The 70,412-nt window shown below is 49.3% G+C and overlaps 1 protein-coding gene across 2 annotated transcripts; it reads left to right on the forward strand.

Moving 5' to 3' along the window:
• Window positions 1–19,514: 19,514 nt before the first annotated feature.
• Window positions 19,515–43,989, forward strand: SNX19 (sorting nexin 19). Of its 2 annotated transcripts, XM_041413809.1 has the most exons (11): window positions 19,515–21,667; window positions 21,990–22,128; window positions 22,596–22,696; window positions 22,845–22,964; window positions 23,218–23,345; window positions 24,487–24,583; window positions 24,822–25,008; window positions 27,097–27,226; window positions 38,655–38,839; window positions 39,570–39,657; window positions 40,435–43,989. In XM_041413809.1, the coding sequence occupies exons 1-11, from the start codon at window positions 20,144–20,146 to the stop codon at window positions 40,565–40,567; spliced, it is 2,832 nt and encodes a 943-aa protein (XP_041269743.1). In that variant the 5' UTR covers window positions 19,515–20,143; the 3' UTR covers window positions 40,568–43,989. The 2 variants fall into 2 exon arrangements, with proteins under 2 accessions (XP_041269743.1, XP_041269744.1); XM_041413810.1 differs by lacking the exons at window positions 39,570–39,657; window positions 40,435–43,989 and having other exon boundaries at window positions 37,275–38,797.
• Window positions 43,990–70,412: the final 26,423 nt, after the last annotated feature.

Raw genomic sequence — 70,412 nt, forward strand, 5'->3', positions numbered from 1 at the left:
AGGGTTCCAGTTCAAAACCAAAGAGTTTTCTCCGTGCACATTAATTCATTAATTAACTCAAACTTGTTGGACCAGAGTGCTGTGAAAGGCACAAGTGTGGGGAAAATCTGTAAGAAATCGAATTCAAGGGAGAAAAGGGATTTGGGGCAAGAGCAGTCTCACACAGCCAGCTCAGAATTCCCCAAGCACAGGCTGCTGGAAACCAGCATCCAAGGACATCTCCAGCTTTTCCTGTCCTTTTGTTGTCCCTGGTTTTTCCTGCGGGCAGGATGGGCACACACCAGAAGCCAGGAGCTGTGTTTGCTCTGGAGCTCACACTTCCTGGCAGGAGACAAAGCTCTCCCATGGAGAAAATAACACCCAATTACATCATTTCGAGCAATCACAGTGAACAAACCCATGCAAATGGCCAAATTAAGGCTTGAAAGGAGCCTTCTGCCATTTCCTAAATTGTTATACCTTTCATCAAACCCCTTTAACAATCTCTCTGAACCTTTTCTCTGTCTAGCAGGAGATCCACGTTAACCAACCAGCCCACCCAGGGCTGAACACGACAACAGCGATTACAGACACAAAGTCTGCTGTTTACGAGGGGGTAGAAATGAAAATAGACACTTATCTCTCTCTAGACCCATCACTTCTCTCCCTGCTCAGTCCTGCACAGCCTCTGCATCCCCCTGCCAAACTCCAAGTCTCTGCCTCCATCTCATGGAGAGACTGGATCTCTTCAGCTTCACTGAGTTACTTTTTTTTTCCCTTAAACCAGACAAAACCCACCCCCTCTCCCCCAGTTTCACATAGCCCCAGGCGGACTTACAGCATGGAAATTTTTAGCCTGAACAATTACTGCTTGGCGGAGAGTTAACTGGCTGCAAACAGGATCCTATAACGGGTAGTCTTGGCTATAAACAACTTGCCTGGCTTCATTTTAAGCAAGTTCATAGCTCAGGATAGATCTGCCCCCCCCCCCCGCCTCTCCCGAGGTCCATTTCACAGCTATTTATGTTTAATAAGAGGCAGCACCAGCAGCATGGGAAATCAGCAGCACATCCACCATGCAGGTTGGGTGCTGGTGCACACACTAAACTGATTTACCGCACAGACAGCACAGATTTAGGGGCAGTGAGCCCCAGTCCTGACAGGACAACCAGCTCCTCTTCTCCCAGCAAGGGATGAAACAACCACAGATCCCACCACTTGGCCCCACAGCCAGAGCTGCCTTTCTCCTTTTGCCAAGGGCAAATGCCATAGCTGAGCTGTTTCATCCTCACTATCAGCCCCCAGATGCTGCTGTTTTCCACATGGAGCCCAGGAGACCCTGGGGAAAATGCTATTTTTACAGTCCAGTCACCCTAAGTTACACAGCAAGCCTTGAGCAGGGATGTTCTGAGCTGCTGCTGGAATTTTGAGTGGGATATTTTAGCTGCAGAAGCCTCTGCCCATGAAAGCTCCTGTAACTCATCATCCAATAACACCCTTACAAAATCTGAAAGGCTGTGTGCTTCCTTTGCCTCCCCCCAGCAACAGTTTCATTAGCCCACACGGATCCCCAGCTCTAAATTGCATCAAGAGAAGACAATCCTGCAGCCCTGGCTCCCCTGCCCTGCAGAGCAGCCTTGTCACAGGAGTTGTCACAGGAGCTGTCAGGACTGCGATGAGCCTTTGGACAGGGACTGCTGGGATGGAGTCACGGGCTGGTAATTAAGTGACAGCGTTTGCCTGACGCTGAGCCGGAGCTGGGAGAGGAGGAAGGATCCACTCCAGGAGATGCTGCAGACACTGGGAGGTGGATACAGCTGCAGCACGGAACATTGGGTGCAGCTCAAAGCTGGAAAGGATCTGCTCAGGCAACACAAGACCTTCATTTCCCACCCTGATGGAGAATGACACCTGGTCCTGTCCAAACTGATGACACAGGGGAAAAATAAATTAGGCAGGAAAGTGTGACATAATACAGGTTTTGCTACTTTCTGTTGTGAAAAAAATAATGATAAAGCAGACCATCCACTGTGTTAGAGGGTCTGGAAGCAGATTTTTTTTTTTTCCCCCAAAAGTTTTGGAAGGTCTTTCAAGAGAAAACCTGTGGTACTCACATTCTCTGAATAGAGAGAGACATAATTCTCTCCCCCAGGATTTTTCCTGGAAAAGGCAGTGAGAAAGCTCAGAGAGAAGAAGGAGAACAATTCTTATCTCTACTTGCTGCTCCTGTTGTTTGGCACATGTGGAATGTGTTACGGAGATTTTTTTACTGTGAGTGATTTGTTAATTGGACTCCGGTGATCTCGGGTTTTCTCTGGTTGAGATGACCCCGAGGTATGTTGAAAGTCTCTTTTTCCAACCCAGCCATCGAAGAAAGAGTCGAGAAGTCTTCGGCTCATGTTCTCAAGGTTGTTTATTATATTTTATCTAAAACATTTTCTGTCTGGCCTGCCAAGGTCTGTTCAGCAGGTCAGCTCAAGGCACACTCTCCACCTCGGGCTGGTGCTATCTTTTATACTAAAAGCTATGTATACTATGTTTACAGTTATTTTCCAATACCTATCACCTATGTTAGACAGTGACTTTCTACTCCAAACCAATCTGTGAGTGCCAACATCATCCTGAACATGGATGCCAGGGAGAAGAAAGAAGAAGGACAGGGCACGCCCAAATCCCTCCATATTAGAACCTCTGACCCCCATGTATAGAATTCCAAACCCCCTTGTACAAGGTTCAAAACCCCCCTGTACAGTGCTCCAGAATTTCTCCCTTCACCCTCTGACGGTGATGTTGTTTGGACTGATTGACCAATTGGGTCAAAGCTGTGTCGTGACTGTCTGAGACAGTCATGGGTTTTTCTTTAGTATCTCTTTAGTATAGAATCTTTTTAGAATAGTATCTCTTTAATATAGTATAATATTAGTGTAATAACCTAAGCTTTATAAAACAATTGTTCAGTCTTCTGACATCATGGAGTCACATTATTCCCTATGTTGGGGTTGCCCTGCATTGATACAAACCTCTGAATTTTCCAACCCATCTGAGTTTGGGGAAATACCTGTTTGTATATAATTCACTGTAATGCAGATTGTTAACGTGTCATTGTTACATGACTGTGTAATTTTAGTGCATGGATTGATGTGTGGTAGAAGCAGCCAAGGATGCAAGATCAAGCATTTGGAGATGGAAAGTTCTGTTTCAGACCCATCTTTAAGACACTGGGCTGTACAGAAAGGAGCTTCCCAATGTTCTGTCTGAAGCCCTGGAAGAGCCCAGCACTGCAGGAATGCCAGACATCCCACCCTGGAGCCAGTGCTACTCTTCCCCTTTGCTGTCAGGCCTTTCAGCACAAAATGAAACTCTTCTAAGCTTCTAATCAAATTAAAAATCTCTTCCAAACCTTCCCTCTTCTGGAAAGGGAAAAAAAAAAAAGAAAGAAAGCAAGAAACATCACATCTCTCTTCCTTCTCCATCTCCCTCCCCTCTGCCTTCAAGTGCTCCTTGGAGTGTCTCTGCAGAATCATGTTTATATGCAGTGAGTGCTGTTGTTAGTTAATAACATCGCGATCGCTGAACCTCCCTAATGAAAGAGAGAGACAACATAAACTGTCATTTCAAACAAACATGCAATCAGGGTACCAGCAGCTCTGAAAATATTATCTTCCCCAATTTCACGGGCTTCACGCAGGAAATAGGCTGCTTTCATGGAGATTCTGGTGCATGGCTCCTCACACCCAGGACTGAGGAGTGGTGGGGACACATTAAAGCCATGAAATTGTCTGGGCTATGAAGGAGGAATTGTTTTAACAGCTGCAGCCAGGAAAGGACAAATAACAGCAGTGATTATATCTTCATTGCTCGTCGTAACCAATGCACCAGGCAAGTTGTAATTAGGCTGTGAAAGGCTGAAGGTTTGATAGTGAAAGCTTTGAGCTCATGATTAGACACAGCGCATTTGTCCTGCCCCACGGCCACCCTGGCCCCTTCAAAAGGGGAGAGCAAATTTCCTGCCAGACTCTCTGAGTGCTGAAAATGCTGCTCAACCTGCAGAAAGCTGTGCCCAGGGTTCTGTGGCTGTGCACTTCTTCCTCCTCTTCTTCACAACCCACGTCATAGAAGCCCAGAAGGGTCTGGGTTGGGAGTGACCCCAAAAACCTCATTGCAACCCCTTGCCATGGCTGCGACACCTCCCACTAGAACAAATTGCTCCAAGCCCTGTCCAGCCTGGCCTTAAACACTTCTGTCTGCACAGCTTTTGAAAAAACACCATTTTCCAGCTTTGGGGTGATCTCCAGCTGACAAAGCTGATTTAAGAGCAGCTCCATGCTCTGAAAACCTCATAATCCAAAGTGTCAGTTGTCCTAAAGAGCCACAGTGGTGATAGCAATGGTCCCTCCAATGCAGAGGATGTTTCCCCTCCAGGTTCAAAGACCTGCTGAGGGCTTGACAAGCCACTGAGACTTGGAGACCTTAGGAGAGCATGGATTGTCTTCCCAGCCACAACGCAGTTTGTTCAGAGCCAATGGAGGTAGGAGGAGTCAGTTCTGCCTGGATTTGCCTGGAACCATCTTACACAGCCAAAATATCGTGATAACCAAGCGCAGAATGGATCCACCTCACATGGTCTGACTCTTGGATCTGCTTGGATGAGCTGGTACTTGTTTTTTATTCCAACCAGGATTAGTGTCTGACAGTCTGTGCTCCTGCACAGGCTTAAAGGGACACCTGAGCTGAACAGAGAGCAGGCAGATCCAGGGCTGACCCCTTCCAAGGGCTTTCTCTCGGCTCCTTCCCCCCATAAATATGAGGGATCCCTCTGGGAAGCAGGACTGAAAGATGAAACCTCCTCTTCCTCCTGATGCCATCACCACCAAGTGATGCCATCATCTCCAAGGCAAGTGGAAGAGATTCAGGGGAATGAAGTGGAGGAGAAAATCTTAGAGAAAAAGATCTGAGTTTTCCCTTGCAAAACATTTAATTAAAAAAAAAACCAAACACCTCAGAAAAAGCCAGACTGCACTTATTTACTGGCCCATCTCTGACCATCATGGGATTGAAGGAAAGCAGGATGGGAACAGCCTAGCCTTGGAAAGGGACAGGGTAAGGGAGTTAAATCACAGCAAAAACTTTCTTCCTGTAGGTAAAAAAGGGGCTAATTTCCCCTCACCCCAACATTTTAATCAACACCCACACACTGAGAGGACCTTGTGGGAGAGCCATGCAGGAGGTGACAGTGCTGCCACCCAAGCCTGGCAGCCGCATTCAAATCGTGTTTGAAAACTCTTCTGACATTTAAGAAAAATCAACAAGCATCTCAAGTGATGAGGGGACCAGGCATCTAACTGGCTGAATGTCACATTTAAAGCTGCAGAGATAGCAGCTGCTTTATCTCCTCAGGCAGGTGGTTGGACTGGTAAACAAGGCACCGAGGGTCAGATTCTGCTCTTGCACCTGCATTTCTCCATTGGCAGTGACTCTGGATTTGCACCAAGTGACAGACAGCCAGGGCAGGACTGGAGAGTCTATTAAACTTTAATACTTTGAGCATCAACAACGAGTGTGCTACCAGCCCCCTGCCTTGACTCCCAATATCTCTACGGGTCACAGCCACACCAGTAAAAAATTATTGATTTAAATTGGCGGTGCCCTTTTGGAATCAGTTGTCGTTCTGACTGATGTACAGATATGAGCAAAAGGACATTTGAAGCATTTTAATGCACTTTTTACTGCATTATCTCTCACCAGGATCTTCGCTGCTTCAAGGAAATGACTCACATAGCAAGTAGAAGAACCCAATGTAATTAACGACCTGGCAACTCTATAATGATCCTTTCTACATAAAAAGGTCTTCCCTATGCTATGAATAGACTTCAAGTAATTTATTGTGAGCCATATAAAGAAGAGACTGCTTTGACCTTGGGGATTTTAAGTTGTGGTGGGTTTTTTTTAAACAACCATAATTGCAAAGAATATTTTAAGTGATAGCCATTAAAGAAAAATTTTTAAATGCAATGTGAAAAGTGAAGAATCATCACAAACAGCCTTCCAAGAGAATATTAACAAGGATTCTCTGCATCTTTTAGGGATTTCAAGATTAAACAATAGATTCCTTCCATTTCTGATGGGTGTTACTCTAAGCCTCAATGAACTGAAACACAGGTGGGGTTTTACGCCCTCAAGTAGCTCCCAGGAATTAATGGCTTTGCAGGAAAGCCCATGGGGAAGCAAAGAACAAGCAGTTTCACTGCATTCTCCAGGCTGTCCCATGATGCTGATCATCTGCCTTTTATGAAACAAGCCAGGATGAGACATCGTTTTCACAGAATTACAGAATATCCTGAATGGGAAGGGTCCTGCAAGGATTGAGTCCAACCCTGGCCTTGCGCAGACCCCCAGCAATCCCACCCTGGGCATCCCTGGAGAGCTGTCCAAACACTCCTGGAGCTCTGGCAGCCTCGAGCCGTGCCCATTCCCTGGGGAGCCTGGGCAGTGCCAGCACCCTCTGGGGAAAGAATCTTTCCCCAAAATCCAACTTGGGCACAGCTCCAGCCATTCCCTCTGGTCCTGTTCCTGTCCCAGAGAGCTGAGAATACAGCTGCCCCTCAGCAGAAATTGCAGGCCTGGATGGGGTCTGATCTCAGTATCTTCTCCAGGCTGGAGAGGTGTGTTTTACACATATCCAGCCCACACACCCTCCCTCTCCACCTTCCTGCTCCTGCTTTCCTTTGCTCCCCATCCCGAGCTCCCTCTGCTCGCATCAGCACGAGACATCAGAAGGAGCTCAGCTATGATTTACTGCGGCAGGACTCTCAGTAAATTGTTGGCTTTATGTCCAGCCTGACTGTTTCATATTGGCTTTTACCTTTCACAGTGAAGCCTTTTCTCTCTCCCTCTCACTCACACCTTCCCTGCCCGTGCGTGTTTCCTGCTTTCCCCTCGTTTCTCATTTCATCTGCCTCGTTTGCCTTTCATATCCCCCAGTCCCCTGCATTTTCACAGGGACAGAGGCATAGGCAGGTGATTTAAGCAGGAGTTGAGTTCAGTCTATCAGGGCTCTTTTCAAGGCCTTTGAGAGAGGCAGGGACACCTGGAAAGGGGTCACATCACACACAGGATTAGTTGTGGCAGGACATCTAACACGACGTGCTAGAGCGACTTCCACCCTTTGAAGTACCCGGAGCTGTTTTGATTCCTTTCCCAGAGCTTTGGGGATGTCTCGATTACAAGGAAATATGTCGAGCAAAGGAATAAATCTGGCCCAGGAAAGGGTAAGTTGCGAGTTTGACTGGAAACAGCTGGGATGGAACCACTTTCCGTCAGAGAAATGAGATTTGTTGTAAGAGAAGCACTTTGCGGAGTCAGGTCTTTTTCTGCAGAAATTTCATTTCACAGAAGAGGTAGGAAAAAATCACATCTGACAACTTTGAATCATCCTGCTTTGATACTCCTCAAATCTGGTATTTGCATTGTTTCAAAACAACTTCAACCTCAGTATTGTTTTCCCTCAATTGTTTCCCTGTTGTGCTTTTGCAACAAAGACATAAATAAGGTAATGCAAACCCAAGATATGTTCCTGCCTGTAATGTTTTAAAGGAGTGAGGAAACGCAGCTTTTAGCTCCCATTCAAATCAAAGCCACCACCACAAAAACTCACAGCTGAAGACAGAATTTCACTAGTGGAAGGGCATAAAAATGTGTTTCAAATGTATTTCAAAATTGGATGAGGATAGAGTCACCCTTTCCATCAAGTGGAAGTACTTGAAGTAGTCAAGAAGCATCAAATTGATGACAACAAAACACCATTTATTCACCTCTTCTAGGCTGTTGTATCATATTAAATATACAGGACTAAATTTTCATATGATTTAAGCTTAAGTATAATTCTCACATTTAATTAAAGAGAAACAAAGCAGCGACGTGTCAATACCCACTGTTTTGATTTCAAATCACTTCAAATGCTGGTAGAAGTGACAAGGCTCAAAAACACCTCCAAGAAGAAAGTTATTCCTCCCAAAAAAAAAGAAGAATAAAAGCCCTCCGCCATCCTACTTCCCATTGACTACCAGATCACATCACTCTCAATCGCTACCATAGCTCACATTAAAAAATTAAGTCCATAACTGCAGAGAAGCATCTACCCATTTCTTTTATAGCTTCTTGCCACAACGAGCGATACATCTCCATTATCCCAGCACTCTCACCAACACACAATAGATCTGAGCCAGCATCATAAATAACATTTCGTGTAACAAAGTTACGCTGAGGAGAGCAGGCATAAATTAACACTCAGCCGTGTAACTCTAAATAGTGTTTTAGGCCTTGTCAGAAACCAATTATGCAAAATATCCTCCTCACCAAGATCTGCTCGTGATACTTCAAAGGATTACCTCGTTTCCAGCAGCGTGGTCAAGGCACGGGGATGTGGATTGGGAAAGGAGGGCTTAGCTGGGGGGTGCTCAGAAGATTAAACCCTCTGAAGTCATCTAATTACTGACATCATGCCTCAAAAGCATCTGTGCACTTCCAAACAACGTTTTAATTTGCTGTTTGTAATGAAGATGCTTCCACTCAGAGCCGAGCCCATTATCCCAAGTCAGCGAACGTCCTGAAGCGGGAGGGACTACCAGGAATGAGATTTGCAAGGTTTAATCAAAGGTAATACCAGTAAAGCTTGTGCTGCCTGTACCTTTACACTATTTTGGCCATAACCCAAAGGAATACAACACCACCTTATTCCAGCCAGGAATGAAGATTGAACACCTTTCTCAAGGTCACACACGACCGAGTGGGAGAGATGGGGATAAATGAGAAGCATCTGTTATCTTTCCATCCCAGGTTGGATATCCAAGATTGGAACTGGTCAAAAATCCCTGACTGGCTGTAAAATCTTGGCTGCTTTCTGTTCAAATGAGGAATGGGTCTGAAAATCCCTAAGGATGTTTACTAAAGTCCCCAGCAATTGTTTATCAGCACGGATTTAATTGTCCCAGCAACCCTGTCCCTAAGAAACCAGCAGCTGGGGTTTTAATCCTCGTGATTATGATCCTCCTTTCCTCATGCAGCAGCCGTTCAGATTTTTAAATTTCCAGGATTCTCCCCAAAAAAAACAAAGGCCAAGCACAGCTCCCGCTGATCCTCGGGCACCACATTGGCTGCTCACACCTCCCTCAACTCCAAGAGTTTGCTGCAAATCTGATGGCAGATGTGATTTCCAGCTGGGTCTATAGACCGACCACAGCAGGTTCATTAATAACAATTATTAAGTGCTTTATGTTACAAATTAGGCCTGTAGGAATACAAAAAATATCCAGCCGGTTGGCTTGCAGGCTCTTGTCAGGAAGAACTGTAAATTCCCATTGTCACAACAACATCACCATGACAAAATGGGGATAGGGACTCATCATAAATTAGACTTTAAAATAGCTAAATCATCATTGGGGGCGAGAATATAAATTAATAGTCAGATGAAGCCCCATGGAATGGCTCAGATAACAGCAACCATTCATCAAGCACACAGATTTTCAGAAGCTGCATGGAAAACATCTTCCTTTTGCTGCCTCCTAGCACCCAGAAGTTGCAACCACACAGGTCCAGGCATTTTGCTTAAAATATATCACAAATCCCTGCCAATAACCTTTGGAAATTGATAGATCAGGCAGGAGAGGAGCTGTTAAAATGATAGAGGGAGGAAAAAAATCACTTCCAGTCACATCCTCAGGAACATCCATGGTTCCTCAGACAGGCTGGGAAGAGTTGCAGCTACCCAGGCAGCCAAACACTGGCTGGAAAATGCAGAGGAGCAGGGTGACATGAGAAAAAAAAAAAAAAAAAAACCACACAACCCCCCCTCCCCAAAAAAAAACCCAGAAAAATATTCCTTTAATTATTTTATTCCCCTTTTAATTATTTCCTTCCCCACACTAAGGGACAGTCTGCCCTGGAGAGGTGATAGGGAAGAGAGGAGAAGCTCTGTGCTCCTGAATAAGCTTCAACTCCTCAAAATGTGGCACCATGGCACCAAGAAAGAGGGGAAAAGACTCAAAGCTGGAAGAAACCAAATAACCAAATTTTTTACCTCAAAAAAATGATGGGAAAAGCCTTTTCCTTCTCCTTACCCACCAGTCCCCACAAAGCAATGTTCCCAGGATCCTGCAGAGGACACAGAAAATGGATCCACGCACACAAGAGATGCCAAGGCCACAGATCTCACCAGGGATTTCTCAGGAATTTATTTCCACTCGCTTCTGCCCGAGGCTGGATGTGAGGCAGCAGAGGAGAGGGAGCTTATTCATCCCTTTACTGGGCCCTTGGGGCATCCAGTTCCCCCCACCATGAAAATTTTAATAAAACTGGTGCATCGACTTTCAATTAGAAGGCCGTAAAACGGTTCATTTTCATCTGTTTGTTGCACAGTAACACAGATCCTCGGGAGAAAACAGCTCCTTTTCCAGACTGTCTGCGACGCAGAGAGCATTAATTGAATATTCTGTTGAAACCACCTTCAATTAGTGCCTCTGAGTTTTGCATGACATTCATCACTGCAGCTCGCCCCGCTCTGCATGCGGCACGTTTGGGGTTTAGCGATGCTCACATCACATTAACTCACAGCATTAGCCCGAAAATAACAATTTTATTTGCTAATGAGATGCTAGTTGGGGTAGGGCAGGCTGCTGCATGAAGCAACACCTCCGTGGCATGAAGCAAAATGGGTTCCCCATCCACTAAATTACCAGTATTGATTATAAATTCCTCATTTAACCCAATCCATAGCATTGCTCTTCCACTCTTGCTGAATGGAAAAGATGAGGGCAACCCCATGGCTGATGTTGTAACATAGACACAGCTCCCTTCTTGGAGTTTCCCCACCAGAATTAAGTGCATTCACATCCCAGATGGAATTCAAGATATAAATGATTGTGCTGTGGATCCTGAAGCACCATTAGCTATGAATTTCCTTTCTTTGGCCATAGCTGAGGCAAAATTTAAGCTGACTGGGGACCAAGGTCTAAAGGTCTACTACTCCAAAAGGTCTACTCCACCATAGCATTGCTCTTCCACTCTTGCTGAATGGAAAAGATGAGGGCAACTCCATGGCTGATGTTGTAACATAGACACAGCTCCCTTCTTGGAGTTTCCCCACCAGAATTAAGTGCATTCACATCCCAGATGGAATTCAAGCTATAAATTTTTGTCCTGTGGATCCTGAAGCACCATTAGCTATGAATTTCCTTTCTTTGGCCATAGCTGAGGCAAAATTCAAGTTGACTGGGGACCAAGGTCTAAAGGTCTACTCCAAAAGGTCTACTCTGGTAGCACTGCCACCTGCAAACCTCCCCCACATGGAAAGACAGCTGAAGCCACTCATCCCAGGGCTGATTTGTCCCGAAAAACAAAGGAATTTTGCAGCAAACACTGTCACAGACTCATCCAGTTCATTGAGCAGAAGTTCCCACTGCAATCCCCAAAACTCTGACAAGCTGTGATGCTGCTCCCCCTCCCTCAGCATGGAGTAGAGGTGCTGGAAAAGATATTCTGGTGGAAAGGTGTTCTCATGACTCAAAAAAAACCCCAAAATATATTTCTATTTTGTATTTCTCTCTGCTGACGGGGGGGGATCTTCTTCTGCTGAGTCTTTTCCACTTGTTCCTGCAGCTGCCAAGGTCTCTCCAGACACTGATGCAAAAGGCAGAGGGGAGACGAGGTGTCTGCCAGGCACCAGGAGCTCAGGATCAGAGTCCCCAAGGAAGGACAGGGCCAAGGAATGCAGGGATGGGGGACTGCCACACCTTACACGTGGCTGTACATCCTGCAGGGAACAGGAATGGCTCAGCTGCTGCAAAGCAAGGAATCTTCACACAATCACTGAGGTTGGAAAAGCCCTCCAAGATCGAGACCAAGCTGTGCCAAATCCCCTTCTTGTCCCCAGCCCAGAGCTCTGAGTACCACCTCCAGGCCTTCCTTGGACACCGCCAGGGATGGGCACTCCAGACCTCCCTGGGCAGCCCCTGCCAATGTCTAACAACCCTTTCCATGAAGAAATTCCTCCTAATGTCCAACCTAAACTTCGCCTGGTGCAACTTGAGGCGTTTCCCCTTGTGCTGTCCCTGTTCCCTGGGAGCAGAGCCCGACCCCCGCCTGGCTGCCCCCTCCTCAGGGAGTTGTAAAGATAAGGAGGTGCCCCCTGAGCCCCATTTTCTGCAGGCTGAGCCCCCCAGCCTCTCCTCACAGAACTGATTCTCCCAACCCTTCCTCATCCCTGGACACACTCCCACCTCTCAGTGTCTCTCTTCCAGTGAGGAGCCACCCCTGGACACAGCTCTTGAGTGTCCTGGATTGCCAAGCAATTTGTGTTCCATTTGCCATCTGTGTGGCAGTTGTCTCCTGTTCAGTGGGCAGTTTCCCTTATCTCTTCCACACCCACTGCTCCCTCCAGGGGGACATCTGCTGATAACAGGCTATGGAATGTCCCTGTGTGACTGATGAGACATCTGCTGATAACAGGCTATGGAATGTCCCTGTGTGACTGATGAGACATCTGCTGATAACAGGCTATGGAATGTCCCTGTGTGACTGATGAGACATCTTGCTCCAGCAGAACCACCCCTGACACTGCAGGAGGGCTGCAGCCACAATTCCAATGGGACTGCTGCCAACAGCCTGACCCACAGGGCGTCAGGCTGTGCTCTGACTCTGTCAGTGTTGTTTTAGTTTACTGCGTTGTTTATTTTATCTTTTTATTCTTTCCTATTAAAGAACTGTTATTCCTGCTCCCATATCTTTGCCTGAGAGCTCCCCTTAATTTCAAATTTATAACAATTCAGAGGGAGGGTGTTTACATTTTCCATTTCAGGGGAGTCTCCTGCCTTCCTTAGCAGACACCTGGCTTTCCAAACCAAGGCACCTCCCCAGGAAAAGCCCAGCCAGGCAAGGAGGATCCATCACTTCCCTGGGGCACAGCCTCAGCTTGCCCAGCTCAAAGAGAGCAGGGGCATTGTGAGAAGAAGAAGGAAGCAGGTTTTGTGGAGCGTGTTGTCATTTAAGAGAGCTCACGGTCACCTCCTGAGAACGCACTGTCACCTCCTGAGGTGACACACTGCATTAACAAGGTGATATTAATAGGCAGATCCCACATGCAGAATTTCACCCACGGAATTGCAGTGACGTTTAACCTTGTGCCAAGTGCGCAGCAAGCTGATTATTTTAATTACAGGGTGGGATTTTTGTTGGTTTTTTTTCTCTTTCCCCGTTGCAGTTCCATTATGAGCTTCAGCCACATCACTGAAGAGCTGAAGGGAGGAGGGGTCCATGGCAGCATCCGACACCCACGTGCAATCAGGGGTTGGTCACCTGGCTGAGCACCACCACGGGGACACTTGAGGTCCCCTCCCAGCCCCAAATCACTGCTCAGGCCTCTCTTGCAACTCTGCTGGGACATTTAATGCTCAGTACAGGGCAACTCACACTTATTGCACATAAAGCATCTACATTTACGCCTGAGCTTGGAGTTGGGTATTGCCCTGTTCTTCTAACTTTTTCTAAGCCTTCTGATGTTTATGTTTTTGTAATGGAGTTCTCACGCATTTTTTGTGTAAATAGTGATTGTTTTGCATTCCTTTCTGGAGGAGGAGAAATTTGATGGACTGTTGGTTTGACCAGTGTTGTTGGAGAGGTGGCAATTTCGTCCTCCAATCCAGGGTCACTTTGGGAATTTTAGAAATATCGAGGTTGAGAAATAAACTGCCCCTTTTTTACCTTGGACGTCCCAGCTTCTGCGTGTCATTCATTTTGTGTCCTATTGCAACAGTTGGGCTTTTGGCTTCCACCAAAGCCATGGGAAAACCCACGTTTGCTTCACAAATAAACCCAAACACAGCATTTTTGAGAAACCCCAAAGACACCTGGCTTTCCAAACCAAGGCACCTCCCCAGGAAAAGCCCAGCCAGGCAAGGAGGATCCATCACTTCCCTGGGGCACAGCCTCAGCTTGCCCAGCTCAAAGAGAGCAGGGGCATTGTGAGAAGAAGAAGGAAGCAGGTTTTGTGGAGCGTGTTGTCATTTAAGAGAGCTCACGGTCACCTCCTGAGAACGCACTGTCACCTCCTGAGGTGACACACTGCATTAACAAGGTGATATTAATAGGCAGATCCCACATGCAGAATTTCACCCACAGAATTGCAGTGACGTTTAACCTTGTGCCAAGTGCGCAGCAAGCTGATTATTTTAATTACAGGGTGGGATTTTTGTTGGTTTTTTTTCTCTTTCCCCGTTGCAGTTCCATTATGAGCTTCAGCCACATCACTGAAGAGCTGAAGGGAGGAGGGGTCCATGGCAGCATCCGACACCCACGTGCAATCAGGGGTTGGTCACCTGGCTGAGCACCACCACGGGGACACTTGAGGTCCCCTCCCACGGGGTTTAGTGACGAGTCCGGAGAGAGTACAACTCTGCTGGGACATTCAATGCTCAGTACAGGGCAACACACTTATTGCACATAAAACATCTACATTTACACCTGAGCTTGGAGTTGAGTATTGCCCTGTTCTTCTAACTTTTTCTAAGCCTTCTGATGTTTACGTTTTTGTAATAGAGTTCTCACGCATTTTTTGTGTAAATAATGATTGTTTTGCATTCCTTTCTGGAGGAGGAGAAATTTGATGGACTGTTGGTTTGACCAGTGTTGTTGGAGAGGTGGCAATTTCATCCTCCAATCCAGGGTCACTTTGGGAATTTTATAAATATCAAGGTTGAGAAATAAACTGCCCCTTTTTACCTTGGACATCCCAGCTTCTGCATGTCATTCATTTTGTGTCCTATTGCAACAGTTGGGCTTTTGGCTTCCACCAAAGCCATGGGAAAACCCACATTTGCTTCAGTTTGTGTCGTAAAAACTCTTTGGGGTCGCAACAGCCAACATTTTATTTTTTTTAATTGTTCCTTAACTTCCTATCTGCAAATCTGCAGAGCACTCTAACATAATCAGGTCCTCTGCACAAGGGATTAGCAGGCTTATATCCCGTGGATCCAATCAGCAAAGTCTATCAGCAAAACATACTTATGTTGATACAGCTATTATAATCTGCATAATTCTTCTGAGTTCACATACTTAATGGATAGCAAACAGAGTCATTACTGCTGCAACTTCCATCCGTAGGATCTCTACGAGCCATTCACTGCAGTGTTTTTTATTATTCATAGCTTTAGTTATTGATTTTCAGCAGATGATACATGCTTTTAAGCACCATAAAAGTAAGAGAGGAAAACAAATAGCACTATTCCAAGATTAATACGCTGCTCATAATAAAAGTATGGCTGTCACATTGCTCTGGGTTGAGCCAGCGGAGCCTTGACAAATTCCATGCAAAATGGCTGAGTCACTTAAGCAGCTCGTTAAATAATTTAAAGGCAAGTTTTACTGGAGGCAGGAAAGTTCTTCCCCAAATCCACTTCCTTCGATTTATGAGTCTGGAGTATGTTAATCAACACAAGCTGATGCTGCATCCCAGAAGGGCACAGACCGTGACAAGGGTTTGAGGGACATGGGAGATAGGATATGATGGAGTGGGATCCCCACATGGAGGGCTTGAGGGACATGGAATATAGGGTTTGATCACTCTGTGTGTGATCCCCACAGGGAGGGTTTGAGGGACATGGGATATAGGATTTGATCCCTCTGTGTGGGATCCCTCTGTGGAGGGACATGGGATATAGGATTTGATGGAGTGAGATCCCTCTGTGGAAAGTTTAAGAGACATGGGATACAGGATATGATGGAGTGTGATCCCCACAGGGAAGGTTTGAGGGACACGGGATATAGGATAAGAAGAAGTGGGATCCTCACATGGAAGTTTTGAGGGACATGGGGTATAGGGTTTGATGGAGTAGGATCCCTCTGTGGAAGGTTTAAAGGACATGAGATATAGGAGAAGTGGGATCCCCACTGGAAAGGTTTGAGGGACATGGGGTACAGGATTTGGTGAAGTGTGATCCCTGTGTGGAGGGTTTGAGGGACATGGGAGATAGGATTTGGCAAAGTGTGACCCCTCTGTGGAGCAAGGATCCCGAGCCGTGGGGCAGCTGACAAGCTTGGGTGATTATCCGTGTCCAAATCTTGAGACACCAGGAATCCTCAGGGTGGGGCTCATAAACCTGGAAAGTGCAAGGACAGCTCATCCTTCCCCTTTGCCAGCTCTCCAACAGAGGATTGATTCCAAACATTTGATTATGACCCAACATCCCTCTGCTTCCTACAGTGTGCAGGCTGCAAAGAGCCCAGCTAAAAGTCTAAAAATAGCATCATTTCAAAAACAAAACAAACAAATATGAAAACTCAGATTCAAGCAGAAAGATTTTGATTCAAAAATAGGGTTTTGATTAAAGGCAGTTTTCTTTGGTGCCCTATCTTCCTGCAGGACTCACACACAGCTAAGAGGCACTCTCAAAACTGAAATATTTGGGGTCACTTTTACAGTCTCACAAAATGCTTCACTGGAAATGAGCAATTCCCCTTCAGGATCCCCATCCCACCAAATCCCACCCAACACCCACTGCAGCTTTTAGTTAATTGCTTTATTCCCACGTTTAGTTCATTTTGTGCACTCAATGCCAGCCCAAGGGCCACAACCACACCCCGGGAAGCAGCAGAAAGCCCCTGGCAAGTTTTGGGGGTTGCAGCACCAAACACAAATGTTTTCAAGAACAAACAAATCTTGCAGCAACACTTTCCCAAAACTCTTCCAACACCTGGAGGCACCCAGGACTCTGGTGGCAGTGGGGACCCTCTCAACTCCCCTGCTCCTCAAAGTGGTTTTAAATGAGATTTTTAAAAATTTTTTATGTTTCTGCAGTGATGTCTCATTGCTGCTGCCACCCCCTGTTGTCTTCTTCATGGAGCAGCTCCATAAGTAACTTTGGGGAGCCTCCTCTAGAGAGAATTTGGCAGTGTCCACATATCCTTAGTTACTCCAGGAGAAAATCCAGGTGTCTTTTTAACATCCACAGAACATTTAAATCCAAATTCCTTCAGGAGCAACCCCAAAACTGTGCCCAGGAGCTCCCACATCCACAGAGACCCAACACAAAGGTGGTGTTCCCGCAGCCCCATTAATTACCACCCTCACTCCAATTCCACCAATCAATCACCCCATTAATTACCTCCCTCACTCCAATTCCACCAATCAATCACCCCATTAATTACCACCCTCACCCCAATTCCACCAATCACCCCATTAATTACCACCCTCACCCCAATTTCACCGATCACACCTCTCCTTCTTACTGCTCCTCCAGGAGGTAACAAGGCTTAAGTGTTTTCCAGGGCCTCAAAGTTTCACATTTGCATCATCAACACAACCTCTTCTTAAAAAGTAGAAACCTTAATTTTTTTTCCTAGTTTTAATACCTGTGTAATAAATTCTATTTTATTTTACATTCATACAATTAACATTAGTATTTATTATAAAAAATTTTATGAATATAAAACTCTTCTTTCATACTTCTCCTAATGGGGGAGGTGAAAGCTTGTTTTGAGCAGCTGTGAAAAATAAAAATTAAAAAAAATTATACTCATAATAATAATAATAATAATAATAATAATAATAATAATAATAATAATAATAATAATAATAATAATAATAATAATAATAATAATAATAATAATAATAATAATAATAATAATAATAATAATAATAATAATCTTATAATATCTATTTCATATATTTTAGTTATATAACATATGTAATTATATTATATTATATATATTGTATATTTTAAATTATATATAATGTATATTTTGTCTTAATTATATAATAAATATAATATAGCTTATAATATATATTCTATATATTTTAATTATCGAATCTATATAATGTATAAATATGTAATATATTTTATTTCTATTTCAATTTATTATTATTATTGTTATTGTTATTATTACTGCTTAAAGTGAGACACTCCGGTGAGACCTCCGCGCCGCTGGGTGCCGCTGTGGGGAAAAATAGGGTTTTGATTAAAGGCAGTTTTCTTTGGTGCCCTATCTTCCTGCAGGACTCACACACAGCTAAGAGGCACTCTCAAAACTGAAATATTTGGGGTCACTTTTACAGTCTCACAAAATGCTTCACTGGAAATGAGCAATTCCCCTTCAGGATCCCCATCCCACCAAATCCCACCCAACACCCACTGCAGCTTTTAGTTAATTGCTTTATTCCCACGTTTAGTTCATTTTGTGCACTCAACGCCAGCCCAAGAGCCACAACCACACACGGGGAAGCAGCAGAAAGCCCCTGGCAAGTTTTGGGGGTTGCAGCACCAAACACAAATGTTTTCAAGAACAAACAAATCTTGCAGCAACACTTTCCCAAAACTCTTCCAACACCTGGAGGCACCCAGGACTCTGGTGGCAGTGGGGACCCTCTCAACTCCCCTGCTCCTCAAAGTGGTTTTAAATGAGATTTTTTTAAATTTTTTATGTTTCTGCAGTGATGTCTCATTGCTGCTGCTACCCCTTGTTGTCTTCTTCATGGAGCAGCTCCATAAGTAACTTTGGGGAGCCTCCTCTAGAGAGAATTTGGCAGTGTCCACATATCCTTAGTTACTCCAGGAGAAAATCCAGGTGTCTTTTTAACATCCACAGAACATTTAAATCCAAATTCCTTCAGGAGCAACCCCAAAACTGTGCCCAGGAGCTCCCACATCCACAGAGACCCAACACAAAGGTGGTGTTCCCGCAGCCCCATTAATTACCACCCTCACTCCAATTCCACCAATCCCCCCGTTAATTACCACCCTCACCCCAATTCCACCAATCAATCACCCCATTAATTACCACCCTCACCCCAATTTCACCGATCACACCTCTCCTTCTTACTGCTCCTCCAGGAGGTAACAAGGCTTAAGTGTTTTCCAGGGCCTCAAAGTTTCACATTTGCATCATCAACACAACCTCTTCTTAAAAAGTAGAAACCTTAATTTTTTTTCCTAGTTTTAATACCTGTGTAATAAATTCTATTTTATTTTACATTCATACAATTAACATTAGTATTTATTATAAAAAATTTTATGAATATAAAACTCTTCTTTCATACTTCTCCTAATGGGGGAGGTGAAAGCTTGTTTTGAGCAGCTGTGAAAAATAAAAATTAAAAAAAATTATACTCATAATAATAATAATAATAATAATAATAATAATAATAATAATAATAATCTTATAATATCTATTTCATATATTTTAGTTATATAACATATGTAATTATATTATATTATATATATTGTATATTTTAAATTATATATAATGTATATTTTGTCTTAATTATATAATAAATATAATATAGCTTATAATATATATTCTATATATTTTAATTATCGAATCTATATAATGTATAAATATGTAATATATTTTATTTCTATTTCAATTTATTATTATTATTGTTATTGTTATTATTACTGCTTAAAGTGAGACACTCCGGTGAGACCTCCGCGCCGCTGGGTGCCGCTGTGGGGAGGCAGCACCGGAAGCGGAAGCGCGGGCGGAAGCGCCGGGGCGGTGAGTGGGGTCCGGCGTTCCCGGTGCGCCGCGTTCGGCCCCGCGCTCCCGGCACCTGCGGGCTGGGTGCCGGTGCTTGGGAAGGGGTCTGGGCGGAGGGGTTTGAAGTGCGCGGTGAAGGGTCCGTTCAGTCGCGTCGCCGTGGATAGCCGATCACGGGTCCCGGTTTGCTGGGCTCTGTGAGCCCCAGTGCCCGCTGAGGGGCTGGGCTTGGCGGGATCCGTGCCTCTCCCCGGTGCCCGGGAAGGGGCCTGGCAGTGCCCAGCCCCAGCGCTCGGCGAGGGCCCGGTCGGGGGAGCTCTGCTCGGTCTCAGTTCCCGATGAGGATCCCGGTGCGGGGGGCCCGGGAGGCTGAGCCCCGGAACCCAGTCAGGGCTCCCGGTCTGCTGGGCTGTGCGAGCCCCGCTGTCCGCTGAGGGTCCCGGTCTGGGGCTTCTGGCCCAGCCCAGGGAGGGCTCCGCACCTGCTGGGCTCTGAGCCCGCTGAGCTTTCGGGCTGCTTGAGCCCCCGATCCCCGCTCGGGCAGCCCAGTCTCGGCCCTGACGAGCGCTCGAGCCCGGTGAGGTTCGCGCTGTGCAGCCCTGCCCAGCATCCCGGCTGCCACAGCTGCCCCTGCCCGCCCGCCATGCCGGCCCAGAGCCCCTCGGGGTCCCGCCGGCCGCTGCTGGCCCTGCTGGTGGCCCTGGGCTGGCTGCTGGCCCTGCAGCTGCTGCTGGACCTGCGGGCGCTGGGGCTGCTGTGCGGGGCGCTGGCCGTGCTGGGGGGCTGGCTGGGCCCCCCGGCCCTGCTTCCCCGCGGCCGCCGGCTGCGGCTGGAGCGCTTCGTCAGCTCCCTGCGCGCCCCGGCCGGCAGCCCTGCGGACGAGGGCCGGCTGCAGAAGGAGATCGCCAGCACCGTCCGGAAGGTGGTGCGGGATTTCGTGGCCTCGTGGTACCGCACGGTGAGCAGAGAGCCGGCCTTCGAGGCCGAGGTGGAGAGGGCCATGCTGGGGCTGGCCGCGGAGCTGCGGCGGCGGATGAGGCGGGTGGACCGGCGAGCCCTGGCCCGCCGCCTGCTCCTGCTCTGCGGGCAGCACCTCCAGAGCTTCCTGCGGGCTCGGGATGCCCTGAGGGCCGAGCCCAAGGGCGGCCGGACGCTGTGGAGGGAGTACAGCCGGCTGGCGGGGCCGCACCCCGCTCTGCTGAGCCCCGCGGCCGAGGTGGGCTGTGCCCGCGCCGCTGTGGACGCGCTGCTGCGGGCGCTGGTGCCCTGGCCGCACCTGGAGACACGGACGGGACGTTTTGTGGTGGTGGAGCTGGTGGCCTGCAACGTGCTGCTGCCGGCCATCAGGAAGATGTCTGATCCCGACTGGATCAACCTGCTGCTCATTGGGGCGTTTTCCAAGAAGCCCCGGGGTGGGAAGCCCCACTCTGCACCCCCCGTGCCGGATTCCTTGCCTTTCCCGGCACAGACGGACGCAGCTCCCGCCGGGCTCCCCCCGTCCCCGAGGGCTGCCGAGGGGCTCAGGAGAGAGGCTGGGGCTGCTGGAGAGGAGGGAGAGGAGGCGAGCAGATCATGCAGTGCAGAGGAACCCTTCCTGCGCCCCCAAGCTCTGGGATCCCTCTTCCCCTGTGAGGGTTTGGAGCTGGAATCCCCTGCACCTGACGTGGGGCAGGACGTGGAGCTGCTGGCTCCTTCCCCCACTGGAGAGCTCCATGATGAGCCCCCCCAGGATTCTTCTATGCCAGAGGGAGCACCTGCCTCAGACGATGGCACAGGGGACCTGGACCACGGCCCTGGCCCCAGCTTGGATGCTGGCCTGCTTCCCACCTCTGCTTTGAGCTCCTGCCCTGACATCCAGATCGAGCCAGCGGTTGAGAAGGAGGAGGAAAGCCCAGCTGTCCCCAGAAGGTTCTCCTCACAAAGACCCTCAAGCCTGGGGAGAGATCTGGGGGCAGCAGAGGGCCCAGCACAGTTTCCCCCAGAGCCTGGGCAGAGCCTGCCCCTGCTGTCATCCTCCCCAACAGCTTCCATGAGCACCTTCAGCTTCGAGCCCCTGAGCAGCCCCGAGGGGCCAGTGGTCATCCAGAACCTGCGGATCACCGGGACCATCACTGCCCGGGAGCACAGCGGCACCGGCTTCCACCCCTACACCCTGTACACCGTCAAGGTGAGAGCTCCCCGGGCACCCACCCCCTCGCACATCCCTGCTGCCACCTGCGCTGCTGTTTGCAGCTGAGGACTTGCTCTGGGTGGGTCTCCACAATAAATTTTGTCTGGTAGCGGGGAAATACTGGGCACTGTGGCTGTTTGGGATTCCTGTGGGGCTGGTTGAATGTTTTCCTGCTTTTGTTCCATCATGATTGGTTCCTTCCTCTTCAGGGAAGGCTTGATGTGAGGAATTGCTGGGTGGGGCCTGGGGATTGAGGGGCAAGCAGGGAGCAGGGCTGTTTTGGGATGTGTCAGGATGATGCCTTTGCCTTCCTCCTCAGTATGAGACAGCCCTGGAGGGCGAGGCCGCGGGCAGCCTGCAGCAGGTGGCGTATCACACCGTGAACCGCCGCTACCGCGAGTTCCTCAACCTCCAGACCCGGCTGGAGGAGAAGCCGGAGCTCCGCAAGTTCCTGAAAAGTCAGTGCCTGCAGTAGCTCTCTGAGAAAATCCTTCTGCCTCTTGTCCCATTCCCTGTTCCTCTGCTCCCTGGGTTTCCTGCCCTGCTTGTGCAGCTCTCCTGCCCACATCCTCCAGTGTTCTGTGCAGAGCTGGCTGGAGGAATGATTTATCTCTTCTGGAAGTAAATTCCAGTATTTCAAACCATTCCTCTTCCCATTCCACGACAGCTGGATTTGCAGTTTTGCACCATAACAGTGGATAGAAACACCGTGTATTACCTTGGGCTGATGCAGGCAGTGCAGTGTGTGGGGATAGCTTTAATCATTAGAGCATTCAGGTTTTAAAAAAGACTAAAATCTGTAGATTTTAACATTTTAATTTTTAATCTTGAAATTTTTACAATTTTAAGATCTAAAAGCCTTTTAAATTAAGGTTACTGTGATTTTGCAGTTTCCTCAAGCTTGCCTGTGTGTTTTTTTCCTTAGACATCAAAGGACCAAAGAAACTGTTCCCTGATCTGCCATTTGGAAACATGGACAGCGATAAAGTGGAAGCCAGGAAAAGTCTGCTGGAATCTTTCCTGAAGGTGAGATGTTTGTGTGCCCCTGTGAGCTAAAAGCAGAGCTCAGGACAGCTTTGTGCAGACAGTGGAGCACACCATCTCTCTTCCATGTTACATGATCAGGTTGGGAGTTTGACTCCGAAATGATCTAAATCTCCATCTGTCCTTGCAGCAATTGTGTGCAGTCCCTGAGATTGCAAACAGTGAGGAGGTGCAGGAATTCCTGGCCCTCAACACCGACGCCAGGATCGCCTTTGTCAAGAAGCCCTTCGTTGTCTCCAGGATAGACAAGGTGGGAAAAGTGGGGAGCTGCTTACCTGAGCCCTTTCCAGCTGCCCCCAGAGATGCTTCCTAGGCTTCAGTGTCTCCTAGGAGCCAAAACCCTTTCTTTGGAGCTGGGCTCAGCTTGCCCAGAAACCCATAAAGGGTCAGAGTTTGTGTTAAAGAACCTATTTAATAGAAAATCCAGTGCAAGTCTCAAAACTCCTGATGTATGTAAGTAACAAGGATAAATCCAGTAATCAAAGGCAGTGCTGGCTTTGCAGATTGTTGTCAATGCCATCGTGGACACCTTGAAGACAGCGTTCCCCAGGTCAGAGCCCCAGAGCCCCACGGAGGATCTGAGCGAGTCAGAAGTGGATGGGAAATCCCAGCCAGACGGGAAGAAAAGCAAGTAAGGGCTCCCTCAGCTTGGCAAAACAAGGGATTAATGCACAAACTGAGCCCGTGGTGGGGAAGAACTCACTTGGTGCTTTATGTGTTGGGTGGTAAATTCTATGTTGGGTGGTAAATTCTGTCATGCTCTAGCTAAATTACTTCCTCCTTCCCTTGCTGACCACAACTGTTTGAGCTTCAGTATATCTAAAAGGTTTCCCAGGAATGCTCAGGTTTTCACAGAAGGTAGGTTTGTTCCCAAAGGAGCTCTGAGGTGCTGCCATTTGCCAGCAGAGACACTAATGGTCCTGAGGAATTGCTTTTTAACCTTAAATATATGCAGGGAGTGATTTCAAAATACAACTGAAAATTATCTACCTGAAAGTTCCCTCCTGCCTCTCCCATGAGTTCCAGCAGTGGCCTTGCCCAGAAAACATTTAAATAGCTATTCATGAGTAATATTTAAGATTGTTTCATGTATGTTCCTCACAAATGTTGATGCTGCTGACAGTGCCCAGTCTCATTGTGATTGTCTCATCAGTGGTTTTTGCCTCACCAAGAAAGGGAAGATTTCTGCACAAGTATGGCTTTTTCTGTCCAAAAAGTGATGCTTTGCTGGATGGAAAAAGCTGGTTTGGACAGAAAGACAAAAAGTACAAGTTTGGAACCATTTTGGCTGAAAAGGACATTCCTTAATGATAAACAGGCTATTTTATAATTTGTCCCAAAATCCCCATGTCCTTTCATGTCCTTCTTTTTGTCAGTGTTTATAATTGGGTTTCACAATCCTGCTGAGTGTATTTCATCTCAGAGGCTTTTCTGAACACTTCCCTTCGTGTGCTGCAGTGCTCACACCTTGCTGACATCTGCCTACATCTCCCTATCAGCTTCTGTGTAACAGCTCCTTGTGGATTGCTGGAAAACCTTGGCTCAGCTCAGGTGTACATGAGGAAAAGTGCTTTACAGCTTTTGTTGTGTGGTTTCACTGCCATCTCTTAGTTATCATGGAGGCAGAAGCTTTTTATTAACCACTTCAGGTCTAATCAGATTTCTTAGCTTGCATGTGGCAGCAGTAACAGATCATGGGGCTTGGCTGAGGCTGGAAAGCTCATGACTCAGCTTGCAGAGAAAACTGACTGTGCCATGGCTCTGCTTTTCAGGTCCAGGCTGAGGTTCTCATCCAGTAAAATCACTCCAGTGCTGAGTGTGAGTGAAGCTCATGACAGGATCGTGTACTCCGTCAGGGAGGGCAATGCCGTAAGTTCAGATCCTCTTGTAATCCTTTCACAGCCCCAATCACTGCCCTGTTTGGGAATAATCAACATCCACCAGGGCTGTGCCTGCTGCAGCCTTGTTGCCACATGCCAGCTCTTGGCAGAAGGGCAATAAGCAGCCCTGGTTGTGCTGTTGGCTACACCTGGGTGCAAACCAGGAGGTGGGAGGTTGTCTGGGCACTGCAGACCCCAGGCTCTGGGGCACTAACACACTTTTGTAGGTCTCTGGCACCCTGTCGCTGGCTGCTATGGAATCCTTCATCCAGAAGCAGGAGAAGCTGCTGGAAGCAGTCCCCAGCAAAGCTCCTGAAGGCCAGGGAGGCAGAGAAGCCAAGGAAATTTCTGTGCAGGAAGAAATGGATGGGCTGAGCACAGCGGAGCAGGGAGGACATCCAGACACTGACTCTGGTGAGCTCAGCCCCTCTCTCAGTGCTTGAATTTCTCCCCCTCGGTACCACAGCACCTCCAACATCTGCAGGTTCAGCTTGAAAAGTCTTCAGGACCTGCTCTCCTGCCTGTTGCATCTTGATTGAAGGGAAAGCAAATCAGTTTTTCCAGTGCTGTTTGGTGATTACTCTGGGCATTGTTGCTGGTGGAGCAGATTGGGTTTTGGCTCAGTTGTGTCACTGCAGATCTTCACCTCGGTGTGCTCAGCACAGTCACTGCACAAAGAGGCTTCTTAAGGACACACTGCTTAAACTGGCAATGTTCTAAAATCAAGGTTTTACAAACTAAAAATGGGCCAATTTACAGTTTTCTGGTAGTTTCCAGTTAGCCTTGATATGTCCATATACTATAAAAGGACCTTCTGAGATTAAGTTCAGATAGATTTGATGGGAGTAGCACAAATGTAATCTCAGTTCAAGGAATGATGTTCCCTTTCTGCTTCTAGAACCCTCCTCTGAAGCACAGGGCTGCCCCAGAACAGTTACAAGATTATCCTGAACACATACAAAAATATGTTCTCCAATCTTTTTCTTGGAATAGCTGAGCTGTATCAGCTGGAACTTCCCAAAAAACTTCTCTCCAGTGGTTCAAGTTTGGCAAGCTCTGAGTGAAAGCACGTGTTTGTGACAGGATAGGCCTGGTGTTCTGAAACCCAGCCTGTGCTACCAGCTTTGCCTGTAATCTTGGAACACATGCCCATGGTTCTGGGGAAGCAGGACTGGAGTTGGAGGCCAGGGTTCTGCACAGAGCAGGCCAAGTTAGCTGAACTCTGAGGGAAGTGGAATGTCAGTGATCTCAAATGCTTGCAGGTCTGGGATGCTTCAGGCTGGGCTAGCAGGGTGAGGAAAACAAATGTCTGGATAAAAAGGCAAACCCATGTCCATATCTGCTCAAGGAGTTACTTCTGGGAAGTGGTTGGCCAACAGCTCTCTGAGGAAGAGGATTTGGATGCTGTGGGAATAAACAGCTTGCTGAAGATGCTCCCTGTGTGAGGTTCTGGGGAAGCTCCAGCCTGCTCCAGACTGCACTGGAAAGTCTCAGGGGGCAAAAAAAAAATGGGCAGTAACTTATGGCTCAGAGCAAGAGGTGCCAAGTGCCCTGTCTTTTCCAAGTGAAATCCTGGAATGAATTAGTCCAGCTTTTGGGAAGAGTAGAGGAGGAGAGGTGTGGGGTCCAGAATCCCTCTTCCCTTTATTTCCTGTAGTAAATTGTGAGTGTAAATTGTCTCTGTAGACAGAGAGGTTGGAAGATGAGGCATGAGGGGAGCCAAATTAGGAAAAGCTGCTGCACAGGATCTCACCTGGACAACAGAGCCGAGGCAGCAGCCTCAGGTCGGGGTGGTGGCCTAGGAGTGGCTGTCTGGGGCAGTTTTGTGGCACATCAATGAGCTTGTTCAGCACAACACCTCAAGGCCAAACAGCCTGAAAGTAACTCCTTAACGAGTAGAAACTGTTTCTGCTGAAGGCTCTGACATCCACCTGAGGATCAGAGGGAGGTTTGGTGTCCCAGGTCTGTGACAGCAGAGATATTTGGGTAGGTGTGTGGGTTTATGTTTTAACTGGTAGATCTGGTTTATCCAGATGTGTTTCATCCCGCTCCCTGCCAAGCCTGGGATCTGCCACACGATGGCAGCCTGCAGCCACCAACCTCGTGCCTGGAAAACTGCTGGAAGAAGGGGCAGGAATGGGGAAGACCAGGGTGACAGTCCTCAGCAGTGCATCTCTTCCTGGCTACAGTCACCACTTGCTTTGTCACCTGTTTTGGGCAGGTGGCCAACCCTGTGCATGGACTGGGATTTGATAATCCTGCTGTTTAATTGAGAAGGAACTGAGCCTTTGGTGAAGCCCTGGCTGGGAGACTGGGGCTGCCTGGATGAGGTGGAAGTTAGAGTGGGGAGGGCAGGGTCCCAGGCTGGCTGGGCTGCAACAGGTCACCTGTGTGTGCACAAAGGGCCAGGCTGGGGAGAAAAGAATGAGTTTGGGATGATGCTTTTCACCAGCTTTGCCCTGAGGTGGCTTCTTCATCTGCCCCTCCTCTTCCTCCTGGCAGACTCAGAGACAGCTTTGGCTGACCTGGCCATGGATGTGCTTCGTCTGGTGCTGGTGGATCACTGGAGCTGGCTGTGCACAGAGAACATCCAGAAGGTCTTCAACCTGCTCTTTGGGACCCTCCTTCAAAGGTAAGGCCAGAGTGAGCAACCTGGCTGCTCTGTGAGAGGCATTCCCTTTGGAGTCACAGTTGGAAGTGGAGCTTGTGCCTGAGTGCAGATAAATGCTGTGTGTGCACCAACCAACAAGGTTCTGTAAAGCAGGTGCTCCATTAATGTGGAGTAAACACCCCTAAGGATCTGCACCAGGAGCTGTTTTCTCTGTGAGCAGTGGTGCAGCTCTAATGGGCAGCCTCCTGTCCCTTGAAATTAGGGAAAGGGAAGATCCAGCCCTGGAAGTGGGAGTCTTGGCTGATGCAAGGGCAGCAGTGCCCAGCTCTGGGGCTCTCTAGGGAGCATTGGCCTCCTGGTCTGTGCTCCCCAGGGCTTCAGCTTGTTCCTTCTGCAGAAATAGAATAAACAGGCCCATGGAGCAGTGACTGTCAGTGACAGCTCGCGGTGTGGTCTCTGCTCTCACTGCTGCACCCCTCTGCTCTGCCTGTGCCTGGGGCAGGGACCCACGCATGGAGTAGGGACAGGCTTCCTTTCCAGCTGGGATGGACTTGCCAAGCTTTCCTGGGGCCAGGGCCTCTGGGTGGTAAGGCTCAAGGCCAAGACACACAAACAGAGAATTCCTGGTTTTTGGTGTAGTTGGTGACTGTCACTAGCTGAGGATGTGGTTTTTTAGAGCACAAGGAAAGCCTTCCCTGAAGGGCTTGGGAGAGTCTTGGAGCAGTGCTTTTCCCACTCCTGCGCCCCTTCTTCTGCAGGCATCCAGAGCCAGCATCAGAATGTGCAGGGCAGCTCATTATAACAGAGCTGGTAACCTGAGCTGCCCTCAGCAGAGATTGCCAAAGTGCTTTGAGGTCAGTCCTGGTCTGTTCCTTCAGTGGCAGGAGGTGGGGGCTGCTCCCACTTCTCCAGAATGGGCTCTGGCCTCTTGGGAACAAGCTGCAACCCAATCTGTGTGTGTAAGCACAGAGGTATGAGAGCTTCAACAGGCACATCATCACCTCCTAATAAGCTGTGTCCTGGTCACCCAGGGAGCCTGCAGCACCCACACGTGGCATTGGCATTTTCCACTAGAGAAGGTGGGATACACACAGCACATCCTGGCTCTGGAAGGTGGAGGAGCTCCCTGAGTTGTGCTGGTGGAAAGAGTGAGGAGGAATGTGTTTGTAGCTGCTCCACTTGAACAGGTCAGAGTGAACCCACGTGTGCTGTAGGCAGAGCTCTGGCTGGGGGTGATATGGGGGAGCCCTGGGACTTCTTGGTGTCCCCATCAGTTCAGGGTGTAACTACAACCTCTTGAGCAAACCCTGTGTCTGTGCTGAAATCCATATGTTGAGGCTGGTTCTGCTCTTGTTCTGGGACAATCAGGAATCCCAGGGGAAAGGGCTGGACAGTGGAGACTGACGTGTCACCAGGAGGATGGTGTTGCACCTGGGTTGCTGCAGGGAACACTTTCCTCCCATTTCTGCTGCCTGTAGTTGCCTCCGCAGTGGAGGAGATCTGGGAATGGGGAGCCTTCCTGCTGTTTGCCATTCACCCTGGCCCTGAGACTTGTACTCATTCCTGGCCCAGGTGGTCACTGCTGTCCTGAGCAGACCAGAAGGTCTCAGACCTGTCTGTCTAGGGACACAGTGTGGGTTTGTGACATTTCTCTTCCATTTAAGTATTTACAACTTGGTCACTGCTCGGCCAGACCTGGCACTGCCATTTTGGCTGGCCCTGTGTCTGGGGACCCTTTACAGGTGGGGAAAGTAGCAGAAACTCTTCTGGGAGCATCTGCTATTCAAGGAATTGATGCTGCTGCCTCTGAGAACAGGCAGACAAACATGGGACAGCAGATGGATTTGCATTGTCTTCAACCATTGCTGGTCACAAAGTATGAGTGGGCATCATCCCTTCAGGAGATTAGACCCTTCCTGTTCCTGCCAGTGGCTGGGTTAGGTGGTAGGGGGTGAAAAGGAGGTGTCCTGGCAGTGTTTGGAGGGGCTGCTGCTGCATACTCCTCTGCCAGCTTGTATTTGGAGAGTAGGTGCTGTTCCTGCTGCCTTCTTGCAGCTGCCAGATGAGGATTCTGCTCTGGCATGAGACACTGCATGCAGAGTGATAGAAATGACCACAAACCAACAAAACTCACACCAAGAACGAGATCCAGCTTCTCCCAAGAACCAGTCCCCCACTTCTTGGAGGACTTTCTGCCTTGGACTGGCAGTGCCATCAGATGATTGCTGTGACCACACTGTTACTGATGGTGGGGCCTCCCGACCTGCTCCATTCCCTGTTCTGTGCAAGGAGCATCCCACCACGCTCCTCCTTCCTCCTTCTCCTCAGCTGGGCTAGCTGGGGCCAGGCACCATCCGTCTCCCTGCCTGTCAGTCCCATGGCAGTGGGAGAGGAAGGCTCCATGACCGAAAAAGGGATTGTTGAGTAAAGGGCGGCCGTGTGTGCGAGCCCGGGTCCGCACTGCGCCCATCCCATTATGTAACAGGGAGTGATCCTTTTTTGGAGCTGAAAGGAGAGGCGGATGGAGGGGCTGGGAGTGGGAATGACCCTGGGGCCGAGGATTGCTTCCAGCAGCCTCTCTGCGTGCTGGGGCCGTGCCTGTAAACAAACCCTCTGCCCCGCTCCCGCCTCTGGCCGGCTCCGCTTCCCTCCCGCGGGCTGCAGAGGATCATCTCCTCTTCCCCTGGGAGGCTGCAGCAGGAACCTGCTGGCACAGGGGAGGAGGTGGGGCTATTCTGGGCTCTGCTGTTCGGTGCAAGAGCTGCGAAGCATTTGGAGAATCTGGGTGCTTTTTAGAGCCTTGTGAGTCAATGAGGTGTTAAAAATACACGGCAAACACGCAAACCACTCGTGCTGTGACCCCACACCCTGCTGTGACCCCACACCCTGCCCTCAGTCGTCCCCACAGTGGCCACAGGTCTGTGGGATGCCAGTGCCCTGCAGAGCTGGGGACAGTGCTGGAGCCAGGGTGACAGCCACCATCTCTGCTTTCCAGAGGGGAGCTCCAGCAGAGTGCCAGCACCCCAAGGATGGACCTGGGACTATTCAAGGGGCAGATCCTGGTTTGCAAGCTTTTCCTGGCTCCTTCCCATGCAGCACAACAGAAAGGCCAGGGCCACAAAGCACTGAGTGGGAAGGTGTCTCAGCACACCCCGGCTGTCTGTGCCCTGGAACCTGAGCAGGGCTGGGCACAGAGTCTGTGCCAGGCTCGGAAGTGCCTGTCCCTGAAAGGAGCATGTGGAACTACTCAGGCAGCTTTGCTGGTGTCGTGTTCCACTGAGCATGAGTTAAAATAAATGCAAATCATGCCTGTCTTACCCACGAGCTCAGCACTGCTTGGCTTGCTGTTTGCTTTGGGTCATTCCCGTGCTCCTCCAGGCTTTGTCCATGTCCCCTCATCCCTTGGCCAAACTGGAAGATTTGAGGAGGTGATATTCCAGTCTGTGTGAGCTGTAGATGGAGAGGCAGGGATGATTTGGGACTGGTTGCAGGTCACCATCATGCTTTTGAGAACTGGTTCTTGCAAGTTCATGCTGTCACCTTGGTGTTGGGCTCTTCTGGTGTCAGGCTGAGTGTCACAGGCACTTGTAAGTCAAGGAGGTCTGGAGCTTCAGAGAGCTGCTGCCTGGGTGCTTTGTTCTGATTTTCTCTTCGGTTCTCTTTGATCTCTGTGCCAACAGAACTGGCACAAAGACCCTTGGCAGCCCCCTTGGTCCTCTTGACTGGAAAGTGCCACCAGCAAAGAGTGATGCCTGACCCTCTTCAGTGTTCCTGAGTAAACCTGGAGCAGCCAAGCACTCCTGGGCTGGCAGTGCTGGGAGCACAGTGCCCATGGGCAGGGAGTTCTGCCAGCCCTGGAGCCATGGAGGGGCCACGTCTGGCAGCTGAGCCTGTGCTCCCACTTCCCTTTGGCTTCCTGGCTGCCAGGTACCACTCCAGCCTCAGGCAGTGCCTCTGAGTTTTGCTGGCAGAAATGCAATATCAGTGCAGCTGGGGCATCTGAAACCACTCATTCTCCTGGTTTGTTACCTGAGGAGTGGATTTGGGCATGTTTGATGAGGATCTTTGCAGCTGCACACAGAGGGGCTGTGCTGGCAGGGCCAGGTATGTGGCAGCAAAGTCCCTGTCCCTAAAAACAAGCCTAAAATCAGCACCAGAGTTGGGAATTAGTGGAATCAACCTCATGGCATCTTACTCCTCATTTCTGGATTTGGCTGTTTGTGTTGTAGCCGTGAGGAGCAGCAGGAACTGCAGCCTGTGGTATGTCAGTAAAAGTGATTTCAGGACTCTCTGTGTCTTCGTGTGTATATGCAAAGTAAATAAAATCAGCTTGGAAATGGGCCTCGATTCAGTTGTCTCCAAGCACCTGGAAATTTTGGATCTGGCTTTGAATCTCTGTCCCAAACAAAATTTTTTTCCCTCTTCTAGAAGCAGCATTCTTCCAAAAACAGCCACTAGAATGAAGCCAGCACACCATGCTTTGATAATAATTGCAACATTATTCTAACTCTTGATTCTGTTTCAACGGTTACACATGCCAGCTTTCTTCCTGGAGTTAAAAAAGCTCAACAACTTCCTGTTTCAAATAGAAGAGAAGGATTGAGTGGAAGTAATGTCTCCCTGTTGGTTTTAGTTTTCTCTGGTTTTAGAAGGGTTAATAGTGGATTTATGTATTTTGATTCTGAAGTGGGCTAATGAAGCAATTGTTCCAAGCAGAGCCTGGCTGAAACAGCCTGGCCTCTCCCTGGGGCACCACTGAGAGCTTAATTGGCTCAATAAATACTTGAAGAAGATGTTATCAAAAGCCAGGATGCTTTGTGAAAATCAAGGAGGTTTGGGGACGATTATTTTAATCACATACCTTTTCCCCCTTCCCTGAGAGCCCCAGGGCATCTCAGGAAGATCTAGGTTGGGAAAAGCAGTGGTTAATTCCCTACAGGGTGAAGCCATTGGAGTCCTGTGAATTTCCATGATTTCTTGCAGCAGGTGAGTTTTGAGGGAGCAACACATAAAATGGCACAGAAATCCCAGCACCAAGGGGTGCTTTCCTCCCTGCAGGGATGAATGATTGCCTACAGAAGAGAATGATTTCTTTTAATCCTCTCTGCCTCACAGTAAGATGTCCTGCACACCCACATCTCCCAGAGTTTCTGCCTGGGTCAAGCAGGTAGGAAAATCCCTTTGCCCAGGATGTCCCCAGCCAGGTCCAGGACGGGTTGTTTGCAACTCTAACCATTCAGCAGGGGAAGAACATACCAAGAAGGAGAATTTACTTTGTGCAGAAGTTTAAAAGGCCTCAGGATGCTTCATGTCCTTTCATTTATGGAGGTTTTTTTTCCTTTTCTTTCCTGTTTCCTTCCTCAGCACAGGGTTTACCCATGGCCTGGATAAGTGTGAGGTTGCTTTGAAGGTGCTGAGCTGAGCGTGCTGCACATTTTCTGCTGTGTGGAGAAGGTGGATTTAGGCTCAGGTAGCAGGTGCTGAAAGCTGAACCTCAGGGCAAAAACTCTCCATTTGCATTTTTCAATTCTTGCTGTGCCCACTGCAGCTGTTGCTTCATTTTTACAAGGTTTTCTCAGAAAGGTTTTGCAGTCAAAGCACTGAAATGTTCCTCCTCTTGAACCCTTGAGTTAAGGATAATCTTGTGCTTTATCTGAGGAGGAATTTGGGGAACAAGAACTGGTAAGGCAGGGATGGTCTGGTGATTTAAGCACCAGACTTTCTTAATTTCAGAGTCATGCTTCAGTGCCTCGTGTTTTCCAGATGTTGCTTTTTTTCTTCAATCCTTTTCACTACGTTGGTCCCAGAGGCCTTTTTTGAGCTGCTGGATATCCACACTGTATTCCTTAGGGCAAGGGGGCCATGTTCTGGGGTGGGCAGCAGTCAGTGTTGGGCTGGACATGCTAGTTCATGTATATTTGTAGAGCTGTTTGTATTTCTACAGCTAAAGCAGAGAGGCTTTCTCCTCTTTGTCATCTTCTAGCCTGGCCTTCAGTTTATGTTTATCTAAATCCTTAAAACCCCTGGGTTTGAGGAAATCACAATTGCTATTGCTTCAGGTTTCAGTTACAGTCAGCATATTTTACTTGACTCTTCCTTAGCTGAAGTGATCTCAGTTTTTATCCTCACCTTGATGGACAAAACAAGCAGAGCTTTACCCATTTCTGGCAGATAGTTATAAATCTGAGAGTATTACATCTCTTTGTTCATTCTTAGTACATCTTTGATGTCCAGACTAAGCAAATCCAACCTGTCCAGGCTTGACTTGCTGACCTGAGCTCTCTGGATAGTCCAATTAAGTGAGAGGATCCAGCCAGGTAAAACCAAGCCCATTTACCTGGTCCTGACTCTCAGCCTGCCTTTCCTCCCTCCTAGCAGCCCTTGTTGTTTCTAGGAGCCCAAGGGAGGCCAAGGTTTGCACTCCCCAGCCCTTGTTTTTCATTCCCAGGGCTTTCTTATCCTAATGGACCCCTTCAGCTGACCTTGGAGTTCCAGCTTAAACCGTGGCATTAATTTGGCTCTTTTTTAGCAGCAATTTCATTCCTCCACCAGCAGCTATTTCAAACAGAGGTGCCTTACAGCATGGGCAAGTTATGCCCCTGCAGATTATCTTCCAGGCCTCAGCAGCCTTTGCAGTCTGGCTCTTTGCATTGGGCACTATCAAAGCATTCTGAGCCCAGGAGGTCACTTTACTTATTTCTGAAGTGTAAGGAGATGGTTCTGTGATGGGTTTATTTTTTTTTCTTTCTTATTAAGGCTATTTCTTCATGAAATAGCAGAATGAAAATAGTAACTCATCAGCCATCCAAAAATAAAAAAATAAGAGAGGTCTATTTATTTTCTTGGTGGATTTATTTCTACCTGGGAGCAGTGTGTGAGTGCTTTCAATGTGGCACATGAATCTCAAATGCATAGGCCTTTAATAGCACAAAAAAATCATCTGTGACCTGCTGGTGAAGGTCAGCTTTGAACCAGCAGATATTTGGAGTTCCTGAGGTGTTAATCCCAATCCTGGTGCAAGAAGTCTGCCTGATGGAAAGGTCAATTTGCCATTTTCTGGGGTTTACTCAGGTAGGAATTTTCAATAAAGTTGGTGTGACTCTCTCTGAGATGTAACTGCAGGTGTGGGAGTTGAGGGGACATTCTTGGGATGTCCTGTGCAGGGCCAGCAGTGGGACTTGACCTTCCTTGTGGGTCCCTTCCAGTTCAGGATATTCTGTGGATTACTTTGCTCCTCACAGTTAAATTCTGCTGGTGCAGGCTCTGTGTGTGTTGGAATGGAATGTGATTCCCCAAAGTGGGTGTTGATGGTTGACTGTGGTTGAGAGGAGGGAAGAAAACTCTTCATGACAGGTCACTGTGTGCTGAGACTTTCCCTTGAAACCTCAGATGTTCTCCCAGAGTGGATTTAGAGCCACATGGACCAATCTTGACAGTTCTCCTATGCTAGAATCTGAAATGTAAAGAACTCTCAGAACTTTGGGCCTGTAAGGCAAAGCTTAAACACAAGATTTGATCTGAGACCTTGGAAAAGGCTTACAAACAAAATCATCTGTGACCTGCTGGTGAAGGTCAGCTTTGAACCAGCAGATATTTGGAGTTCCTGAGGTGTTAATCCCAATCCTGGTGCAAGAAGTCTGCCTGATGGAAAGGTCAATTTGCCATTTTCTGGGGTTTACTCAGGTAGGAATTTTCAATAAAGTTGGTGTGACTCTCTCTGAGATGTAACTGCAGGTGTGGGAGTTGAGAGGACATTCTTGTGATGTCCTGTGCAGGGCCAGCAGTGGGACTTGACCTTCCTTGTGGGTCCCTTCCAGTTCAGGATATTCTGTGGATTACTTTGCTCCTCACAGTTAAATTCTGCTGGTGCAGGCTCTGTGTGTGTTGGAATGGAATGTGATTCCCCAAAGTGGGTGTTGATGGTTGACTGTGGTTGAGAGGAGGGAAGAAAACTCTTCATGACAGGTCACTGTGTGCTGAGACTTTCCCTTGAAACCTCAGATGTTCTCCCAGAGTGGATTTAGAGCCACATGGACCAATCTTGACAGTTCTCCTATGCTAGAATCTGAAATGTAAAGAACTCTCAGAACTTTGGGCCTGTAAGGCAAAGCTTAAACACAAGATTTGATCTGAGACCTTGGAAAAGGCTTACAAACTTAAGTGATAGAAGCAAGAATGTGGATTTATGGTTTAAAACAAAGACACATTAAGTTAAGTAGAAAAAGTTGGGAGTTTTAGAGTTTTAAGATATAAAAATAAAAGTAGTTAGAAGGGTAAACAAGGAGTTTAGAATGCAGCACTGTAGGTTTGTGTGTCATAACATGATTAGCTAAGAAAGCTTACACTGTAGCATGAGTGCATAAGATGGAATATTTAAAGATATAAATATCCTTGTTGGCAGTGTTTTATTAGTCAATAAATCCTTAAAAGGTCTTGTAACTAAAGGTTTTGTGACCTTCTGAGCCATATAGTAAAGATGTGAGCCAAACTCCCCCTTCCTGCCTATGTAGAAGATAGGAAAAGAAACCACATCATCAAAACCAATTCAGAAATCCCGTCTCTAACTCATTCAAAACTCTTTCAAGATCCCCATTGTCCCCTTCCCAGTGCCTTTGGAATGGCTCCACTGGCAAAAGTGACCCCAGAGCAGAGGTGCTTTAGTCTGTGTTCCATTTGCACCTGCCTTTGGTTTCTCCTTCTTTCTTGTCCCATTTCCTGTTTAGTTCCTTGACTTTTCCTTGTAAACTTTGTGGGTTTGGGTGCTCCTTCCCCAGCTGTGTGAGCAACGTGGGCCAAGTTGGCCTCTTCTGAGGAGCTGTGCAAGACCCATGGAGCCATTCCCAGATCCTGCCCTCTGCTTCCCAAAGCTGCCAGCCCAAGGAAGAAAATCCATCCGTGGTGTTTCACAACTGTGGGAATCCAGACCTGTAAGCACTCGCCTGCTCACAGTGTGTGCAGATCACATTTAGATTGGGTGATCACATTTAGAGGTGTTACTTGGGGGCCTTGTTGCCTAATTCTGGTGCTTTTAGGGACATACATGAGCTGGAAACAGGAGGTTGTTTGTGTGGGGCCTTCCAGCATTTGTCAGTTCTCAGCTTGCTCTTGAGCTGTCTGGAAATGTGTGCTGTTCTCTGTAGGTTTAATTTCTCTCTTCACTATTTGCTTGATTTTTTTGCTATTTTAGGAACGTCTCTAAGAAAAAAAAGCTTGTTCTTTGCTTTCTGCAACCTTTTAAAGGCTGGAAAGTGGCTGTTGCTGTAATGAGTTTGGAGTCAATGTTCAGTCTGATCCCCCTTGGTGCAGGGTTGACTCTGCAGCTCTGTCCCCAAGTCTCTGAACTTCTGTTCCTGTCAGATGTTTTCTCAGCTAGGAGAGCAGGTTGTGTAAGAAAACATGTTAATGAAAAACCATGTTAATGAAAAACCGTGTTAATGAAAACTCTTGCCCCTAGAGAAGTCACAGTTTAACACTTTAATTTGCTTGGGAATAGCTGGAGGGTTTACCATGATCCAGAGTGTTAAAATCTGCTGATGGCTGGAGATTAAAACCCCTTTAATTGTATTTCCAACATGGCTTTTCCCAGGCAGGACTGGGATGTGACATTTTGTCCTCTAAGCCAGGTGGGAGGTTTGCACCTCCGGATTATCTTGCAGCAGCATCCATACTCCGTGTCCATGGCAAAGCTGAGCATGAAGGATGTGCTTCCCATTTCCAGTGCCAGTCCTGGGAGCACTGGGAACATCACCTGTGTCCCTTGCTCTGACACATTCCAGGCCTTACCACTGCACTGAGATCCTTTTCAGGTTTTTAAACATCCTTTGCTTTCCAGCTGGCGTTTCCTAGGTGTGCATCCCTCAAGAATTGCTGTTTACCCCTCATTTTTGCTGCCAAAGGGATCCTCACTCCACAACCCTGTCCCACACGATGCCAACCTGCTTACCTTCGGGTGTTGCTGTTCCCCGGTGCCCAGCTGTGTGGGGAAGGACACCCTTGGCCCGAATGCCTCGCCCAGGAAGAATGCAGACAGTCTGGCAGAGCGCAGGTTAAATAAAGTTTGCCTTGGCAGGGCTCTTGGATGTACTCGGAGCTGCCGGGGCGTAGTGGTGACGGAATTGCAAGCACGAACACCAGCTGCCAAGAGGAACGGCTCTCCTGGCCCTGCTGGCTGACTCCTGTCCTCTGGGAATCATGAAGAACTGGCGGAATCACAAGTTTTTCCCTACCCCAGCGCCGTGCTGACACTCCCAGCTTTGCTCCAGAGCCTCCTGCCAGTGAGGCCAGCAGCACCAGCAGTGCTGCACCCTGAGCCCTGCTAAATCAGGGAACCTTCCTGTGGGATCCATCCTCTCCTCATTCTGAGGGCAAAGATGTTAGGCAGTGCAAGTTCTGCCTGATGGCTGAGGCTTGTGCTGTGACTAGGGAGTGATTTCACATCTGGGCAAGAGGGTCCATCCATATGGTTGATTTAGAAACTGCCTGGCCAGCCCTTGGGTGGTGGGGACACATCATCCAGTGCAGCTGCAAACCCCTCCAAGCCCTTCTGTGGAGCAGGGATTTGGGGATTTGCAGGTAGTTACTGAGAAAGGGCACAGTACTGCCCCAGCAGGAGGGACCATCAGCAGTTCTGCTGGATTTTCAATGGGAACAAAAACATTCCTGGTTGTGAGAGTGAGGAAACCCTGGCACAGGGTATCTGGAGAAGCTGTGGCTGCCCCTTCCTTGGAAGTGTCCAAGGCCAGGTTGGATGGGGCTTGGAGCAGCTTGGTCTAGCAGAAGGTGTTCCTGCCCAGATGAGCTTTAAGGTCCCAAAATCAAACCTTTGGAGATTCTATTATTTCATTGCTTGCCATCAGTGGATGGAGCAGTACTGGACAGCAGGGCAGCATGGACAGCAGGATGAGAGGGGGATGAAACATCAGGATATTCATGGCTTGTCATCCTTGGAGTATGTTTTGGTCTCCAGGAAAGACATCCTTGGCTGTCTCGGTAGCAGAGGAACTGATGAGAGGAGCAGAGGCTGCCAGAACAGGGCTCATGTGCTTCCAGTCCTTCCTGGGGATTGTTTGTAGTTAAACACCAGTTCCTCCAGCTCTGTCTCAGATTGTGCTTGGAGATAACTTAGGAGCTTCAGGCCAGTCATATCCCTGAGCTGGGCTTCCTTTAGTCACCAGTGATTCACTTGGGTTCCTGTGTTTAACAGGGTGATGGGGCTTTTTATGACCTTTGCTTGTCCCATTTGTCTGTAACACAGGGAACATATCCCACTTTTGGTGCATGGAAAACTCAGCTAATTAAGACTTGTGGAAATCTTTGGTGGACAGACATAAAATCTGCATATTAACAGACCCAAAGAAGCTGATTTAACCCTCTTTGATGTGTGGAAATATCCCAGCTGGGTCCCAAGCTGGACTTTTCCTGACCTTTGTCCCTGTCCCTGTTCCTGCAGGTGGCTGGAAGTGCAGATGGTTACCCTGACCTGCACCCAGCGCTGGGTCCAGTACCTCCAGTTGCTGCAGGAATCCATCTGGCCTGGAGGAGTTCTACCAGCAGTGCCTAAACCCCCCAGGACAGAGGAGCAGAAGAAGGCAACAGCAGAGCAGGCCCTGCAGAGCCTGATGGGGATCTTGCCCAGTAAGTGTGTCCCAGAGACTTGTCAGCTGCCCTGGGATAGGAAAGCAGCTGGGGAACACTGCAGTGCACTGGAATCTCTGGAAATGTGGTTAAATACAGAGATGAAGGCTGCTCGTGCCAAGGCACTGGGAAACCTTCATGACCCTTGAGGTTTGATGGTTTCCTGCAAGCAAAACCCAGAGTTTTCCAGTTCTGGATAGTTTGTGTAAGGGTTTGGGAAGCAGCCCAGCTCGGAGGGAAGGGATGTGAGTCCAGGCCATTCCCATCTGTAGCCAGGCCATGATTCAATGCTCACAGATCTGAGCCACCTCACCAAGGCAGGGCTCAGGACAGCTTTGCTCCCACCTGCTGCCAGAGGGTCCCGTGGTGAGGAAAGTCACCATGCAAAGCCTGTGGCTTTTCCACTGGACTGAAATCCCAAGCCCAGCTGCACTGGATTTCTCTCTCTTGAAGTTTGACACAGGGACCTTTGGCATTAAAGCAGCTGCTGCCTAATCTGTGTGAGTGCAGTCTGAACTTTTAACTCCTTGATGTAGTGTAAAGGGCCCTCACTGGCCTTTGGGAATGAAGAAGCACTGCTGGTATGTGCCCTTCTGGCCAAGAATGCTTTCCTGGCACTCCCTCCTCTCCCAGCCCCAGAGCACCATCATAAGCTTTGATCAGCACCCACCAGGAGAAGACTGACCTGTGGAATGTACACTTCCTAAAGCTTTGTCTCCAACACTTCCAGATGTGATCCAAGAAATCCTTGGGACCAGTAAGTGTCAGATGAGCTGGAACCTGGTGCTGGAATCGCTGAGCCAGCCTGTGATAAACAGGTATGTGATTGTGATCTTTACCCTGGTGGGCTCTGAGAGCTGTGCCCAGGGTTTTGCCAGTGCTGCTTGGCACCAAACACCCAGCTCATTATTCCAGACTTGCAATATCAGGGAGCATCTGCATGTCTGGCTGCAGGTTATTGAGCCAGTCATGTTAATTATGTTGTTCGGCCTGCTTAGTTAGTGGATGTCAGGGAAGTAAGACAGATCTTGGTTTAGTTGGGTTCTGGAGGAGCTGCAGGTCTGTGTAGGGGGTGTTTCTGTCTATTCCCAATGCTGTGAGCCTGGAAGACAAGGGTTTGGTGATGGACAGCAGAAAAATGAGGGTCACACTGGACATCAGGAGACATTTCTTCACTGAAAGGGTTGTTAAACATTGAAAAGGGCTGCCCAGGGTGGTGTTGGAGTCCCCATCTTCTGAGGTGTCCAGGGAACAACAGGACATGGCACTCAGTGCTCTGGGTTGGTTGACAAGGTGGGGATTTGGCACAGATTGGACTCGATGATCTCAGGGGTCTTTTCTGTCTTCAGTGATCCTGTGATCCTGTTAAACACGTGTTTTGCTCCAGAAGATGCATTTGTGTTTTCTGTGCTGCTCAGCAACTTCAACACCCACTGGTTTGGGGAAGTGAAAAAAAGCTGAACCACCTCTGGAAACATTTCTCTGGGGACCCGATATTGTTCCTTTCTCCCCTGGAGCATTGGAACACTCTTTCCTTGTGCTGAGCTTTGCCTCCCACGCCCTGACCAGCCGTTTTTGTCTTTTTTCCATTGCAGGCACCTGGTGTTCTGCCTCCTGGACATTCTGCTGGAGTTCTTGGTTCTGAAGGGCTCCAGCAAGGAGCCTGAAGCTGCAGCTGCCACACCGTGTCCCTGCAGTGGCCCAGACAAAGGTGCCCCAGCACTTTAACCAGGGCTGTGCCCCAGCAGTGGAGGAGAGAAGCAGCCACAGGCATGGAGTGATTGGATTTTCAGCCTTTACTGACCGTGCCTGGGAGCTTCCTGTAAGGAATTTCTGCAGCAGTGCTAAATGAAGCTGCTTCCAGGCTTCTCTGTTTCAGCTGGGTGAAACCCAGTGTGGGGGGCTGGAGGTGCTGTGCAGCATCTGTTCCATTGCTGACCTGATGGGGAGCCTGGAGTGAACCAGCCTGACCAGCTGGAGAAGGAACCACAGACCCTTCTGAACATCTCTGACATCTACAGAGAATGCAGGAGATCTGCTTTTGTGGCTTCAGGGTCCACCTGGCACTGAGAGAGTTGGTGTGCTGGGATCCTGCTGATGAATGTTTCTGCAGGACAGGTGCAGGGGTGCAGTGCTGTCCCTGCTGTCTGAGCAGCCTGCCCTGTGCCTGCTCTGCACCATCTGTGTCACCAGAAGGAAGATGGGGAAAGGATGTAGTCCTTAAGTTCAGCATTCATTCCAAATATCTGGAAGGTGAGAGCAGGAGCCAAAGGAGCTGCCCTGCCTTAGGGACAAAGATCAGCTGCTTCTCCCTGCCCCTGCTCTAGTTCTCCATCAAACTGTGGGGTGCAGGCAGGCTGTGATCCTGGGAGAAACTCTCCTCAGGCTAGGGAGGAGTGGTGGCTTGGCTGGACTGTAGGACTTTTTTATATTGTGCTTTCTGAGTCACCTTTTGGTCCCTAGGACAGTCACCTGGAAGGCACAGACCAAAAGAGCTGACCCATGGGGGACACAGCAAGTAAATCAGCTCCCACACTGAAGTGGTTGTCCCAGGAAGCTCTGGAAGAGGAATGAGGACCTTGAGCCCAGGGGAATCCTGGATGTGTGTCATGGACAGTGGGTTAGACCCCAGCAAAGGGCCTGGGAGCACTGCCTGAGCTCTGCTGCCCATGGCTGTGTCACTGGGCTTTGCTTTGCTGTGCCTGCTGCTGGCACACTCTGTGCAGGGCTCTGGAAAGCTGCTCAGGTCATGGAACAGGGATTTGGAGCTGCTCCTCCAGGTGTCCAGGACTTGAGTGGCTTTGTGAGCACTTAGTGTTGCTCAGCAATCAGATTCCTGGGAGTACTAAAGGACTCAGAACATGCACCCACAGCCCAGTTTGGTGACCTGCTTTGGTGTATTTTCTGGGAGAAGCACGGACTGGCCAGTGCTGCCCTGGGCTGGTGAAGGTGCTCCTTGCAGCTCCACACAGGGAGCCATGCAGGATTACATGTGGTGTCTGTGCTGCAGGACAGGTGGTTTCATGCCACAGAACCATGGAATACCAGGCTGGAACAGACTGCCTGCAGTTTCTTGGAGCTGGATGCTCCATGGCATGTTTGGAGAGAAGGCAATGTAACTCCAACATGCCTATCCTGCTCCTCCAAAGGAGCTGCTTAATTATGGATACACAACAGTGTGAGCTGCTCTGTGCTTCTGTTGTGTGGAAATACAGAAAAGGATCATTTTGCTGCAGGCAAATAGATTTTTAGGGAGCTCTGAGGACATCCCAAGACCAGGCAGAATCCAGTGTCATGAAGCAAATCAATTCTGCATCACTATTGGAGCCATTTCTCAGCAGGGAAGCTTCAGAGATGGTAGATTGGCCACCTGCTTGGAGAAGAAGGGAGGGGTGTGTTAAGTGGTTTAAGAGTAGATGAGGTGGAGAATGCTTTGGGATAATCCCAAGTGGCCAAGCAGCAGTTTGGGAAGCAGGACTCAGATAAATCCTTAAATATCTGCTTGGAGCAGCTGCTTCACCTTGTCTTTCACTGCCAGGCTCCTGTTTCCCTCCTTTTTCCTCCTGCTTCCATTTGCCCCCCCAGCTGTCAGGAGGGGACAAGGCACCCTGAGCCAGAGGTGGTGCAGCCGAGCCCTGCTGTGCCTGGTGGCTTCCCAGATGTTCCTGCTGTTCTTGTTTGCTGTTGCTTCCCAATGAATTGTGTGGTTTTGGAGCTCCAGGACTGTGCTCTGCCATTGATTAGGGAGAATATTAAGAGGCTTTGCTGAAGAAGATCATGGAGTACAAATTATCCACTGCCAGCTCCAGGTTAGGGCAAAAGGCTAAAACAGTCCCTGCACACACTGGATGTGGCACTGGCAGGATGAGCTGACACTTCTCCTTTGCCAGGAAGCCCAAATTCTCCCAGCTTTTAACCCCCATCTCTGAAATTATGCAAATGACTGAATATTCAGTCCTCCAGATGGAAATAATCTGTGATTACTGCCAGTTTGGGGGCTGGTGCTCTGCTGGGCTGGTGCAGCAATGATTTGGGGTTGTCCCAGCAGCAACATCCTCCTCTGTGTAAGATACAAAGAGCTGGGACAGAGAGAGAGAAAGGAGATTTATTTATGTGCACTTTCAAGGCAATGTGGGAGTGGGGAACAGACCTAAGGAGTTTGAGTTGCAGAATGTTGTTTTACTCTGCAGAACCCCCTTTCTTGTCTCAGATATGAAGGGTTGGAGCCCTTTCTCATGCTCTCACTGGCTGGGCTTCAAATTCCCATTCTCTCCTTGGGAGATCTTAGTGCAGCCTTACAGCTGAGGTGAAGTGCCCAGGAGCAAACAGCCCCTCTCTGCATCGTGTTGTTAAGGAGTAAAACAAATCCAATAAAAAGCTCAGCTTTTTTTCTGCTGTGAGTTCTTTGCCTCACTGTGATTTTGGGATTAAATTGAGCACAATGGTGGCAGACACAAACTTCTGCATTCAGGTGGGCTGAAAGTTTATTTCCATTGGACTAAGACTAGAAAAACTGCTCTGGTAAAACAAACAGAGTTAACAAAAAAACTTAAGCTTGCTCAGTGTGTCATATTCCCAGCAAGCTCCTTTTTTTCTGCAGGCATTTGTAGAAGGAATTTGCAGAAGGCTCCAGCCACCTCTCTAAAGGGCGGGTGGTGAGAGCAGCCAGATTTGACCTCAATAAAGAGTTGCAGCTTTGTGTCACGTTAGGTCAAGAGCAGTACCTGCCTCAGGTGGGTGCTCAGCTCTCCCTCTCCAGGTCCTTCAGCCTGTGTGATCTGCCTCCAGCCCAGCACTTGCTGATTTTGTGAAGTGTTTCCCTTCTCACTGCCTTAGTGTTTCCCACAGCTGACTGGAAGCTTCCTGGAAGCAGGGATTGCTCCTGTGTGTGACTGTGCAGTGATGTAGAGCTCCAAGGCACTATTCTAAGCTAAATAACTATTTAACTGTGTTTTTAGGGGAAAAAAAAGTCCCACCATGCTCTGACTCCCTGTCCCATTTCCTGTACTGAACCCTTTGTATCAGGTGTTTGTGGTGCTATTGGAGTCTGTGTGGAATTCTGCTGTCTGGAAAACCCATTTAATTGTTAAATGGGGAGCAAACCTTCACTCCCATGTACTTGTGTGCAATAATGCTTTATTTTGAACTTACTTCTCTGTCAGAGTTTAAAATCTGCCTTTGGTAGAGAGGAACAAGTGGGGAGGAGGCTGGGTGTGAGTGGGAAGGGGGGAGGTGACTCCCAGGTGTCACAAAATGCATGACCAGGGTAGCAGGGCAGGGGGCAGTGGGGGTGGGACAGGTTTTCCCTCCTGGCACACAGGGGGACTGCTCAGACATGGGAAAGACCAAAGTCCTTAAAGCCTGGCCAGGAATCAGAACAATTTCCCACCCCATCAGCATTGCTGCTTTCTCCCTGACATAAATTCCTTGAGTTAGGCTCTCCAGGAGGTCTAAAACCAGGGAAGCAATGTGGATCATTTGCCTTTCTTCTGGCAAACAGGGAAGGACTCCCCTAGCAGCAGGGATCTCAGACCCATCTCCACATCCCTTGGGCAGCGTTGCATTGGAAGCTTTCCTTGCTGTCAGTGCTGGAGTAGGAAAGCTGCTAAGCTGTAAGGAAATAGGGAATGTCTGAAAATGAGGAATTCCAGATGAAATTTGTAATATTATGTCAAAGGAATAAAAAAAGGAGAGGAAATAAGAAAAACCTGATACAATGAATGCTTGGGTCATGTATTTTTGTGGATTAGCTGTGCCACAGAGGAGCCCATGCACCCTAAGAACTCCATTCCCTGCAAGCCAGCGAACATTTGTACAGCACATGATGTGGGACCATGGCTGAAGCCAAGTTCCCTGGGATAATATCCACCCTGGGGTAGATTGGGCCACTTCCAGTGTCAACAGCTAGAGGATTAAGCATTTATCTCTGCAGAAGAGGATAATTAATACCAGATCACACTCGGGGCTGTGCTGGAGCTGAGCTTGTGCCCGAGCATGGTTTCGCCGCCCGCCGTGGGCAGTGGGAGGATGTTCTGGGGCTGCAGGCATTGCCTTGGCCTCCTGGAATGGCACTGGGATGCCACCAGGCTTCCCAAATGGAGCTGAGGGTGAGCTCTCCCATCGTGGCCACGTGAGGTGGGTGTTAATTTTTCATCCTTATCAGGAAGACTGCTCCATCCAGCCAAGAGTTGGGAGGAATGCAGTCAGGGTGCTGTGATTTGCCATCTTCTGGGTTTCAATGGAAAATCCAGGTTTTGGTGCTCCTGGCTTTGTTGAAATAAATGAATACCATTATCCTGGCCACAGTCCAGGTCAGGTAATTATATTCTTCCTACCTTAATGCCACTGCAGCCCCTGTCTCTGCTGGATATGCTATACTCTCTAATTCCTGTCTGGAACTTGCTTATTATGTTACAAAGTTGGTTTTTTTCCCCCTCTCAGTAGAATTTGTGCACAGAGCACCAGCCAGGCCCCAGCATTGTGCTGAGCTGCTAAAACAGGGAAAAGCTGCTTTAGACATTTATTTGACTGTGCCTGATGTTCTCCTGGAGCATCTCTCCTGGTTGTAAGGCTGTGGAGCTGGGAAGGTGGGTAACGTGGAAGATGAGAGAACTTGTTACAGGCCTGGTTAATTCAGTGCCTGCTGGAAACCTGCTTTTCTCCTCTGCCAGTTCCTGAGGCTGGTGAGTGTTTGTGGGAGAAACTCGGGACTCGTGGGTGTCTTACCTTCCTCTCCTGTCATCAAAGATTTTGGGAGACTAAAGTATGTCCATGATGAGGGAAAAGTCCTCCTGCCTTCAAGAACATTTGCCATGTCCAGACCTTGCTGATCAGGCAGAGCAGCCTTGGTTTGAGGTCCAGCCCTGAGAGCCTCTATGTCCTGCAATACCTGAGCTGGTTTGGAGTGCCTGCTTTCCCTGCTGAGCACAGCTCCTTGTCTGTGTTGATGGCTCCTTGGCCTTTACATCTCCTGCAACTAATGCATTGATTTGTTTTCTTGGGTTTGTTTTTTTTTTTCCCCCCTTTTGAAAAGTACTTAAAGTCCCCTTCTTTCCTTACCCTTTCAGTCCCACTCTTCCTCTCCCAGCCCTGCTGACGGGTGAAAGGGTTGCTCAAGCAGTACTTGAGGACAGCATCCCGCAATTCCACGCACTTCCTTCCTGTTCCCAGGCCCCTCCACTCCACCCCGGCCCTCGAGGACAAGGAGGGTTTGAGGGACAGCAGGGGTGAGGATCAAAGCCCCTAAAGCACTGTTTAAAACACAGAGTGCCCACTGCTCCTCTGGAGTGGCGCATCTGGCAGAGCCTCATTAACCTTCTGCTTCCCCCTCCTACTCCTTTGCCCCTGAAAATCAACAAAGCCAAACATAACAAGTTGCCTGGCCTGGAGCAGCCTGAAGTGTGTGTGCTTAGTGTGAAAAAGCAAAGCCAAGCCATTGGCCAGAGCCCCTTTTCTGTGCAGGCCACTTCACATTTATTACACTCCGAGCCGGAGCTCTTTAAGCCCCGATGCTCTTTAGAGTTGAGCTCTTTAACTTTCTCCCTTCCTCCCTTGCAGGCTTCATTCTCCCCTTGTTCCGCTCCTTCCGCTCCCTCCCTTCCCTTTTGTCCTGTGAGAACGAGTCTTTTAATCCCCTTGTACTGCAGATTAAAGCTGCTACAGCCTCCCCAAGCTGACATTTTCTCAGAGAGGCTCACAGCCAGAGCTTTATGAGAGCTCTCTGTCTGTCTGCTGCTGCCTTTCTTCTCGCCACACTAACCTCCCTCCCTGACCTTTCCCTGAGCAGGGAAAGGCTGTGGAGGGCACTCCCATGTAGGCACTGCCTGGGCTCAGCAGGGCTCGGGGTGCAGGAAATTAAGACCCATGGAAATTAAGAAGTAAATAAAGAGAGAAAGAAAAGATGATGGGAATTAAGAGAGAGAACCAAAGCAACATTCGGTGTGTTTGGAAACCAAATGCTGGGCTGGGGTCTGAGTTTGGGAGTCAGCCTGGCTTTATGAGGAGCCAGGCCATTAACCTGGGACTCATTTCCAGAGCTCACCTTCCAGCACCTAAGGGAGCTTCCAAGAAGGCTGAAGAAGGACTTTCCACAAAGACATGCAGGGACAGGATAAGGGAGAATGGCCTTAAGCTGAAGGATAGATTAAATATTGGGAAGAAATTCCTCCCTATGAGGGTGGGGAGGCCCTGGCACAGGGTGCCCAGAGCAGCTGTGGCTGCCCCTGGATCCCTGGCAGTGCCCAAGGCCAGGCTGGACAGGGCTGGGAGCAGCCTGGGACAGTGGATGGTGTCCCTGCCCATGGCAGAGACAAGATGAGCTCTAATGTCCCTTCCAATCTAAACCATTCTGGGATTTTTTTTTTTTTTTTTTTTTTTAGTAGGAGACTGGGGTTACCCAAAACCCAGAGTTCAATTTGCATTTGTTCCAAGAATAACTCAATAACTCAATAACTCTGTACCTGTGGACTCAAGACACCCACAGGTACAGAGGTAGCTGCTGTTTGTGAGCTTACAGGGAATGTTCCTGGGGGCTCTGTCCATGACAGCAGATCTCTTACTGTTTGTCCTCAAATAAATGACTGTACTCACCTCTGGGACTGCAGAGTGGATTGATGTGCTGGTCCTTGTCCTGTGCACATCCTAAAACCACAAAGGATCACGGTAGCTTGCCTAGAAGTGCGTGTTCTAATGGCAGAAACATCTTCCCTTGAGGTTTCTGTCTTTGTGTTTTTTTTTTTTTTTTTTTTTTTTTTTTTTTCAGGAGGCTGGGGTTACCCAAAACCCAGAGTTCAATTTGCATTTGTTCGAAGAATAATGGACTCGAGGTAGTTGCTGTTTGTGAGCTTACAGGGAATGTTCCTGGGGGCTCTGTCCATGACAGCAGATCTCTTACTGTTTGTCCTCAAATAAATGACTGTACTCACCTCTGGGACTGCAGAGTGGATTGATGTGCTGGTCCTTGTCCTGTGCACATCCTAAAACCACAAAGGATCACGGTAGCTTGCCTAGAAGTGCGTGTTCTAATGGCAGAAACATCTTCCCTTGAGGTTTCTGTCTTGTCGTCAGCTCTGCCACTGCTAAGTGTCCTACAGGTGTCCCAGAGTTGTTGCCAAGGCACCAAGCAAGGTGAAAATCTGCTCCTGAGATGCATTTCCCAGAGAAATGGTGTAGAGTGGCCCCAGGCAGGTCCCCTTTCAGGTTTGTGTCCATAGATGAGGAGGCATTAGGGAAGGAGAGAGGTATCTAACAGACTTTTTGAGCAGGGAGGGGACAGGTTGGGTTCTCTCAGAGTTCCTGCATGGACTTGGCCTGGTTAATCTGAGCCATCGTTTCACCCAGGTGTAAAATGGGGTTTTTACCTGACCCAGAGCTGTGCAAACACCCCAACACTGCCATGCTGTGGGTGCTGAGCTGCCCCACCTGGCCTGAACTGGGGAAAATCACACAATACCTGTGACAAGTGAGTACATAAAGGTCAAGTTTGCTTCTGGGAGAATTCACCTGCATCCATTGACACCTGGATCCTGTTTTGCCTCCCTTGTAAAACTATGGAAGAGGTTTTACAGTGACTTGTGTGAGCCATTGAGAAATTTGATAAGATCCACATTTATCCCTGAAAGAATTTCCTACCAAGGTCCTTGACATAGAAACCAAGAAAGAAAGAAGAATAAATCAGAGAAACTTGCAACTGCCTGTCCCAATGAGCGCTTTGTTTGTCTTTCCTGACCAATTAGTAAACTGAAGGGTTTTGTAAGAATGTATAAAAAGCATGCATGCTAGAATAAAAACAGGTTTGAAGCCTTCTGAAAATGGAGTGTGTTGCTTTGTGATCGTCTCAGCTATGACACAAAAGAACAGAGATTTATCTGTGAGAGCAGAGTCTCCACACGTCTGGGCTTAGGAGATGCTTGAAGAGTTGAGTCCACCAGCTTTTGCTAAAATAGATGGTGACCACATATAAATAATAGATCAGAGAGATGTGGATTCCCATCCCCAGAAGATCAAGACCAGGCTGGACAGAGCTTGGAGCAAGCTGGGATAGTGGAAGTGTCCCTGCCCATCCTCCCCTTGGCAGGGGCTGGAACTGGATGGCCTTTGAGGGGCCTTCCAACCCAAGTCATTCTGGGATCCTGCCAGCTTTCCTGTGTGTGAGGGTCTGTAGTGACACAGAGTGCTCAGGCAGGTGCAAAGGAGAGATGCTTTATTGCAAAAACCAGGCCTTTTTACACAGTTAGCCCATTATCAGTTACAAAGTTTTAAATCATAACAAACATAATTCAACAACCACCATACACCACAAATGGCTATATAACTTGTTTTTCTACCTCCAATGCTGAGTCAGTTTCCCACAGTCCTCTTCTACTTAGCTGAAGTAGCAGGCCTGAGCCATGATTTTACAAGGGTAACAAGGCCCTTATTTTATAAGGCTTTACCAATATGTGACATTTTCCCATCCCAACTGGTGCTGTCAGGCCAGCTTGTGGCACTTTGTGCTCTTCCATCCCGTGCCTGAGCAAATGCAGAGGCTTCTAGGGGCAGCAGCAACACTGCTTTCAAAGGCACTAATAAAATAAATGCAACTTTCCCTTTTTGGGAACTCATTTCAGGGCAGAAGCCTCCCAGCAGCCCAGCTTGCTGATAATGAAATCAAACCAGGAGCTTGCCCCTGGAGGGTCCGGACGTGTGAACCAGTGCCATGTCGAATCCGTATGAATCCTCCTCCAGGAGCCCCCAGCCCTGTAATTACTGCTTTTCTAGCAAGCAGCCTTTTCTTTCTCTTTGTGTGGGCCCTCTCCCGCCTCCCTGTCCCTCGGTGAGCACATAATAAGAGGATATTTGTAATGAAAATCGCCGGGCAGCAGCGGAGAACAAAGCGGGGGCACTGGGTGGGGATATTGGAGGCGCAGGGCTCCCACCTGGGGCAGCGCGGTGGGCACGGCGGGCTGGGCAGCTCTGATTAACCTCCCTCCATCTGCACAGAGGCCTGGGAGCCACGCTGGGCCCTGTTCCATGGCTACCCCAGCTCGCTCCCAAGCGTGCAGCCTGATGAAGGGACAGTCTCCCCAGCAACTGTAATGGGTTTTTGCACCGTGCCCTCTAATCTGAGGTAGAAATGTCACCGCCGTCACACCCCAGGCTGGCAGCTCCCAGCCCCGGCCGTGCTGCTGAGCACATATCCAGCTTCAACCTTCTGGTTGCTGGGGTGAAAGGGCCTCTTCATCTCCACGGGGAGAGGCAGATGAATCCCTGGCTCCAACAAGGAACCTGCTTTTTTTTTTTATGCCCCACTCCCACCCCCGCCCCCCCATCTGCTTCAAGGACTCTTTATTATGTCTTTTAATTCCTGGCTGCGAGTGGGAGGGAGAAATAAGGCAAGGGGGGAAAAGCCCTCACAGTGGGGAGAGGCCCCAGTCAGCAGTGTGTGAAAAGAGAAGGCAGCATGGGGATTAAAAACATCAGCTTCATGGGAAGTGATTGATATTTAATAGCCTCACTTGATTGCTGTGAGGCTGAGACATGCACAGCGCCCCAAGGGCAGCTATGAGTCCTTGGAGAAACCCACTGGACTTGCACTGGAAGGAGGAGAATTCCACTCACCTGGGCTAGTGGAAGGTGTCCCTGCCCATGGCAGGGATTTTGGAACGAGATCATCTTTTAGGTCCCCTGCAACCCAAACCCTTCTGGGGTTCTGTGATAAGTGATGCCATTTCTGGGTGTCTCAGGTGCCACAGTACAGGATGGGGTGAAAGAACAGATGGGGTGACACCAGGTCAGGTTGGCAGGTCAGGGGCTCATCCTCTCTGAGCCTGGCTGGCAGAGAGTGCAGGACACAAGTCCTGGCACAGCAAACAGAGCTGAGACCCCCTCCCTCCCATGGCCGAGAGCTCCTGTGTCTTGTTTACTGCAGAAATGCTGCTGCATGCCCTGTCTGTAAAGTATCCTCCAGTTTGCTCCTGTTTGCAGCCACCTTTAGAGCATTAGCTCTGGGTAATCTCCCCTCCTCAGCAGATGCTCTGGTGCTTATCTGCCTCCTGTACAGTCAGGGCCACAGGAGGTATTCATCTGTGTGACAGGAGAGTGCTCCTGCACCAGTAGGGATTTCAGCACGATTTTTATCTGATTAGGCCAACAAAAAGCCTTGGATTCCTCCCTCATCACTAGCATGCACGTGCTGCAAACACCAACACCAAACTGCATGCTGATTTCTCCCCCAGATTGCCTCCCTGCCCCTCTGGGTGCAGCCAAGAGAGGAAGTCACAGTTGGAACACTTAACTCTGACAGGATGGATTGCTTCTTGTGGCTCCTGTTACGACGAAGTGATGAAGACACTGGAGCTTTCCTGGCATGGCTGCTGGGTGGTTCCCAGCACTGCACTTCATCACTATCTTTGTTGTACCAAGGCTGCTCTGGGCTCCAGTGCTCCATCAAGACCATTAAGCTTTTCCTTTCATCCCTGCAAGTGAATTCCATAAACTGCTTTTCTGGCTGCCACCCTCAACACGCTTCTAAACACATCCTTGCATGCTCTGAGAGGCTTATCCCAGATTCACGGGCACCATCTGAAAATCCCCCTATCCTGTGAGGCAGGCACTCACAATGTTCTCTGGCAATATTCCTGCCAGCACCTGCCTGGAAAAGCAGGATGCATTCCTGTTCCTGCCTTTGCTCTTCCGTCTCGAGGAAAACAGCGTGCAGGGAACAAACAGCCACAATGCCCCACAATTCTTTTTTAAAGGCTGCTCTTGTCCCAGTGTGCTCCATCAACAAAAATAACCTGTTCCACCCTCCTCAGCAAGGTTCACCTGGAGCCCAAAAGCCTCTTTGGAATGGTGAGTACCAAAGTGCATCACAAAACAAGGCCTTGAAAATAACACTGATCTCTTTTTATCTCATTCCTTTCCACGCCAGGCTGACGATTCCCAAGCCAAGAATGTCACTAAGTTCTCATATTTCTCCTGGTCATTTCTGTCCTGAAACTGGAATGCAGCCACAAGCGGAAGGGGGATGGATACCCTCGTGTCAGAGATCCAGATTTGAGAGACATTATCTCATCCATAGTGGACAACAACAAGGCTGGCACGCCATCAGGCAGGATATTCCCTGGAAGGTTCAGTGCACGTGGCAAGGGACATGGCAAGGCTGAACTCCAGCGTGGAAAGGTCCTGGCAGCCTTGGAAAAGTGTCTCCATGGAGCTGGAGAGGAGCATAGGCCAGGAAGGCTGAGAACTGTTTGCTGAGAGAATCATTGAGATGAAACTGGGAATCATTGCTGCTGTTCCACAGCACAATGATGAGGAATGAAAAAGTCAGATTGGATGGAGGGAAGGACAGGAACAGGAGCTGCAGGACTGAAATCTCTGCAGGAGGAAACTGGAGAAGAGGAGGCTCTTGAGGGGACACCTCATGTCTCTCTACAGTCTGGAGAAGGCTGTAGAGAGAAATGAGGCTGCTCTTCTCCGGGCTCTCAGTCTGGAGAAGAGGAGGCTCAGGAGACACCTCATTTCTCTCTACAACTCCCTGACAGGAGGCTGTGGTGAGGTGCTGGTCAGGCTCTTCTGCCATGTCTCAAGTGAAAGGAGCAAACAGCCCGAAGTTGCATCAGGGGAGGTTCAGATATCTGAAAATAGTTTGGCTGAAAAATCAGTCAGGCATTGGAACAAGTTGCCCAGGAAGGTGGTGGTGTCTGGAGGTGGCACCTGGGGACATGGTTATGGGGTGATTAGGATGTTGCTGGGTTGGTGGTTGGACTTGATGATCTGGAAGGTCTCTTCCAGCTGTGATGGTTCTGTGAATTTATGCAAAAATCTGCATTTCTTTGCTGTGGCTTGAGAGGAAAATGATGTGGCTGAGTGTCATGGTTTGAGGCTGGCACAATGTCAGTGTCACCATGAAAATACATTTTCCCTAGTGGCTTCTGTGAGATGTGATCAGGAACAGAGCAAAGCAGGCTCCAATTTAGGAATAAAGGAAAAAAAACCCCACTTTATTAACTACAATATCTTAAAAGGAACAGACACAGACACAGAACTAAGAGTGAAAACCTCCAAAACCTCTTAACCTACGACACTGAGGGAGAGGAGCACACAACAGGGTCCCTGAAACACCTGGTGAGAGAGCAGCACTTGCAGTCCTTCTCTGGGGTGGCAAACACGGAACTAAAGCTACATCTAAAGCTCCTAATACCCTTTCAAAAGCTCCTTAGGCTGGTATTGTCCTTGAGAGCAAGTTCATCTCTTGTGCTTGGCAGCAGCTGTGTTTAGCCTGGAGTGCAGCACAAGCACTGGCAGATAAGGTGGCACCGGGAGGTTTTGCAATCTCTGAGCCCTCTGGGTCCTTCTGGGGGAAAACTTCAGAAGGTCCCGATTTCATCACGAGGCAAAATTAGAAAATGGTTGCAGTAAGGGAAGAAATCACATGGAAAAGAGGAGGAACAGCCTCATGCACTCATCATCCCCTCCAGCGCTGTCCCAAATCCCATTCAAGTGCCAGCTCTGATCCTGCAGGTGTGGAAGCCTGGCAGGCACTGGCAGCATTGCAACAGTGTGTTTGCAGGGAGCATCCTCCTGAAACAGCCTTAAACTGCCAAAAAACGTGTCACTTTAAGTTATGCTGCCTGTAAGATCTGTGATGCGGGCCCCAGCACTGCAGGGACAGGTGGGGACACCTCCCCTGCCTTTGAGCACCTCAAGAGGAACCAAAGCTCTTCCCATGTTTTTGGGAACAGATGAAGTGGGACCTGGGAGCTCCTAAACCTGTGTGTCGTGCTCCACAGGGGCATTCTGAGCTGTCAGCCCAGCCTTGCCCACGCCAAGGATAAACCTCTGACTGCACCTTACCCCCGTGTGGATGCTGGGTGCTGTGTGTGGACCTGGGGGTGACCATGCCGTGTCCTGCCATGCCCAGAGTGCTTTATCCGAAATTTTTCGTTCTGGGGAGCAGGCAAGCTGCAAAGCTGGGTTCACCCTCACGCCTGCTCCCAGCCCTCCAACTCACGGGATGGTGGGATGACAGAATTGTTTAAATTGGAAAGCACCTTAAAGCCCATCTCCTTCCATCCCCTGCCATAGGCAGGGACACCTTCCACCGCCCCAGGTGGCTCCAAGCCCCGTCCAGCCTGCTGCTGTGACCCGCTGGGTAGAGATCCACGAGAGGGAGCTTCGGGCTCGTCCCCAAACCTTCCCCAGCCCAGCAGAGTCACAAGATGGTGCTGTTGTCGCGGCCATGGCAGGGAGCGGGTCAGGCCCGGGGCAGCCCCGCCGCGCCAGCCAGCGCCCCGCAGCCCCGTGCGGGGCACAGCCCGCTCCTGCCCCGCAGCTTCCCCAGAGCGGAGCCCATCCCCAGCCCTCCTGCAGGGCACTCCCTGGGTTTGCTGCTCTGCCTGGTTTTCCTCAGGAGAAGCTGGTGGACCAGCGAGTGAAAGTAATGGACCTGTCACAAGTCCTAAACACATTCATATTTCTAACCCTAATAACCCTCTCTACCCCCATCTCATTCCCACTTTATCCGACAGCATCAGGAACACCCCCGCTATCATCATAAATACAGTTAAAACTTCATTCCTGATCAGTTTAATCCCCATAAAAATCCACGATCCAGAGGAGAGACGTGCCAGCGAGGGTGGCTTCACAGCCAGGCCAAGACAGGGCCCTGCCCTCGGGGTCAAGGGTCTGTGTCCCCGAGTTACAGCTTTATTGGGGGTAAAATCACTCCATGGAGCCACGAACCCCTCGGTAAGGGCTCCTGGGGATGGGGACATGGCGGGAAGGAAATACAGAGGGGGTGAGGGTGTCCCCATCCCCAGGGACCACCAGCTCTGCCAAGTGACAGGGATGTGGGTGTGGAGAGCCCTTGCTCACACCTCCCAAGGGGAAAGCTCCAGCCTGGCCTTGAGGAAAGATTTCCCATGAAAGATTCCCTGAAAGTGGTACATTCCCACGAGGGGTTTTGATTTCAGTGTATTGGCACTTTCCGGTGAGAACCCGCCCCGCTGGAAATTCCCAACCAGCAGAGAGGAGCTCCCGGGTGGATCAGGGTGGATCCTGCTGAATCCAGCACCAGGAGAATCTTGTGTCTGATAAAGGGGTGAAGGGCAGCCAGCTCTGCTCCCGGCCCAGGGAGCTGTGCAGCCCTGCAGCTGAACTGCTCTGCTCCCCGTGGGCTGCTCCTTGTTTTCCAGAGATTTTCCTTAGAAATTCCTCTTCCGTCAGGGTGATGCTGCTGGCAGTGCAGGCAGAGCAGCACAGAGCAGAGGCAGGAGCAGCTGGGGTCTGGAGGCACTGGGAGCAGCTGATGCCTCAGTGGGGGTCTAGAGATAAAGGGGGTCCATAAAATTGGAAATAATGGGAGAAACCAAGGTGAGCAAGTTAGATATTAACAAATTTAGGTATTAGGGGGAAGTTCTTTGTTGATGACGCACGTGTTGCCCAGAGAAGTTGTGGCTGTCCCATTTCTGGAGGTGTTCAAGGCCAGGTTTGGACAAGATCAGCTGCAGCCATTGGGCATTGAAGCCTAAGATGTGTCCAAGGCCAGGCTGGACAGGGCTTGGAGCACCCTGGGACAGTGGGAGATGTCCCTGCCCATGGCAGGGGGTGGCACTGGATGGGCTTTAAGGTCCCTTCCAACCCAAACCATGTTTACTCAGTGATTCTGTTTCCACATCCCCACCACTCTTTAGAACCATGGCTCAGCTCTGGAGGGAATTTCTAGGTGTGCTATGGAGGCAGCTCTTCTTTCTTTAACTTTGGGGTTCCTCCAGAGCAATGACAGGTTCTTGCACCCCCGAGGGACCTTTCTGAGAGACCATGGGACATTGCTGTGAGGGGGGCACTGAAACACCCTGGACTCACCTGGACAAATGACCTGGGCTGGTTTCTGGCAGTCCATGAGGAGTTGCTGAGGTGGGGCAGGCAAGGCAGGGTGTGTGCACACAGGGAAGGGGGCAGGCTGGCTGCTGGCCCTGGAAAAGACAGTGCCCTCCTAGGGCCTCTCTCCCTTTGTGAAAAACCAAAAGCTGGCCCTCTGCTCTTAAAAGTAGCCCAACATTTTGCTCTTGATGCTTCTTTTGACATCATCACTGGCTGCAGGGCAGGTGCTTACCTCAGGAGTCCTCTCAGGAGAGCAGGGAGGTCCCCCCACTCTCCAGGTGATCTGCAGCTTTCAGGAGGGTTTCCATGCAGGGCCCCACACTCCGTGAGTCCTTAGTGGGATGGAAGTGATGGAGCCAGAGAACTGAAACCACAGCTGGGTCACCATGCCCCCCTCTCTGCCAGGGCCTCCTCTTCCTACACCACTTGGGATTCTTCTGTCATGCATCAACTCCAAGCTGCTGCACGAGAGCGAAGGAGAACAGACTCCACCATCGAATTTCCCCAGGGCTTGGTCCAGTCTGGAATGCCTTCCCAGAGAGTGCTTTCCCCAGCCTCCTGGGATAATGCCCCCGAGCCTGCTGCAGCTCTGATGGAGAGCATGCCTCTGCTCCGTGGCAGGTACTTCATCTGGGCTGGAGCTTCCTCCTCTCCCCTGTTTTCCTGCTGGTTGTCTCTGCAGCCAGTCCTTTGAGAGGCCTGCACTTCTCAGATGTTATGTCTGGAAGTTTGCTCTGTTTTTTTGGCTAAGGGGCCCAGGGTCTGGAAGTTGAGAGGCTTTTATGGGAACCCAAGTCCCCTTTTGACACGACTTCCTTGTGCTTAAATTTCAGGTTGAGTTACAGGCTCGAACAATTTCTGGTTGGATATCTTTCATTGTCAGAGGGGATTAGGGCAGTGATTATTTACATGCACCTCTATTACACAGAGTCTGTTTCTTTTCTTTCCTTTCTTTCTCCCCAAGTAATTCCACATAATATGCAAAGCTTGATTGAAGCAGCCATAGATGGGGGAGAGGGAGTGAATGAGGCTGCTGCTGTGCAAAGTGAAGATCTCTGAACTGGGGGAGTCTGTGGGGACAATGGTTATGGAATCCCAGACTTGTCTGGATTGGAAAGGACCCTAAAAATCATCTCATTCCATCCCCCTGCCACAGACAGGGACACCTTCCACTAGGCCAGGTTGTTCAGAGCCCCATCCAACCTGGCTTTGTGCTTTGGGAGAGCATCCTCTTCTTCCTCCTCCTCCTCCCACACGTGTCCCAGGCAGGCAGGTTCCCCCTGGAGCATCACCTCTCTCCATTCCAGCACAGGCTGAATGCCTGCCACGCTGGGCTGCTGGTTTGATCTAGGGCAGCTCCTCTGGAGCCTTGGCTGCTCCCCAAGAAATAGGGAGATATTTTTTTAGAACCCAGCGTGCATGCGTTTTAAAAGGGATTTTTGATAGAAGTCCCATTTACTCCTTTATTTGGCTTGGGAGGCTGCAGTGGAACAGATTTCTTTACATATCCTTGAGTGTTATTTGATTAAGGTTATGACTGCTAATAAACACTCCAGGGCTATTCTCCATCCCCACCACTTGTAATTCAGGCAAACTGTTGCCTGCATGGGACTACACCTTTTTTATATCAGTACAAGGGACCAGAGTGCTGGTTCTGCTCCCCTTTCATCAGTTCGCCAGTGAATTGCTCACTTTGATTTATTCCAGCTTTATAATGTAAGGGAAAATAGAAATGGGAGGAGTGCCAGGAGTGTTTCTGGCACAATAACCAGTTTACTTCCTTTTCCTTCACTTTGCCATTTAGAATCACAAGTTCTTCTATAAAACAGCTACGAGAAGAGCACACATTACCCTGGAGTAAGAAAAGCTGAAGCTGCAGAATTAAACTAACAGACCCCCAAATCTTCTCTGAAATGCAGGAGAAGCAGGTCCTGTGCTTGGAAAGGCAGAGGAAGGAAGGGAGTCCAGAGGACTCTGTTCTACCTGTCACCTAGAAAATGAGTGTGTTTCTTAGTCTGCTTTGGTTTTGCTATGTAAGTAAATATTTTTAATTTTTCTGTGAAGGAAAAGAGAGGAAGTGGCACAGACACCTGTGGTACCAGCACTGCTGCAGCTGTGGTGGGACATCTCAGCACTCAGGGAGAGTTGGGAGGGAATCTCAGCCAAAACCAGCGAGCCCTGGGCTAGGGAATGAGAGGCTCAGGCTCTTCCAGGGGCACACAGCACATCTGGAGAGGAGGAAGCACAGCCTCTAACTCAGAGACTCAGACCCTGGTCAGTGCAGTCACCAACATCTGCGGAACAACCAGGGCACTGCAGAAGTTTATACATAACAACTGTGCAGTGAAATCAGGACAGGAAATCAGTGCTTGATGTAGCCAGATGCAACTGCAGACACACACTGACGGCCAGGTGGGAATCCAGAGGAGCACAGAGAGCTCCCTGCCTGCTCCCAGCTCTCCTGCTGCCCTTTCCCTGCAGGTTGGGGGCTGTGGTGGCTTTTCCTGAGCTCCCTGCCTGATCCCAGCTCTCCTGCTCCCCTTTCCCTGCAGGCTGGGGGCCGTGGTGGCTTTTCCTGGCTGTGCAGCACCTCTGTCCACAGCAGTCCTAACAAGTCTTTAATGAAAAGCTGTGTGGGCCAGTCCCTAATTACACCCATCAGTTAAGCTGTCAGGGGAGCTCTCAGCCTCCTTAGTTCATTATTAGACTCTGGGCCTTGATGAGCTGCAGTCAGGCATGAAAGGGCAACCTGAACCCATGGAGGTCTCCACTCCCCCACGGAGCTCAGAGCTCGGGGGGTTTAGGTCTAGACCCATTTTTCAGGTCTGAGCTTTACGTGAAGCTAGGAAAGGAGTAGAGATTCAGATTCCTGAATTCCAAAATTTTCACATCTTCTGGCCTTTAGAATCTTCAGGCTTCAGCATTTTGAAGACAAGAAGCCATTGCCTTCAGTGTAGGCTTTTCTGCATAAACTCTTCAGGAACTGCAGCTCTGAGTGTTCAGCTTCAACTGCGAATGGGATGCAGGGATGAGTCCAAGCCATGGCATCTTTCAGCCACATCTGGATTTCAAAGTGCCCCAGAGGATGGTCTTGGGGGACGATTTCCCCACATCGTGGTCCCTTTAAATTCACACCAGACACAGTGGAAAACAGACATGCAGATGATGGGGTTTAATGACAACAGCACCAGTTTATTTGAACCAGGGTCTTTGTGGGGAGATGTGTTTGTTTTCTCAGGCCACACATTATTAACTGATCCCTAGACTTTGTTTTTATAGTTGCATTGTGAGCAACTTCCCACTTTTCTCGAATTTTCTCCACCAAAATACTCTGGCTCTGGAGTGCTGTGTGAGGCATCCTGAGCTGCTGCAGGGGATCAATTCCCATCCAGCAATCCTGCTCAATCCCACAGAACTGACTGGGAAAGCCACACTGGGAACTTCCTGCTGCTCTTTGGACAAGATCAGCTCCAGCCATCAGGCAGCAAGGCCAACATGTGTTCCAAGGCCAGGCTGGATGGGACTTGGAGCAACCTGTGATATGCAAGGTGTCCCTGGCAAATGGAACAGGATGAGCTTTTGGAATTGTCTGCCCAGGGAGGTGGAGGAGTCACCATCCCTGGGAGTGTTTAACAAAGCCTGGATGTGGCACTGGGTGCCAGGGTTTAGTTGAGGTGTTGGGGCTGGGCTGGACTCCATGATCTCGAAGGTCTCTTCCAGCCTGGTGATTCTGGGATTGTGTGATTGTTATTCAGTGATTCTGTGATTCTATGATTTGGGGATTCCCTGATTCTGTATTCTATGATTTTGGGATCCCTTCCAACCCAAACCATTCTGGGATTCTATGATTCTGCTCCCTCTTGGCATGAAAGGGTAATAATTTTTATTTATGTCTTCCCCATCTATCAGCCCCATTCTTATTCTAAAGCCCCTTTTCCCAGCTTCTCCTCTCCCAGGACAAGTCTGTCATTGCTGGATGCCTGTGCTGGGAGAGAAGAGCCCATTTGCCAAGAGCTCCAAGTGAAACACTTACAGGACCTTGTTCTGGAGTATTTGGTTATGTTACACCAGGGCAGAACAGGCCTTTTGCTATTCCTTCCTCAATTCCAGAAGTGTTGAAATAATGAATCATGGCTGTGTATGAGGTGCTGGGCAAGGGATGGCTTTTGGGCAAAGGATTCTCCTCACCAGGTTCCCACCTGTGACTGTCAGGGTCTCCTCTGCTCAGTCCCAGCCTTTTCCTGACCAGCAGGAACCTGAAACGGAGCAGGCTGCTCTGGAGGGCTGGCAGGGGTCGGGGGTCTCTGCTGAAGAGCTCCACACAGCTGTTAATCACCAAATATCTCTGGCTCCCAGCAGCTGTCTGGTGTTTATCTCTGCCTGATATCTCCTGGCCCGGGCTGTTTGCAGGCTGTGCAGCCAAGGCAAACACAGAGGGAGCTCAGAGCCTTTGCACACAGGGCTGAGCACGTGTGCTCGTGTGTGTGTGCAGGGTTGTGTCCTGCTGCTGCAGCTGGAAGTGCACAGCACTGATCTCTGTTAATTAAACCTGCTGCTCTGTGCTGGGTGAAGGTGCACGAGTGTGGCTCACAGAAGTTCTCCTGCTCAGTGATTCCCTGAGTTCTCTCTGAGCCTTATGGAGCTTTTGAGATAAAGTGGAATAATACAGAACTTCCCCAATCCTCCAGCATCAGTCACATAGAGGCTTTAAAGTGCATCTCAAAGGCAGTTCCCTGGCCATCCCTTCGGGAAAGGAGGAGGAGGAGAAGGGGGACTAGCAAAGTAAACTGTACCACCTGCAGAAGAGAAGGAGGGCTGACCCCATGGCTCCAATTAACCTGTCCTCACAGGTGTGGGAGGGCACAAGGTCATATAAATCAGGCTCAGGAGACACTGAGCTTTCCCAGGAAGGGTTGAGGGAGGCAGCTCTTGCCTGTTTGATGTCCTTTTTGTGGCAAGAAACTTGCAGCGACCTCAGAGATTAAAGGCTTTGAGGAGCAGCAAGGAGGATGTGAGTGTGTTATACCCAGATTTTTCTGAAAGCTTGCACATTTCTTTTCCCCTGTTCCCAGGTCCTTTCTGTACCAGAGCATCCTGAGCTACCACAGGACAGCAGAGGATGTCCTAGCTGCATCTGAGTCACCGTTTGTGGGATAAGGGAGGGTTTAGCTCAATTTGTGGGTAGTGGGAACAAACTGGAGGTTTTTTTTCCTGAATTTTAACTGCAAGCACCCAGAGAAGCACAAGGTTGAGTTGCTGAATGTTGTGAAGCTCCCAGCTGAAGGGTTTGTGGGTCTTGTTTACCACACAATTGTCTGGGTATTTAATATTGTTTTGTGCAGAGAGCTTGAGCTCCTGCTTGCTGCTGACCCTGCCCTGCGGCTCCAGCACTGAGCTAGAGGCCCTGGCTGCACAGGATGCTGTGTGCATTGGGCTCCTCTAAGCTCTGCAGTCCTGCAGTTTTCACCCTGAGCTCCCCAGGGGCAGTTGCACAGGACAGGCTGCAGTGCTGGCTGCTGCAGAGGGTGTTTTTTGGGAGGTGGGAAGCTGGAGGCCTGAGCTGAGCTGTGTTTTGGGCCGTGCACGACTGAGTGAGGGGGTGTGAGTTTGCTTATCCCTGCTCTCCTCTTGCTCTGTGAGTACAGTGAGTGCTTTCCGTGGACATTGTGCAACAAAGGCCAGGGCTCCTTCTAAAGCAGCTCTGCTTTCTTGGCTGTAAGTGCCCAGTTTTCCTTCAGGTCCAGCTCTGGTATTTATCAATTAACTTCCTCCAGATCCTGGGAACAGCCACAGCTGTCCTTCCCTCCAGCCCAGAGCACCCACTTCCTCCTGCCTTACCTCATCCTGCAATTACTGTCCCTCAGGGCACCCTGGGCTGCTGCAGCCTCTCCGTCTGTCCTGTCCTCTGTGCAGGCAGCAAAGCCTCAGAGGAAACAGCAATGGAAGAGAAAGAAGCCCAGGAGTGGTGCTGAGGCAGGAAGGTGCTGTGCTGTGAGCCTGGAGACACTGGGGGTGTCATAGATGAGCAAAGCCATGGGTGACTCTCACAATTAAAAGGAAAATATGTATGTTATATATATATGTATGCATGTGTATATATGTATATATTAGGAGAAGTTTTATAGGTTTATAGTTATGTTTTACCCCCTTGTGTTGTTATTAGGGGTGCCCTGGGTTTGGGACATTTGGGAGGGAGGCATTGTTACCATGGCAACAGCTGACCTCCATCAAGGTGTCAGGCAGTGATCTCCACCCCTGGACAGGGAGAAGGAGTCGATGGACAGAACTTTGGGAGGAGCTAGAGGATTAAAAAGGCAAAACCTCCATTGTGTGGGTGAGCACATGGTGGGGAAAATCCTCTGCTCCCAGCACTGTAATATTTTCTCTATTCAGTCCGCCCTTGTATTTTTGATAAGGTTTTAATACACCTTTTAAGTTTTTACGAGCGAGTGGCATTTCTCACAGGGGTGAGCCTGGGATGGGGCGCTGGGGTTGTAAGGAGCTTCCAGGAGGCTCCTGCTGCAGGCTGGGTGAGGAAAAGCAATGGAGAGGCTGTGGTGGCTCCTGTTCCACCTAAAATGCCAAACCCTTGGGCTGTCCAGCCTTTGCTGTAGGTGAGGGACTCCTCCAAAGGGAGAGCCCCTCTTTCTGGAAGGAAAAGGACAGGAAGGGAGGAGTACAGCTGGACCAGACTCTCCAATAATGAACTTGTCAGCTGTTAATGAGCTGAGAGGATGGAGCAGCCCACGGATTTGCTGGACTCTGTGCAGTGGCTGCTCCTCTGAAAAGCCAAGGGTCTCCTGAGGAGCAGACAGCTCCCTTCCTTTCCTCTGTGGAACTCTCAGAGCAGGCTGTTTGGGATTGGCACACACCAGGGTGAAAATAGGAGTGAAAATCTGCCCAGGAACACCGTGGTGCCCTGGGGACATGGTGGTGGAGACAGCTCAGGAGGCATGGCCATGGCAGGCCCAGCCTGGAACTCCATCCCCTCTGCTTTATTGTCCTTGCAGCCTCATTTCCAACTTTATTTCCTTGCAGCACCCTTGGCTTTGCCTCAGCAGATGTGCTCTGAGCAGAGCTGCCAGGTCTGGGGATTGCTCCTGGACTCCTGATGCCCAGGCTGGGTCAGGGCACCTGTGGGACTGATGGGCTGCTGTGGCATCTCAGCCTGGCCTCTTCCCACCCCAGAGGCACCAAAAACCCCGAGGGAAATTCCCAGGGGTATAAATGAGGGAGGAGATGGCTGGCTCTCACAACGAAGGGTGAACATTAAGTGTGTGTTAAGAGAAGTTCTGTAGATGTACAGTTATGTTACTGTAACGTGTCCTTCCCCCTTGCACTGTTATTTTGGGATGGCCTCATCACTCAGGGCATTTGGGGAGGGTTGGATTGTTGCCATGGCAACACCTGACCTCCAATCAAGATTTCAAAAATTATCTCCACCACTGGATAGCAAGGGACAAGACTTTAAAAGCTAGAAATATAAAAAGAGGAGCATCCTTTTTAAAGAAGAGCACGTGGCTGGTAGTCATGGGGGCTCCCAGCACTGTAATTTTTCCTTATTTAGCCCTTTTGTTGTATTTTTTGTTAAAGTTTAATAAACTTTACAATTTTAAAAAGTGAGCAGTGGTTTCTCCTGAAGGCCTACAGGATTCTGTGCCTTGGTTGGGCACTGTGGAAGCAGTGGGGTGCAGAGGGAGAGTGGCCTTGCCCTGCCCCTGCACAGCCCTGCCAGGCAGAGCAGAGGGAAAAGGGGACAGAAAAATTACCCCTGGTGCTGCCTTCAAATTCCAGCCAGCTTCAGTGCCTGGAAACAGAGGGGCTGGGCAGACCTGCCTGGAAGGCTGTGGGGCTGCAGGAAGGTGATGTGCTGAGAAAATATCATTTTCTTCCCCGAGTGCTGCTGCTTTTCCCCAGCTTCCCTCGACATCCCCTGTCACCATTCCCAGTGCTGGTGGCACCCCAGTGTCCTGTGTCCCCCTGTCCTGGTGAGGGGTGTCTCATGCAGGGCCTGGTACTTGGGCATTATTTTTCAGTTTTCTCCCCTTCCCTTGTTTTGTTGGGAAGAACAAGCCAGAATCAAAACCCAGCTGTTGTCAGTGGGGGTCCTGTGGCTATTTGTGTCCTGAAATCCAATTTTCCTTCCTGAGCTGTTGAATTTTGTCACTTCTGGCCCCCACTTATTCAGGGAGCAGGTATCCTGCTCTTGTCCCTGCCCCCTGTGCCCCTTGGCTGGTGTTTGGTGTTAGCTGAGGACATTTGGTAGCCCACTGTGCAAGACAAGGTTGTCCCTTTAAGTTGCACAGGGGCATAATTTCCTGCTTTAATGTGCTCTAATTTAAACAAAATTGTGTTTTTAATAAGTTCCTGGGGTTTGTAGTAGAACTCTGTTGGTAAATGTGTTTGAGGCTTTTTGCAGAGAGGGGATTCTGCCTCTGAGTGAAGCTTATTGAGTCGGGCAGCTCTTACAAGCAGAGCATGTACAAAAACGTGTGTGAGCCCTCCTAAACCTTCTTGCAATTCCATGAACTTCAGCGTGGCTCTGGTGGTGCTTGGAGGGGGAACTTCATGCTGGAGTCACCTGGCACTGGTCCCAGCCAGGATGGAGGTCACTTCTATTGACCTGAGCTGCATTCAAAACAATCACTTAGGTGTGAAAAAATCCACTGCCTGTTCCCAGGGCTCCTCAGTCCCCACCCAGAGTATTTTTAAAATATTCATAATGAGCTGTCATCTTGGCCAGGGCTCACTTGGCCATTGAGGGCTGGTGGTAACAATGAGACCACAATGTGCAGGCAGAGGCAAAGGAATGAGGGGCTTTCTGCTGGTTTATTGTTTTCCCCTGCTCTCTTTTGCTGTTTGGAGTCCTGCAGCGGTTTCCAACAGCTGGCCCAGCCATCATCCTGATCGTGTTGCTGTGTGCTTCATTGAGCTGGGGGGACTTGGCAGCCCGGCAGCTGTCCCAGAGCCTGAGCCATGAATGAGCTCAGAGGGGAAGGAGAGAGCCTTGGATGGGAGAAAGTCTATTAGTGGTGGCTTTTTTTCCAAGTGAGAGGCTGACAGAGCTGACTGGATCCAGGCACAGCCTGAGCAGGTGCTGTGTGTGCTTCGCCCTCCCGTGTTTCTCCTCCCCTGTCCATGCCTGGACCTTTCTGGAGCACTTGAGGTGAGGGGTGACCACAAAATCTCCTCAAATTGGCCTTTCTGGCCATCCCATCCCTGCCCTGGGAGCTGCCATGCAGGTCTGCCGGTCTGTCCCAGTGCTGATTCCCAGCTGCTCCTGGCTCTTCCCGCTCTGATGCCCCACACAGATCTGTTTGTTGAGCTGTGCTTGAGTGCAACCTGCTGACAGCCTGTCAGAGGCTGCAAATCCCAAGAGCCAGAGCTGCTTAAAAAGGATTTTGGAGCAGGATCCTCAGTGTGCCTTAGAGCATCCCTCTGTCCAGGGCAGCACTGTCCCTCAGATCAGACCTGACCTGACAGCTGGTGTGAGATTCTCAGGGTATTTTATACCATGCACAAGGTGGGGATCAGAGTCTCAGCCCTTATTTCATGCTCGTGCCCTCAAGCCCGTGTCTCAAAATGATGTGGGCTGTGTGTTAAGTTTCCTTAAAATAATCCACACAGACCCAGTGAAGCTGCAGCCTGGTGTGGGGGTTTGATTTCCTCCTTTGGAGCCTAAAACACTCGATGGACATGGTGACCCCTCTCTAAAATGTGGCTTGCACAGCAAAATCCCACTCCTGAGTGCGTGTGTGTGAAGTGGGGCAAAGCAGAGAATTGTATTCTGGTGCTTTCCTGGAGTGACAAGGGTTGGGCAAAGCACCCCAGGCTGCTCCTGCTTTTAAAGAGCTCACCCTTAGCTGGTTTGTGCCCGCAGCAGCAGCAGGGGCAGTCCTGGCGCCTGCTGGGGCTCCATTTGCAGGGCAGTTTGTGGAGATGGTGACCACGTGTGCCAGGATCATCTCCAGCAAGGGGTGGGGAAGGCTGAATCCAAACCTCCTGTGAGACTCTGCATGCTCTGAGCTGTAGTAGGAAAGAACACAAGGGAGTGCTTTGCTCTCCCCGAGGTCTGGACTGTGGCAGGTTGTTCTCACTCCTGCTCTGCTGTTCCCCTTTCCCACCAAGCCTTGGCTCCTCTGGTGTGTGATAGAAGCTCCCTGTGGGTGCAGCGTTGGCTGCTCTGCCTTGATCTCATCCCCTGGCATCTGGAAAGCTCCTGACCTGTGTTATTCCTGGCCTGTGTCTCATCTCTCCATGGTGATGATCCCCCAGAATGTTTTGCTGGACCTCTCAGTTTAGATTTGTGCTGGTTCCTGCAGGTTTTATCAAGGATGCTGCTCTGTGTGCCATTCCCCTGGGCATGCCCATCCTTCCTCCTGTTGTTTCACAGCCCAGCTGCCCTGGCGTGCTGCATCCTGCTGGGAGGTCAGGATCAGCTGTTTCTGCTAGGCAAAGCCCTTTGTTTTTGGCAGGGGTGGACTGAAAGCCAAGTTGTTGGTTGGTTTTGGGCTTCTCAGGCTTGTTTTCCTCCAAGCTCTGCCCTCAGGGAGCACAGAAGAACCACAAAGTGGGGCAGTGGTAAGCACAGGGCTGAGACAGCTGTTGATGCCTTAAGATTTTAGCCTTTATATTTTCCAAATCCTGTCCTGCATTAGTATATAACTCTAACTCCCCATGAAGTGTCAGCTCCTGTCTTCACATCTTGGTCAGACAAAACAGTTCCTCTGGGCCTGGAAGCCAAGGACACCCAACAGCCCCTAGAAAATTATAAACAAAAATAAATTGGGGAGGAGCAAACTGGGGGAATGGGACTTCATTACCTGAAGCTGTAATTGGAGAATTAACCCCTGATATGTAAAATGGACCAAACTCAAATCTACCTGAAAAACTCATGAGCACTGTCCAGCCTGGGTGCAGCCTCTGGGAGGCTCTGGCTGCCCAAGGTGTGTCTGTTAAAGGCTTTAATAATTCCCAACTTTATTCTACTGATTCTGCCTGACCTCCGTTCCAGGCAGCCACTCCAAGGCATCACCAGAGTGAGGGAACAATCAACTTTTTCAACCCTAATGCTCATTGAAGGTGCCAGGCCTTCTCAGGCAGATGCCACACTCTGGCAGGGAACAGGCCAGGGACTGGCTCCAGAGTTGGAAAGCCAGTTGGAAATTCCAGTTGGAATTGTGGAAAGAACACTTGTGGGTTCATTTAGATACCAGTGCCCTGCTGCTCTTTGGAGGGTGTTTGTTGCCTGGCACTTGAAGCTATAAATTTGTTGCTGACAAAAAAAAATTTTCAAACACATTTGTGCACCTGAAAGGGCTTTTAAAGCTGTGAGAGGAGGGCTGAGATGGTTCCTAAGTCATGGAAGGGAACTGGTCAGGGGAGACAGTTTTAATTCTTTGACATAATGTGGAACTGCAGTAGTGAAATCCACATTAAATTAAGACAGATGAGTGCGGAAGGAGCTGTTGGAGGAGTTGGCTGTGTTCAGCACAAGAGAGCCAAATCTGTGTTCCCTTGGTTGTGTCTCAACACCAGAGATGCCTTAAGCTGCCTGGCATGGGGCTAGTTCTGTTAAGATTGGGTTGAAATAGGAGTTTTCATGTGGTGACATTGAACTTTGAATGAAGGCTTTGGCTCTGTCACAATTTTTTTTCTGCACTGAGAGGAGGGAGCTCTGGCCTCTGCTGCTTTCTCTGACAACAAACTCGATTTTGAGGTGTGCAGGAGAGCACTAAATCTCAGCTCCCTGTGAGTTATTTCCTTTGAGCTCTTGATTACACTCTAGCACATGCACCCCTGGTATGATCCAGGATGGATGAGGCTCCATCCATTTCTTGTGAATACCTCATGGATCTCCAACAGCTGTGAGCAATTTATTTTGGGTGCAATCAGTTAACATTTTGGTGAAGTGCTTTGAAGATGTACAGCATCCTCAAACGCTGAGCTTTGTTTCATTATTATTACTATTTAACATCTCTATGCAGCTGAACTACTGTCAGACATCCTCACTTAATAACAGGTTTTGTGTCTGGATCTTCTCTGCAAAGGCAGATTTTTGGCCCAGGGGATGGTGCAGTGATCTAATAGAGTTTGCAGTTACATACTGCCTGTCATCCCAGTCTCCCAATGTGCTTCACAGGCACCACTTCATTCTCACCTTTTGGTAGGGCAGGCTGGCAATCCATCACCTGATTCCATGGTGTCCGTGCACAGGCTGAGGGGAAAGGGTGACCTTTGTGGGGTGAAACAGGGAGGAACCAGACCCAGGTTCCCCAGACCCTGCTCTCCCCATTTTGTGGTGAAACAGGGAGGAACCAGACCCAGGTTCCCCAGACCCTGCTCTCCCCATTTTGGGGTGAAACAGGGAGGAACCAGACCCAGATTCTCCAGACCCTGTTCTCCCCATTTTGGGGTGAAACAGGGAGGAACCAGACCCAGATTCTCCAGACCCTGTTCTCCCCATTTTGGGGTGAAACAGGGAGGAACCAGACCCAGATTCTCCAGACCCTGTTCTCCCATTTTGGGGTGAAACAGGGAGGAACCAGACCCAGGTTCTCCAGACCCTGTTCTCCCCATTTTGGGGTGAAACAGGGAGGAACCAGACCCAGGTTCTCCAGACCCTGTTCTCCCCATTTTGGGGTGAAACAGGGAGGAACCAGACCCAGATTCTCCAGACCCTGTTCTCCCCATTTTGGGGTGAAACAGGGAGGAACCAGACCCAGATTCTCCAGACCCTGTTCTCCCCATTTTGGGGTGAAACAGGGAGGAACCAGACCCAGGTTCTCCAGACCCTGTTCTCCCATTTTGGGGTGAAACAGGGAGGAACCAGACCCAGGTTCTCCAGACCCTGTTCTCCCATTTTGGGGTGAAACAGGGAGGAACCAGACCCAGGTTCTCCAGACCCTGTTCTCCCCATTTTGGGGTGAAACAGGGAAGAACCAGTCCCAGGTTCCCCAGACTCTGCTGCCCCCATTGCAGTTCCAGTGCCCTTTCCCTGCATCCACACCACGGCCTCACAGGAACCTCTCCCACTCCTTGCAAAGGGATCTGGCAACTGCTGTCTTTAAATATTCTTATTTTGGATCAGACAGCCCAGAGCTGGAGATTGCTGCAGTGCAGAAACCTTGTGCAGTGCAGAGGTTGGAACTGAGACACCCAGGGTGAACAGGAAAGCAGGAATGAGCAACTCCTGAAGCCATGTGAAGTTTGGAGTGAGGTTTTGTCATCGAGAGATGGGTTGTTGTCTTTGCTTTCTCTTCTTGTGATGCCACCTGGAGACCAGGCATTGACTATGTTATTTAATTCCATTTCTGGCCAGCAGGATAGCTGGCAGAGCTCTCCAAGAAGCTGCTGTTTGGGATGTGCGAAACCAGTCTGACCAGAGGCCACCCAGCAGCCTGAACCCCCTCCTGGGAGTGGGGAGAGACTGAGCAGGGCAGCTTTCTTGTCTCTCCTGTGCCTGGCAATCCCCTCTTTCCACCAGAAGCCAGCAGCCTGAACCCCCTCCTGGGAGTGGGGAGAGACTGAGCAGGGCAGAGCCGGGCAGCTTTCTTGTCTCTCCTGTGGCTGGCAATCCCCCCTTTCCACCAGAAATATTTTAAAAATCCCTTTAAAACTGAGGATGTGATATGAGGAGATGGAGATGTGGAGATCCATCACGTCTTGGACATGAACATCTAGCCTGGAAGCCTTGGAAAGCAGTTCCTCCCCTCCCTGCATCTCCCAACGCACCCCAGGGACAGCAATAACGTGGAAATGAAATCAATTAACTGGCTCTGCTGTTCTGACAAATACAGAGCAGCTCTTCATGAAGGCCTCAGTGTTGTTTCCCTGCCAGGAGTCCTTTAAACAGCATCATTAGTGACTTATCTCTGCTGGAGAGACCCCACGGGTCACTGCTGGCCTGAACATCTGTCTGCAGCTCCAGATGTTTGCACCCTGTGTGGGGAACCTCCTTCCTTCAGCCACACCTGGGACATGGATTTACAGATTTACAGCTCCCTCCGGGGCTCGGGGAGTGCTCAGAGCAAAGTTTGGGTTGTGAAAAACACGTTCGCTCTGCTGTGAAAATGTAAAATGTGTAATAAAGGACAATAGGAGACAAGGAGCACAGAGCAAAGGCACTCAGCCAAGAGCACCCTGTTCTCTTCGGGGATACCCTTTAAATACCTTTTAATTACATCAGCCTGCTGCATATTCATAGACCTTATGCATAGTAAACGTTTTCCCCAAACTAGTTGACATATCCAAGAACTGTTTAGCATGGCTCCTCCTTGGGTTCACCTTTTTAGAGCATGTGGATTCCTTGGTTGTGGTTTTAGTCCTTTTTTATCATCACCTCCAGTTTTTGGGCCTTGGCCCACGCTGCCTTCAGATGGTGAGTGTTTGTCACAGTCATATTTTCTGAAAAGTCCCTTTCTCCTGGGAAGCTGAGAAGGCTGAGAGAAAAACAAAGACAATATTATCTCATTTGCTTCTCCTGTGTTTTGCTCCTTTGCAATGTGTTTGGAGATTGTTTACCCACAGGTGGTTGTTTCATTGGATGCTCCTGTGGCTTATTTTGACGCTTTGGCCAGTCAGGGCCAAGCTGTGTCGGGACTCTGGAAAGTGTCACGAGTTTTCATTATTATCTTTTTAGCATTGAGTAAGTATCCTTTTTGTATTCTTTAGTATAGTATAGTATTCTTTAATATAATATAGTATA

This window comes from Onychostruthus taczanowskii, unplaced genomic scaffold (genome assembly GCF_017590055.1).
Source record: "Onychostruthus taczanowskii isolate IOZ18803 unplaced genomic scaffold, ASM1759005v1 scaffold43, whole genome shotgun sequence".
NCBI lineage: Eukaryota > Metazoa > Chordata > Aves > Passeriformes > Passeridae > Onychostruthus > Onychostruthus taczanowskii.

Bases quoted from the DNA above. Each gene is read 5' to 3' on its own strand.
- SNX19 (XM_041413809.1), top strand. From the start codon at position 20,144: ATGCCGGCCCAGAGCCCCTCGGGGTCCCGCCGGCCGCTGCTGGCCCTG. The intron at 22,965-23,217 runs GTGGGAAAAGTG...CTGGCTTTGCAG, and splicing joins TTGTCTCCAGGATAGACAAG to ATTGTTGTCAATGCCATCGT. The intron at 39,658-40,434 runs GTATGTGATTGT...TTTCCATTGCAG, and splicing joins AGCCAGCCTGTGATAAACAG to GCACCTGGTGTTCTGCCTCC.